This window comes from Ictidomys tridecemlineatus, chromosome 7, assembly GCF_052094955.1.
Source record: "Ictidomys tridecemlineatus isolate mIctTri1 chromosome 7, mIctTri1.hap1, whole genome shotgun sequence".
Classification (NCBI taxonomy): Eukaryota; Metazoa; Chordata; class Mammalia; order Rodentia; family Sciuridae; genus Ictidomys; species Ictidomys tridecemlineatus.
This window is the reverse complement of record NC_135483.1, coordinates 108,672,780-108,744,868: the sequence shown is the minus strand read 5'-3', so window position 1 is coordinate 108,744,868 and position 72,089 is coordinate 108,672,780. Positions and strand designations below refer to the sequence as shown.

General features: G+C 35.1%; 1 protein-coding gene across 2 annotated transcripts; it reads left to right on the top strand.

The window, feature by feature from the left end:
* The first annotated feature begins 13,400 nt into the window (after window positions 1-13,400).
* Dars1 (aspartyl-tRNA synthetase 1) lies at window positions 13,401-71,638 on the top strand. Of its 2 annotated transcripts, XM_005315837.5 has the most exons (16): window positions 13,412-13,710; window positions 15,599-15,656; window positions 18,188-18,280; window positions 30,960-31,062; window positions 43,015-43,117; window positions 46,307-46,387; window positions 48,090-48,149; window positions 54,518-54,629; window positions 55,729-55,863; window positions 58,340-58,487; window positions 63,049-63,195; window positions 64,901-64,943; window positions 66,070-66,150; window positions 66,711-66,822; window positions 66,989-67,060; window positions 70,960-71,638. In XM_005315837.5, exons 1-16 carry the CDS (start codon window positions 13,645-13,647, stop codon window positions 71,049-71,051), a joined length of 1,506 nt encoding a protein of 501 aa, XP_005315894.1. In that variant the 5' UTR covers window positions 13,412-13,644; the 3' UTR covers window positions 71,052-71,638. The 2 variants fall into 2 exon arrangements, with proteins under 2 accessions (XP_021576550.1, XP_005315894.1); XM_021720875.3 differs by lacking the exon at window positions 15,599-15,656 and having other exon boundaries at window positions 13,401-13,710.
* Window positions 71,639-72,089: the final 451 nt, after the last annotated feature.

The following is a 72,089-nucleotide window of genomic DNA, read 5'->3' as shown; positions in this document are numbered from 1 at the left end:
GGTTTGTCTTTCCAGCACTACCTGTGCCAGCAGTAACAGCCTTCCTTACCACTTTGTTAGGATACACTTGGGAGAAAGAGACTGGTTCTTGGCTGAGAAAGACAGGATCCATTTCCAGTGCTTTACAAAGCAGTGTCTGCTTTGTCTTAAAGTCAGGGAAGTTCTCCAAATTACTTTCAGTAGAAGAAGATTTAAAAGGTTGTTCCTATATTGGGGTTTGTTTGTTTATTTATTTATTTATTTATTTATTTATTTATTTATTTATTTATTTTTGTCTTTTGTCCAAGCACAAACCCTTTTGAGAATCTGTTGATAATTATGAATCATCTCCCCTCAAAAATGCACATTAATGTAGACACAATATCATTATGCAATTTCAAGGGGTTCATGGACCCCTGGAAACTGTAAACCTCAAATTAAGAACATTTGATTTAGACTTAGGTAGTTTTAAAACTTATAGAAGTTCATTTTATTCCATATATCCCCTAAGCATTTAAAGAATGAAACTAAAATAATAAAGTAAAAAGAAAAGAGTTTAAAAGAAAATACTTTTCTAAAATAGATTATAGTGGTTGTCTTTTTCCTGAGAAAATATGGTATAGTTGAGCAGGAAACACCAGCTTTACTCTTTCCAATTTGCATTCTAAAGCCACCCTGTATGTTTATGGTCCTATACATAAACAATATGTACTGTATATGTAAATAATAGCTACCTTGATGGTTGCTTGGTATATATGAAGTCAAGGGCTTGGACTATAGGATTGACTTACTCTCTGCAATAAGCACAAAGATAAATATCCCTAAGGACATTGAGGCTCAGAGAAGAAAGCAACTTTCCCAAAGCCACACAGCAACAGAGATGGGGCCCTGACCCAGGGCTGCCTATCTCCAAAGGCCTTGCTTTTAATATACTATGAGAACATAGGCCTACTGAGTTTTATAATTAATTCATTTCTGCCCTGTGGAATCCTTGAGGTAGTTTTCAGGCAGATAGGAAGCAGGCTGAGTGGAAGCAAAATCACACCCCCTTGCAGTGCCAACTCCAGAACGTCTACCCGGAAAGACCCTGAGGGCCAGAGTACAATTGGAAACTGGCCAGTGGTGAAGCTCATCTTAAGGCTGCAATTGCATAACAAGTACTGAGGCTTTCTGCCACAAAGTCTGACTGGCGCAACTTTGGTGGCCCTGTTATAAAAAGAAGCTGTCCTGTCCTTCAATGGGATGGTGGTGAGGGAATTGGAGCTAAGTTTCCTCATGGCACTGGCCTCAGAGAAGCCACTAAAAGAGCTGGCACTCACACCACAGGGGCTGCTCCACCAGCCCCAACTCTGGCTGCTGGCCCTGTCACTCTGCTGCCCTCTGTGGTGGTCAAACAGGGATGAGACGCTGGAAAAACTGGACATAGGCTCTAGCCTACCCTGAACTACGAACATAGTAATAGCCAAACATTTAAGCTTTTCTAAATATAGCTGGTAACATGGGACACAGCCCAAAATCTAGAATAAATAAATGAGGTAATCAAAGCCTTAAAGATTTACTTTCTTAAATAAAGTGACATAAAGAAGTAGTACTCCACTCACCTAAGTCACTTAGGATTAACATGGCAAGCTTGAGGCATCATTTATGGCTGAGCACATGGCTCTGGGGTCTGATGTTTGAGTTCTGATGGTGATTCCACTACTTACTGTTTGATTTCAAATATGTTAATTCTGACTTTTTGTACCTTCATTTTCCCATTTGTACTATTAGTACCTAGCTGAAAAAGTTGTTCTAAAAATTAAATATATTAATAAATATAATGTACTTGCATAGCGTCTGGCACATTGTAAACATTCAGAAAGTGTTAAATAGTATTGTGATTAATGTTTGGCCATTTTCATGATCCCTAAAGGGTGAGCCACTTTGTGCATAGAGCCAAAGGTGATTGTGAAGAACAGAAAAGTAGGACTGAGGGTGGTGAGGTGAGCAGGGAAACTTGGTGCAAGGCCTCAACAACAAGATGAGTGGAGCTCCAGTGTTCCAGTCAGACATGGCTGCATTATGAACCATTTCAAAATACCATGGCTTCAAATAAGAAGTTATTATTTCTCATGGTTGTACGGATTGATCAAGCACTTCTAATACATACAGTGTTGGCTAGGACTCATTCTGGAACATCAAAAATGGCCGCATTTACCCTCCAGTCAGCTACTATTGTTGGCCAGGGACCTTGGTTTTCCTCCATGAAGTCTTTTTAAGTTTCTTCACATCATGGCAACAGGTTCCATGTGAGAACATTCCAGAAAATTAAGGTAGAAGCTGAAGATTTCTTAAGGCTCAACCTTGGTGATTATAATTGGTCAAAATAGGCCATAGGACAATCCACAGTCAAAAGCAGTGGAAACAGATTAATTCTTGATGAGGTCATGAAGCAGTCACATTGTAAAAGAACATATGGGATGGGAGATAGTGTTGCAGCCTTCTTTGGAAACATGATCTGCCACAGCTAAGCAGTTAGTGAGGAACTAGATTTTCTTTCTTTCTTTTTTTCTTTCTTTCTTTTCTTCTTTTTTTTTTTTTTTAGTTGTCAATGGACCTTTATTTTTATTTATTTGTATGTGGTGCTGAGACTTGAACCCCATGCCTCATACATGCCAGGCAAGACTGAGCCACAACCCCAGCCCTATTTGGGTTGAGTGACTCAGGAAGGCAAGTCTGAGTTTAAATCACAGAGTTACCACTAGAATAAAGAAGTCAATGGAACTAAACATTTTTAAATCAGCATAGCATACCCATGATTTAAATAGGGTTATTCTTCAGAATATAGAAAATAGTCCCTTACAGTCTAAATCATGTTCAGAATAACTAATAAAAACAGATAAAAGACATTTGTTTAGAGAGAATAATTAGAGTGAAGTGCATTCTGAAAGTAACTTTTTGTTAAAGCAAAGGTAGATGTTAAATCTACATATTCCCTGAACAGTGACAATGGAGAGCTTATAGAGAAAAAATGAAGGGTACAATGTTAAAGTCACAAAGAATAAAACAATGAAAGGGAACCTGAATTATAATAGGAAGAATCCGACAAGAGGCTGAGTCTTGTAATTGCTGTTACTGAGATTTTTATTCCTCCCTCCCTTCATCTGTGTACAATTCTTTAAAAATTGTGACATGCTTCACATTTATTTTGTATTTTATATTTCAATTTATTGGTTGGGGGTTCTATGGCCTTTATTGAATTTCTGAATATGGCTGCTGTTATATATGGAATTACAAAATAAGATTGGCAATAACCTGGCCAAATGAACTATTATATACCTAGTTCCCCACTTGTAGAAGTCTGGTCTTTGAGATAAGTTAGAGATGGATAACACCAGAAAGGAAAAAGCAGAAAGATTCTGGTAGGTTTTTGAATGTTAGGGAGAAGAGAAAACAACAAGAAATAATAGCAGGATTTGGGGCCTAATGATAAATGAATAGTTATGTTTCCAAGAGTGATTAAGAAGGTAAGTGAAAGGGTAAAAGAATCTTATGTTGCAACGAGTGTGTGACTAAATGAATATTTTAAGAGGAAGTTGCAGCCATTCAGCCTTTTCAGACACCCTGACAGTCCTGGCTTGCTTCCATTTGGAAAAGGGGCCCCCCTCATTCTCATTTTATGAGACTATAACTTTTTATTATTCATTTTACTGTTTGTCATTTATTGAGTTGTTTCTACCCAGTGTGTTTACAACTCACATAAAATACGAAAGACAATCAAATATACAGAAACAAGGCTGGGAAATGCAACTTGCCCAGTGAAAATGTCATTAGTATCTAGTGGCAGCTGCATACTGTAAAACAATTCCAGTCACCGAAGGTAGATAAAAAAAAAAAAGGGAAATGAGTATCTAGATGCCTTGATGGAAAACTTTTTAAAATAGAAGGTGGACTTAAATGGGCTATCAGAGAAGAGGATAAGTTGTCCAAGTGAGAAACTAGACAATCCATCAAGAACAAAATGCACAGGGGGAAAAAGGTGAAGTTCTCATGGGAACAGGATACAAAATTGATGACAATAGGCCTTCATAGAGGATGAAGAGCAACATAACAATGTGTGCTATGTATTATTTGCATAAACTCCAAAGAATTTGGCACCTTCTACATTTGCCTTATCAGAACCATAAATCAGGAAGTAAAGGGGGAAAAAAGATTTCAAGCAGCCAAAATGGAGATTAAAATATTCAACTTTACTCAAGGGAATCCTCAAGTCCTCATTTATAAATAATTCCAATAAGCTTGGCTGTTTTTAAAAACACAAACATTCAGAGATTCAGATTCAACATTTACATGTAGTTGACTATAATAACAAATCACACTTTGGGGACATTAATTATGTACCAAACTCCATTCTAAATTGTATTTAGATGGATTGATTTGTACCATACTAATCTAAGAGACAGAGACTAAGGTTATCCATTTTACAGATGAGGGAATTGAAACACAGAGAAGTTCTTAAAAAATACCCAAAATCAATATAGCTAGTGGTAGAGTAGGTATATGATCCAGGTTCCAACAGCCTTAACAATTAGACCAGCTCCTTGCAAACTTTAAAGTGCATGAGAGGGCTGGGGATGTGGCTCAAGTGGTAGCAAGCTTGCCTGGCGTGCGTGTGGCCCAGGTTCGATCCTCAGCACCACATACAAACAAAGATGTTGTGTCTGCCGAAAACTAAAAAATAAATGTTGAAAAAATTCTCTCTCTCTCTCTTTAAAAAAAAAAAAAGTGCATGAGAATCACCTAAAGGGCTTTTAAAACATGGCATGCTGGGTTGGAGTTGTTGCTCAGTTGATAGAGTACTTGCCTAATGTTATGAGGCACTGAGTTCAACCCTCAGTATTGTGGTGGATAGGGGACACAGATTGCTGGGCTTTACCTCAGAGTTTCTGGCTCCATAGGTCTCAGATGGACATAAAGACTTTCCATTTCTAACAAGTTCTAAAGTTTATTTGTTTACTAGAATATCATTACAAACTACCTTGGTTTGGGTGGCTTAAACAACAGAAATTTACTTTTCACAGTTCTGGAAGACAGAAGTCCAAGATCAGGTTGTTGATAGGGTTGGATTCTTCAGAGGTCACTCTCATTGTTTTGTAGATGGCTGCCTTCTTCCTGGGTCTTCATATGGTTTTCCCTCTGTATCTATATCCTGATCTTCTTTTTTTATAATGATACCAGCCATATCAGATTAAGGTCCCCAGCAGTTACCTCATTTTAACTTCATTACCTCTTTTAAGCCATTATTTCCAAATACAGTCACATTCTGAGGTACCAGAGGGTAGGTCTTCAACATATGAATGGGATGAGGTAGAAGGAGAGGACACAAATCAGCTCACAATACTAGATCATCCTTATATTGATACTGTTGGTCCGGGGACTACAATTTGAGAACCACTGAACTAAGCAATACTATGTGCATGAACTATCTTGGGAGTTTTTATTTATATTTTCAAATTTAAATTAGTACATATAAAACAATATTTTTTAATGGAGCTTATGGTCTGTTTTACAACCATTCAGCCCTGCCATTATAGCACAAAGGTAGCCACAGACAATAGATAAACAAACGAAGACCATGGCTATGTCTCAATAAAACTTTTCATTTATAAACACTGAAATTTGAATTTCATAGAATTTTCACCCTTTTTTTAAAAAAAAATTTTCCCAAACATCTGTTTAGAAAAATGTGAAAGCATTCTTAGCTGATGGGTTGTACAAAAGCGGACAACAAGCCAGATTTGGTCAATGGCTATAGTTAGCCCGTTCTTTGTAAAGACTTGGATTTTGTTTGACATAATGGAAAGCCATTGGACAGATTTGAGCAAGGAAATTTTAATTCTCACATGAGAAAATTATCCTCATTTTCTTGGGGAAAAAAAATGGATTAGAGATGTCAAATGACTTACCTGAAGTCACCTAGCTAAAGTGGTAGATATTGTTGGCTGTCTATTTAGTATCCATTTCCCCTTCCTAACAGAATCTGTTTTTATTTACATGTCCACCCATCTTCTAATGCATCTATGCACTTCAGTGGAGGTAACACCTCTATCCCATCACAAAAATCCTGGGGTAGACCTGATTGACCCTATTGGTCCCTTTTTGCCTACTAGTTACTGGTTCAAGCACAGTCATATGATCCAGTTCTGGCCATTGAGATGTGAAGGAAAGCTTGCCACAGGGATTTTGAGGAAAAGCTTCTTTGTCTAAAAGAGAGACACAAGAAGGTAGGTCTGTCTCTCTCCTTGCCTGATGTTGTCATGACTGGATGTGATACCTGAATTAGTAATAGGTATCTTGCTACCAACCTGAGGATGAAGCCTACAGAGCTGAGAGAAGAAAAGAACTGCTCCCCAATTCTTGATGACATTGCCAAATGGCTAAACCTGGACTCTCTTGTTTTCCATACTTCTTACCTTGTGTTCCTTTACTGTTTGGAACTGAGTCAAGGTCCTTCTCCCTCACAGCCAAAGGCACTCCACCTGATCCCATTGGTAAATAGGACTGCTAAGATTTGAATTATATGCAGGCATGAAAGAAGAAATAGCTAAATTCAGCATGACAGCAATGCTAGAGCCAGAATGAATTGTCAGTACCAAGACTCAAAAAGCTTAGCAATTTACAACAGGACAAATATTCTATAATTCCACTTACTTGAACTGTCTAGAGTGGTTAGAATCATGAAAACAGAAAGTAGAATGGTGGTTGTCAGGGGCTGGCGGAGATGGCGCAGAGAAATGAGAAGTTGTTCCATGGTGTCTCAGTCTGTTTTATTTTATTATTTTTTTAATAATAAAATAACTGAAGTTGAATACTTTATAAAGAAAGGGCATGGTGGCACAAGCCTGTAATCCCCGCAGCTCTGGAAGCTGAGGCAGGAGGATTGAGAGTTCAAAGCCAGCCTCAGCAACTAAACGAGGTTCTAAAGCAACTCAGCAAGATCCTGTCTCTAAATAAAATATAAAAAAAGACTAGAGATGTGGCTCAATGGTTAAGTGCCCCTAGTTCAATCCCTGTACCAAACAAACAAACAAACATCAACAATGAAAAAAAAAAGCAAGTTTATTTGGATCATAATTCTGGTGACTGGAAAATCCAAACAACTTGGTGTTTGGTGTCTGGGTGCATCACAACAAAGCAAAGAAGAGGAAAGGAAATGAACTGCAGGCAGAAGGTACAATAAGTAGGAAATAAGGAAGAAAGAGAATTGGGAGGGACTCACTCTTTAATAAAAAACCTTCTCTCTCAGGAACTAACCCTGTGAGAACTATTTGAATCCTTCCAAGGTGGTGCCCTCCTAATCTAATTACCTTCCATTAGGCTCCACCTCTTAAAGATTCCACCACCTCAACATCAGACTTCTAATACATGAACCTTTGGGGACAAGCCATACCCAAACCACAGCACCTGGATATAGAGTTTCAGTACTATAAGATGAAAAAGTTCTAGAGATCTGTTACTCAAAAATGTGAATATAGTTAATACCACTGAACTATATACTTTAAAAAGATTAAGAAATATTATATGAGTGTTTTGTCACAATTTTTAAAAGGTTTGCAAACTAGAGTCATTTAGTATAGAGACAAGGAACCCTGAACATTCCAGATGCTGTAAACATATTACACTATATGAACATGGGCCTCCTTATTCCTCCCTCTTTAAAGCCTTTAAAGTCTTCAAATCTTTAAAAATCACTTTCTCAATGAGGTCCAGCCTGACTACCACATTTAAAATGTATACCCACTACTCTTGCTCTATTTTTCCTCCATTTTTTATTATCACTTTCTAACCCATTATATAATTTACTTGTTATGTTTATTATTATCTGCTTCCATCCTTCAAAACATAAGATCTCAAGAACCAGGATCTTTATCTTCTTTGTTCTTGGACATATTCCAAATACCTAGACTAATGGTTGGCCCATATTTAGCGCTCAGTAAATATTCATTGAAAGAATGAATGAGAGTGAAGGGAACAGAGGGGCATGAGAATAGGAAAGACAGCAGAATTACTTGGACATAACTTCCCTATGTTCATATATGAATACACCACCAGTAAAACTCCACATCATGTACAACCATAAGAATATGATCCTAATTAGAATAAGTTATACTCCATGTATGCATAATGTTAATATATACTCTACTGTCATGTATAAAAAAAAATATCAAGTAAAAATAAAGAATGAGCGAGCATTGGTGTTTATTTTGATAACCACAAATTATCTGCTAGAAAACTGTATACACCGACATTATAAAATAAAACAAAAAATAAGACTTCTATGCTAAGACAGCAGATCTAACTTTGCTTTCATACCTAATCCCACAAAAATTATGATCAAGAGGATGGGAGAACAGGAAAGGAGACGACAGTACCCAAATGTGGGATGCTAGAAAGCAGACAGATCAGTGGTAACCTACTTAACAGTTATGAAAAGCTAAATCCTGAGATAGCAGGCAGGAAGACTAAGAAACAACCTAATTTATACAAAAGAAACCTCAAAGACTCAGAACAAGCAGCACCAAGTACCTCTGAAAATGAGTGGGAGTGGGAGTTAAAATAAGGAATTTGAAGGGAAGTCTACATGAGAAGAGGAATCCCTGATCCCTTCCTACCCTACTCTTTTGGCAAGAGTTCTCTCCCATCCTGACATAATATATTCTCTGGAGAGGGTTAAAGCATGCATCCTTCGACTTCAGGAACTGGGTACCGTACCAAAACTAGAGGGATTCAGATACTAAATACATGTTAAATGCTGAGTATTCCCAGAATACTGACAACCATATCTTTATTCTTCAGGCAGATCAGAAGGGTTTTATCCTGAACAATTTGACCAGCCAAAGGGAAAGATCTAAAGATACTGACACCTGAGTTTCCTGTCAAATGACTCGGCTAGAACATCATATAGCAAAACTCAAAATTGACAAACCCCACGTAAGTACACACAGAGCTTCTAATCAGCTTTTTTTTTTTTTTTTTTTTGGTATCAAGAATTGAACCAGGGAAACTTAACCACTGAGCTACATCCCCAGTCCTTTTATTTTATATTTTGAGGTAGGGTCTCACCAAGTTGCTGAGGGTGGCCTCAAGTTTGTGATCCTCCTGCCTAGCCTCCCAAGTCACTGGAATTATAGACCTACACCACCACACCCAGTTCTAATCAGTTTTTTAGTCCCCACTTTTAACATAAGCAGACAATCAAGGCTTTATCAACTAGCTGAGGCAGGTCTCTAGCACTGAACCAAAAAGAACCAAACCAAAAAAAAACTTATAAAAAATGCACCATGTAGAGATAACACATTTTAAAATTACCCCCAAATTGCCTTATTTTTATACTCAGCAAGATGAGAAAATACTGCATGCATATTAAAAAACTGGGGTTCTAACTGGGCATGCTGGCTCATGCCTTTACTCCCAATGACTCCGGAAGCTGAGGCAGGAGAATCACAAGTTTAAGGCCAGCCTCAGCAATATAGTGAGGCCCTAGGAACTTGGTGAGATCCTATCTCAAAATAAAAAACCCGAGCGCTGGGGTTGGGGCTCAGTGGTAGAGCGCTTGCCTAACATGTGCGAGGCCCTGGGTTCAATCCTCAGCATCACATAAAAATAAATAAATAAAATAAAGGTTAAAAAAAAAAACAGAAAAGGGCTAGGGATGTAGCTTAGTGGTAAGTCCCCTTGGATTCAACCCCAAGTACCCCCCAAAAAAGATTGGGGTTCTAGTCTGGAGTTCCATTCATTGAACAAAAAAGTGCTTTAAGAAATTGTAAACATAATGGCAGAAATGATAAAATATCAACTGAAAGATTAGAAAATAAAGTTGAAGAAATCTCCCAAAAGCACATCAAAAAGCCAATAAGATGGAAAATGGAGAGAAATAATAGGAAAACTAAAAGACCACTTCAGAAAGGCCACTCCTTGAATAATAAGAATTCAAGAAAAGAAGAAGAGAGTATAATTAAGAACATTTTTCAAGAAAATGTCCCAGAACTAAATGAGTTTCCAGATTGAAAGGCCCATTGAGGTCTAGCACACTGATGACTTTAGACCCATAGGATGGCACACATTATGAGATTTCAGAGCATTAGGAACAAAGAGAAAGACCAATGATAGCTTACTTAGCAGATATACTGACATATGGTTCTTTTTTTCCAGGGGGGAAAAAATCACACATGAAGAATCAAGAATCACAATGGTGCTTCAGATCTCTCAAAAGAAACATGAAATTCAGGGGGTTGTTTTCCTGGTCTCTAAAATGTCTATTTTGGAATGGACATACTGGCAGTTGGAAAAACCCCACGTTGTTCCTATCAAGACAAAAACAAGCAAGGCCAAGGTCAGGGCTTCACTGACTTATTTAACAAGCCATTTGTAGATTAAGACAGTTTATTGCTTACATAAAGAGTGAAAAGAAGAATGAGCCAAAGGTGATCCTTGTCTCACACATCAAAAATGACAACACTGAAACAAAATGGACCAGATGACTACAACATGAATTGTAGGGCACCCTGTTGCTGATGAGCCACTTTTAGACTACTACTAAGCATGTTTATACCCTGTTTCTCCACAGGGGGAGGGAGACAAGAAGTCCCATACATCAGTAGACTCCCTCCTGGAGGAGATGAGAAACCATCCCATGACAGCTTCCCAGGGAGATAGGAAAGTGAATGGGAGATGGTCTCCTATCCCCTCAAGTCCCAGGAGAATCACAAGGTGATCTGAAGACTCACATTTGCTGTAGTTCAAGTCCTTGCCCACTTGGCTTATCTGGATACCTGCAAGGCACCAGGGGAAACAAGGAAGAGCTATTTCTCTACAGTTCCTTGGCCTTTGGGATAGGGCTATTATACTGCAGAAGGATAAAAGGAAACCCCTGAAATCACTTTCCCAGTTCCCAACTAGGAGAGTAAATCACATTGTCAGGTTCTCTGGGGGATGGCAAAAATTAGTGCAACCCTTAAAGGCCTAATGGTTAATATTCTTTATCCTATTCCTATTTTTAAGAATGGTTCCTTCAAAGACCAGACATTAACCATACTGTCAATGTCCAAATCATAGCCTCAGTTGCAGTTGTAGTTGTCTGTACTAGAGCAGATTCACAAGATCTCAGGCACATAAAATGTGGCCATTGATCTGGTAAATATTTCTTTTGTATTACTATCAGGAAAGAGGACCAGAAACCTCATTCCAGGCTATGACCTAAATACAAAATACAAATACTTATCAAGGCAAAGGGGCCAAAGTAAAGAAGACCTCAAGGACATGAAGAAACCTCATAGACAGATTGAAAAATAAGATCCCTGCCCTAGTAAAGTGACAACTGATGGAATTTGTATTGAGATTTTTGACAATCAGTTCATACATTAATACCACCCTGAGAAAAAAATCTTTAAAAATACCAACACACAGTAATTTCACAGACTCCTATTTAGAATTCTAAAGGTATAATGGAATGTGTTCCTTTTTGTTTTTAAGACATTTTTTTAAAAAAATACATTTGTTTGTTTATTTATTTTATTGTGGTGCTGAGGATGGAACCCAGTGCCTCACACACGTGAAGCACGCATTCTACCAATGAGCTACAGCCCCAGCCCTTGGAATGTGTTCTTTTGTTTTGTTTTTGTTTTTGTTTTATCCAGAGGGGCTTAACTGCTAAGTCACATCCCCAACCTTTTCTATTTTTTTATTTTGAGAAGGATCTCATTAAGTTGCTGAGTGCCTCACTAATTTGCTGAAGCTGGCTTTGAACTTGCCATCCTCCTGCCTCAGCCTCCAGAGTTGCGGGGATTGCAGGCATGTGCCACAATACCCAGCTTGTGTTTTTTAATGGAATGTATTATTGATCACAAATATTCAATGTCACTCCCTAAAGAATCAATGAATTCTCCTGTCTGGTGGAATCAGGAATAGCCAAAGAAAACAGGAGCAGAAGGTGAAATATGTTACCTCTAGGCAAAAACTTTAAGAGCTAGGTTGTCTTCCTGCCTCTGAGATCATGGTGGCATGTATCAAAATAGAGGATCTATCAGCCTAGGTCCCTGTATAGTATTAAAAGAGGAAGCATAAGCTGGCCTGTTACCCTATACCTGTAATCCCAGTGGCTGGGGAGGCTAAGGCAAGAGGATCTCAAGTTCAATGCCAGCCTCAGCAAAAGCAAGGTACTAAGCAACTCATTGAGACCCCATCTCTAAATAAAATACAAAATAGGGCTGGGGATGCCCATAGGTGGTTCAGTGTCCCTGAGTTCAATCACCAGTAACCAAAAAAAGAAAAAGAAAAAAGAGCAAGAATCATGACTATAATCATATGATTACTAGTGCCTGATATGATTAGCATAAAGTAGATACCTACAAATAATCATTTATCAAATAAGTAGGAACAAAATTTTACCCCACATGCAATTAGTTCAGCACAGACCATCTCTCTCAAGACCCGAATGAGGGAACCTCCAGAGACCTTTCATTTGCCCCTAAACCCCTTCACCAGTATTAACTGTGTCATTTTGTGCTAGGGTAAAACTACAAAGATAGCTGAAACTTAATGGAATGTAAAAAATATCTACAGGGGAAACAGTATTTAACCAACTCTTCAAATTACTTTCAATAAAGACTTATTAACAAGTTGTGTTTTTGTTTAGAAAAAGCCATCCATTAAGCCAGGCACTGGGGCAGTGGTGCACGCCCATAATCCCAGAAGCTCAAGAGGCTGTGGCAGGAGGATCGTGGAGTTCAAGCCAGCCTCAGCAATTTAGGCGAGGTCCTAAGCAACTCAGATCCTGTCTCTAAATAAAATACCAAAAGGGGCTGGGGATGTGGCTCACTGGTTAAGTGCCCGAGTTCAATCCCTGGTACTAAAAAAAAAAAAAAAAAAAAAAAAAAAAAAAAAAGGCCTTCCATCGGAAATCAACATTACATACTGTATCCAACAATGCAACTGGTCAAGGCAATCAGTACAATTGTGTGGGTTTTCTTGTCATTGTGTGCCCCCTTCACTTTTCACTTACGTAGTGGCTCTCCACCTGCCTTAGCAACTTAATTGCCAATAACACAGAACCCCTGTGTCCCAATACGGAGTACAACCATTTTGCCAAAAGGCCTCCTCTTCCCCAGGCAGCCAACCTCGCTGGGGATAGTGAAGGTGGGGATGTACAAAAGAGGAAAAAGCTGAGGACTGAACTTTCCTGTGTGTTTTGGTGACTAGTTTGCGATTAAAGTCCAGAGGAATGAAAGGATTGTGAAGAAAATAGAGAAAAAGCCACAGCTGAGACGAGCTTAAGGAGAATAAGGACAGCAAATACCCTAGGACCCCGCCCCTCAGAGCCAATCCCGCGAGACTGTACTAAATTCCCGGGGATTCCTTCCAACCCCGGGACAACCCGGTAGAGGCGGAGCGAAGGGGGAAGAGTACGCGACGGCGCTCTGCTGCTGGCCTTTCGGCGCTTCGGAATCTCGAGAGAGCTGGAAGTCTCGCGATCTTTCCGAAGCCGAAGTTCCACGCGGAGTCCGAGCGCGTGTACCAAGGCAGGAGGGCCGGGAGGGCGGAGACTGTGCGGGAGGGAGAAGCCCCTTGGCTTGCTCTTACAGACGCCTGCGAGGAAGAGTGGTGTCCACTCCCCGATTCAGTGTCTCGATGCCCAGCGCCAGCGCCAGTCGCAAGAGTCAGGAGAAGCCGCGGGAGATCATGGACGCGGCGGAAGTGGGTTTCCTCCTTCTCTGGGTTTGGGAGGGCAGAATCTGGGCCAGACTGCGCTGAGGGAGGGAGTAGGGTAAAGGGGGGAGCCGCCTGCTGTCGGGCTCCTTACATTAGCACTTTGCATGCTGAGGGCCTAGCGTCCAGGCCTCTGGAACTTCCATGGGGCCACCAGGGCCTGAGCATCGTGGCCAGACCGCATTTCTCCCAGGATCGCCTGCGAGCCCTGGCCTACAAGGAGGGAGCTCCTGGGGTAGGGTAGACGTGAAGCACCCACTGCCATGGAAGGAGGAGCGGCGGTGTCACATAGAGCTTGTCTGGGTTAGGCACGTCCTACACGTCATGCACGCCTCACTCCACCCCCGCCTCGGGAATATTTGATGACCTCTAGTAATGGATACGTTCTCAGCCCTCGTATTCCTAACGTTTTGCCAAATAATAACAGTACTAAGTAAAACCATTTGCTATTATGTTAAATGACCATTTTTCCATGTGACAGCATTAAAGAACACACGTTATTTTAATTTACTTTCTGTCAGTGACCCAATGAGATTGGTAATGAAGTTTGTGGTTGATGCATTTGAGATAAACACCCGGCAGTCATTCAGGCCTTTCAGTATCAAAGTTTTAAACCATCTCAAACATCCAGTTATGTGTGCTGTAGTAATATTGAGCTTTAAGCAATACCTGTCTCTTAGTTTCTCTGTTGAGGAATTTTGAGGTTTTGGTAAGGAACATAATAAGGCATATCAGAATAATAAATTGAAGAACGGTTGTTGAAATATGAATAGAGCTAATTAGAAGGGGTGACACCTTTATCTTCACTCTCATGTATTTTATGCTGCCTTTAGGCTTCATTGTGTGACAGCATCCTTCCACTGTGGTACTAGTGATATTTGTCCTCGAAGTATATTTTTTAATATTAGAAAAAAGCAGTTGTTCAATATCTTAACACATCTGTTTTGGTATAGACAGTGAATTCAGGATTCTTCAAATCTAAGAGGATTCCAACAGATAGCTGTTACAAAAACGAATTGTTTCTTACAGATCTTAAGTTACCTTGCAAAAATCTAAGAAAATTATTTTTGTGTATTCTTGATCTGATTTATTATATAAACAAGTAGTGCCCCATTGCAAATAGCATGGATCTAGATGGAAGGTAAATATTTTGGAAGAGTTACAGCTAGAAGGATCTTTGAGATCATTTTAGAGGTAAAGTAAGATTAAGAGGACACTTATCTATTTAATGTTTAGTTTGTTAATCACCTGGATCCTTGGTCGGCTATTTTCTTTTCCTAACTCTACATCTACAAGAAATTTGATAAATTTTCACTGTCTAACCTTGTAACCTGTTGTCCTGAAGCTGAAACCAGGAAGCTGGTGAATTTTTTAATGATATTTTATTAAAAGGAAAGTTGTAGTTAGCTTATGTCTTAACTTCTCAGATTTCTAGAAACTGTAGACATCTGTTACTTGGAAAGCTTACCAAGTAAGTCTTTGAACATCTCTTCCTGTAATAGGAAGTTAATAAAACTGGTACTTCATCTTACTCCCTTCACAGAGGAAGTTTATATTCTACTTTGAAGTAGTTTGATCTTTTTGAAGAAGGTAGTTAAGATGTGTTGTACATGTGTGTAAATTTTATCTGAAGGCTATTATGTATGTCATTTCCATCCAGGATTGGTGGTCTCCGAAATAAACTAACCAGAAGCTACATGCTTTTTCTTTTTTCTGTAGATACATATATAAATAAATAACAGATTTCTATATCTAAAAACTGCTGTATCTGAGTTAATGAAATGATTGTGAAAGTTAAGACAAGTTCATTTTTTAATCTGGTTATTTGTGTTTATGTGTTTAAATGAAAAGTCATGATGCAAAACTTTTTTTGTAGGATTATGCTAAAGAAAGATATGGAATATCTTCAATGATACAATCACAGGAAAAACCAGGTTAGTAGCTATGTGAAGTTTTAAGTAGGGTCAGCATAACACTGAAGAAATAATTTTGAAAAGCTTTAATGGCATTCATAAACCAAATAGATGTCATTACTGTATGTAAACAATGTTAGTTTAGTGTTTCAAATCTAGATAAGAAAGAAAATATGTCCAATGAGTATTATAATTAGCTTTTATCCAACATGTTGAATTTCTAGAAATTGTGAATGGTGTATTTTTATTTTTTTAAATATTTATTTTTTAGTTTTAGGTGGATACAATATCTTTTATTTTTATGAGGTGCTGAGGATCAAACCCAGTGCCTCAGGTGCAAGCAAGCACGCTACCTCTTGAGCCACAACCCAGCCCTGAATGGTGTATTTTAAATGATTTTATTTGATTTTATCAAATTCCTCAGTAATCCAATAAGATTTAACTCTGGACTAGGGGATAGGAGAAGAGTGGTTAATAACTGCTTTTATCACCTGCAGTCTTTGTATGTTTTCATGAAGCTACCTCTATTACTTTCTTCTTAATTTCTCTGTTTTTGTCTACTATTTATTAAATTCCTATTCTGCTTGATTGTTTCCAAGAATTTATTTTCTTAATCCTTAAAGACTCTAAGGAACTAAAGTTGAAAGATAAGGAACTTATCTCATGCAGCCATTATCTACCAGACCCAAGATTGAAACTGAGACCATCTGACCCTAGAGCTCATGATTCTTTCCATACCTAGATCCTTTGACAGTGTTGTAGTTTGAGCTTTAACACTTGTATAAAAATCCTAATACTTAGCTCAAAATAATTTCCCATCTGCTTCAGTTTCTCCAAACTTCTTCTCTACTGCCAGTGTCTGTTAAAACATATAGAATAGACGGTAATTTTTGAACTGAAACCCTAATACTGTGGATCACTGCCACAGTTAGCCAGTTTTACTGGTGGAGTATAACTTGTGTCTCAAGTATGTTGCGGTATATTAAAAGTTGAAAACCCTCACACTAATTAATGGGATGCCATAAGGCTATTACCCTTTTTTCTAGGTAATGGCTTTTTTCCTATAGGTAATGGCTATTACCCTTTTTTCTTTTCCAAAATACTATTAAAATTATCCTAATTATCACATTCATGTATAAGTCCACTTTTTAAAATGTATGCTTTCTGTTTTGTTTAGTTTTGAGTTTTGTTGGCTAATTAGTCATGTGCTTCTTCAGTCTTGGCATTTTCACATCTGCCTTTTCAAATCTTATGCTGCTTTGTCTCTTGATTTTCTTTTACATGTTTTTTTGTCTGAGTTTACACAGCAGACTTGGAAGTTGGCGTATTCATAAAGACAGTGTTTTGCAGAAATCCTCTTATGATACCCAATAGCTTTGAAATTCGTCTTCCATTCTCTTTGCTTTTAGTCATGAGAACAATGTAATTCATGTTATATTTACAGCTGCATCTTTGCTTTAAGAGACAAATTATATCTAGATAAAACATAAGTAAAATACATTTGTGATTGGATTTTATTATAATGTCCTATAAGGTATTATCTTTGCTATTGTAGTGTCATCTATTACTGTGTTCTTACTTAATATCTCAGGTTTTTTCCCCTAATCAATTGATTATATATTTGGAACAACGATTTCTGAATGTTGGTTTATATTGCTACCTCTATGTAATAGTTATTTTGTCACCATTTTTCTATTAAGGGGACTCTAGATGACTGTAGTTTTTGTTTTTTGTTTAATATCAGGGAGGCATAATAGTTGGGGCTTACTAGTAGCCAAGAGGTTCACATAACTGTAGGAAACAGTGTGAAATGACCATCAAGCATGATTGTATTTCGGGGTTCAAGCATCTTCTCTCTCCATCTCTTGGCTCTCCTTCTTGTAAAATATTGGCTTCATTCTCTCCTCCTGCAAACTCATGCTAGTGAGAAAGCTACTGACTACAGCCCTGGGTCTACACCATCTCAGCTTAGAGAAGAGAGTTACAAGAGCTTTATTCCCAGCATGTGTATTTAAGTTCCAGAGAAATACTATGATTAGTTTGAATGACATATCCTTCCCTGTATCAGTCATTGTTGTAGGCCTGGTGGAGAATCCTCCCTGATGACTAGCTGACTAATGTACTATGTATGGTGGGCAGGCAAACTGCCATATTCACTTAGGCATAGGCAGATGAGGACAGGCTGTATTTGATCTTTGAAGTCATAAAGTATTCAGCAGATTTGAATTTTGAAGTTATCTCTTTGACTTCAATGTAGAATGAATTAGAAGGGGACCAGTATAGAGGCTGCTGCTGTAGTTTAAGCAAGAAATAATAACTTGATTTAGGATGGTGGCAGTAACGATGGTAGAAAATTGGATGGATTTTAGAGATTATTTAGAAAATACAATCACAAAACTTGAAGCAAATTTCATATTGAAGGTGATAAAAAAGAAAATGTTACCAAAGATTGAGAATTGTTTAATATGATACAAAATTTTTAATTACCTCTCAGACAAATACTTAAGATCTCTAAATTCTGAATTTAAAAGTTGCTTTACCATTTGTTACAGATCGAATTTTGGTTTTGGTAAGAGACTTGACAGTACAAAGAGCTGATGAAGTTGTTTGGGTACGTGCAAGAGTGCATACAAGTAGAGCTAAAGGTAAGATTGATATAATGAAAGGACATTGAATTTTTTGTCTTTCAAATTCCTCACAGACCAAAATGAATTTATCAAAACAAAACTGAACAAAACAACATAATTAATCAGTTTTAAGTTCCTGTGAGCCATCCTTAAAATTAATTTGACCCTGAAGACTTCAATGAAATCTTAGGACTTTAAATTTCTTCTCTAGCATCTTTCAGAAGTTTAATAATTTAAGTGAAAAGTGTATTTGAGAAGCTTCTCATTTGTTAGTACCCTTATATTTGTAATTATTTTTATGAGGAAAGAAGTAGAAGAGAGACAAGGCTAAGACAGCTGTCCTATATAGCAGCCACTGGCCACATGTAAATGTCTAAAATTAAATTCAGTAGCTTAGTCACACTAGCTATATTTTTTAAGTTATATTCCCTTTTGGACAGAAAACACAAATAGAGTATTTTTATCATTTTAAAAAATTCATTTATTTTGGTGCCAGAGATTAAACCCAGGGTTGTTTAACCACTGAGCCATATCCCCGGCCCTTTTTATATATCTTTTTAAATTTAGAGACAGGGTCTGAAGTTGCTTAGAGCCTCACCAAGTTACTGAGGCTGAATTTGAATTCATGATCCTCCTGCCTCCACTTACTGAGCCACTGGGATTACAGGTATGGGCCACCATGCCCAGCTGTTACAGCATTTCTTGAGTTTTTTTTTTTTTTTTTTAAGTAATTTTATTATAGAACTTACATACATGGTCATTATCTTTTTTTTTTTTGGTACCAGGGATTGAACCCCGAGGTACTTAACCATTGAGCCACATTCCCAGCCTTTTTAAAAAATAAATAAATAAATAATTTATTTATTTATTTTTTAGTTGTACACAATACCTTTATTTTGTTTGTTTATTTTTTAATGTGGTGCTGAGGATCAAACCCAGGGCCTTGCCACGTGCTAGGTGAGTGCTCTACTGCTGAGCCACAACCCTAGCCCCTCTTTTTATTTTGAGACAAGGTCTTACTGAATTGCTGAGGCTGGCTTTGAACTTGCAATCCTCCTGCCTCAGCTTCCTGAGTCATAGGGATTACAGCATATACTACCATGCCTGGTGAATTCTAACCTTTTATACATGTATATCTCACTCTGTAGGATCACTACTGTAGATTTTTTATTCTTTCACTGTATGGCTCCAAAACATATGAATACTTGTGAATTTTAAATAGGTACTAGGAGAGTTTTAAGTTTTTTTAATAAGGTTGATTTGCTTTTCTGAAAGTTTGGGCCATTTATTCTATAAGCAGATAATCACACTGTAATTTTTCATTTACATGTCTTTATCCCATTAGATTGAGATCCTTTTTCCTGTCCATATTGGGCACTTTGTTTCCTAAACATAGTTATTTAGCAGTTGAAAAGAATACAGGACACATAATAAGCCTAAATCATGAATACTTTCTATTTTACCAATATCTGTAATATGTCTCTTCTCCATGAGTGATATTTTCCAGAGATTATAACAGGGATTTTTTAATAAGTCAGATCTGTAATTGAATCCTGGATTGGTACTTATAATCTGTTACCCTAAGCAATTGCCTAATTCTTCTTCAATGTCTTCTCTTAAAAATCAGTATGTAATGGGGCTGGGATTGTGGCTCATTGGTAGAGCCCTCGAGTAGCACGGGCGGGACTCGGGTTCAATCCTCAGCACCACATACAAATAAAGGTATTGTGTTGTGTCCATCTACATCTAAAAAAATAAATGTATTTTAAAAAATCAGTATGTAATAACACCTAGCTTATAGATATTATACGATAATTTTTGTAAATCTTTTGCATTAAGAATAGCCTTATAGGGGCTGGGGATGTAGCTCAAGCAGTAGCGTGCTCACCTGGCATGCATGCCGGGTTCGATCCTCAGCACCACATACAAACAAAAGATGTTGTGTCTGCCGATAACTAAAAAATAAATATTAAAATTCTCTCTCTCTCTCTCTTTCTCTCTCTTAAAAAAAAACAAAAAAAGAATAGCCTTACAATAATTTGTGAGGACAGTGAGTATGTTAGTTACTTATTTGTCTTTCATTGTAAGTTTTTAGGTGTCTTATTTCCTCTTGTAAACTGCTGGAAGGCACTATTGCTTATTTTATTTCTTTGGTGCACAACACCTAATAAAACAGTAGTAAATTGGGCTGGGGTTGTAGATCAGTGGTAGAGCGCTTGCCTTGCACATGTGAGGCACTGAGTTCAATCCTCAGCACCACATAAAAATTAAAATGTATAAAACAAAAAATAAAGATATTAAAAAACAGTAGTAAATAATAATTGAATAAATAAGTTCTAAGCTAGGTGTCCCATGCACACATAATACAGTGTTGTCTTCTAGGTCTTGTGCTTACTGTCTAGTAATTTACTCTAGTTGAAAAGATCATGGTAGTGGCAGTGGTAGCGCATTCGTCTGGTGTGTGTGAGGCACTGGATTCCATCCTCAGCACCACATAAAAATAAATAAATAGGGGTATTATGTCCATCTACAACTAAAAAATATTTTTTAAAAAAGAAGAAAATATCAAGCATGTATTTTAAGAAGCTAAAAGACAATTACAAAGCATCACATAAGTGAAAAAAATAGATAATCTGCTAGTTTTTTTAGATAATCATGGGTAGTGGGAATTCTCCTTTTAATCGAAAACCACTGTATTTTAAAATTCAAACTATAGAAGCTCAAGAGTGAAACAAGGTGTAATTCTTATTACTCTAAAGAGTATAAAGACAGTATAAAGTTCAAAATTACATTTAGAAATCTTTTTAAAGTAAACCTGACATGTTTCTTTTACAAAAATGGACTTATACTCTATATCAGTTTTCATGTAGTTCTATATCTCCAACTATATGGAATTAAATCAGGACTATAGTAGAAAATCACTGTAAACCTTTCAAAAAAAATTTTTTTTTTTGAGAGAGAGAATTTTTTTAATATTTATTTTTTTAGTGTTTCGGCGGACACAACATCTTTGTTTGTATGTGGTGCTGAGGATTGAACCCGGGCCGCACGCATGCCAGGCGAGCGCGCTACCACTTGAGCCACATCCCCAGCCCTCAAATTTGTTTTCATGAGGTGGTGTGTATATGTGTTTGAGCCAAGAGTTTTATAATATTCAGTTTTATAACCTGCACTTTGTTTTTCATTTTATCTTGGACATCTTTCCATGTCTGTGTGTATATGGTTTTCTCTGTGGTTTTCTTTGTGGTAACGCTACCACTACCACGATCTTTTCAATTAAAGTAAATTATTAGACAGTAAGTATAAAACCTAGAAGACAACACTGTATTATATGTGCATAAACTAAACCACTATAAAAGTGGTTTCACAGATTATGTTTATTTATTTATTATCCCATTTGTGTAAGGTTTAGTTTTACTCATTGTTGTTTTAATTTGTATTTCACTTCCTGGTTAAATTAGATTTCCTTTCTTGATGTTAGGTGTTTTAATTTTCTTTTGTTTGTTATTTGTTCTTGCCTTATTTGTATTTTTATTATATAAGAACAAATATTTTTCTGTAAGTCTGATTTGGTTTTTGTTTTTCATTTTAGGTGAGAAAAGCCTTGATAATGCCTACTTTAGAATTTTATATAAATGAAATCATTTATTATACACTCTTTGGTACAAATTATATGTATTGGTAGATTTTTTTTTTTTTTTTTTTTTTTTGCCCAGTACCATGGATTGAACCCAGGGGCACTTAAACACTGAGCTGCATCCCCATCCCTCATATTTTATTTTGAGATAGGGTCTGGCCAAATTGCTTAGGACCCCACTAAGTTGCTGAGGCTGGCTTTGAACTGGGATTCTCCTGCCTCAGCCTCCCAAGCTACTGGGATTGTAGGCACGCACCACCATGCCCGGCATGATTCGCACTTTAATTATAGAGTGATATCCATCATATGCCCATACTATATTTATCCAAACATGTATTAATGGACATTCTAGTTAAACATCTCCAAGTTTGGGCCGTTTTGGGTAAAGTTACTATTATGTAAAATAATCATGTAAAAATATTTATTGGGCTGGGACTGTAGCTCAGTGGCAGAGCACTTGCCTAGCATAAGTGAGGCACTGGATTCAATCCTTAGCACCACATAGAAAATAAACAAATAAAGTAAAGACATTCTGTCCATCTACAACTACAAAAAAATTTTTTTTTAATATTTATCTACATTAAACTTCGATTTCTGTCGGGTGGAATTGTACTCATAGGATGGCTAGATATTTGTTTAACTGTTTAAAAAGGTGTCACTTTTTGAAAGCAGTTGCATCATATTGTGATTTTGAAATGCCATCTTCCTCTAAAGGAAACTCAAACTACTTGGAGAACTAGCAGATTTTAGGTTTGAGGCAGGAATTGTACAAGGTAGGCCTGGAATATTTGTCATAATAGGTAGCACAGAAGCTAGAAAAGGTGATTTAGGTATGTGAAAAGGAGTGGAGACCAACTTTAAGAGGCTACCATGTGCTAAAACTAATATAATTTGAGTATTAATAAGGCTAATTTGGAATTGATACACGTTAGATATTAAATCCATAAGTTTATAATAATATTAAGGCACACAAAAAAGTTTGGCACCAATGGAACAAGTTCATTGTTTTCAAAATTAACTAACCAGATAGTAGAATTAAGGAAGTTAAGGAAGTATCTGCTCAGAGAAATACTCCAGCTGATTAATAAAAAAAAGGAATGTTAAAACATCATCATTTGACCCTATGATCTAAGTATTGGGTCATTAATGCTTGCTAATATCACAAAAGAATACAATCAGGCATATTTCATGTCTATTCATGGAAGAACATACCACCAAGTAAATAATCTTGCCCCCTAAAAATATGCCCAAGTCTCATTAAGCCTTTAAGTCTAGTTACCAACTTACACGAAAAACATAGAGAGTATATATATGTATGTATGTATGTTAAATGACAGTGAGATAAAATCAAGGGAAACTCAGACTTATCGGAACCAACTGGGCAAAACCAACCTGAATTATTCATTAAATTGAAAGGGAGAACCTATGGATTAAAACACATCTGAGCCAATTATTCATTTAGATCTTGCTTTAAGTAGTACAGTAATAAACAAAATACGGAAAGACAGTATTGGAAATTTGAACATTGAATATTCGATGTTAAAGAACTTTTTTTGGAGGGCGGATACCAAGGATTGGACTTATGCGACTAAATCAGGGTCACTCCAGGTGAATTTGGGTTGGCACAAAATAATTACACAGAAATTACCTTTTTATTGGGGTCCAGTGATGGCTCTTGACTTTAGGGGTTTGTTGGAGAGAGAGAGCTTGCATTTGGATTCTGTATTTTTATAGAGGGGGACACAGAGGGACATTTGGTGGAAAGTTCCAAATAAGGCAGAGAGTCAGTTTCAGGGGGTTGAGTCTAGCTTCTTCGTGTCTTGTGGTCAGTAGATTGATTTACATCTTGGCAAGTCACACCCATCTCAGATGCTGTGTAGGAATATAGGCAGAGCAAGAGGAAAGTACACAGGTGTATTGCATGGCCCAAAGAGCACTCAACATCAGGCTAGTCCTCCCATATGCACAAATGCTCATGGTTCACACACACAGCCCATGGCTGGCCCATGACACTCAGAGGGTACTGAGCTACATCCCCAGCCCTATTTTGTATTTTATTTAGAGACAGGGTCTCACTGAGTTGCTTAGCACCTAGCTTTTGCTGAGGCTGGCTTTGAACTCCAGCCCCTAGGATTACTGGCTTGTGCCACCTCGCCCAGCAAGAACTAATTTTTTATTTGAGATAGTACTGTGGTATCATTTTTTTCCCCTAAAGATCTTATCTTTGGGGCTGGGGATATGGCTCAGCAGTAGAGTGCTCGCCTCGCATGTGCAAGGCCCTGGGCTCAATCCTGAGCACCACATAAAAATAAATAAATAAAATAAAGTTGTTATGTACAACTACAAAAAATGAATGTTCTAAAAAAAAGATCTAATCTTTTAGAGATGAATACTAAAATATGTACAGATGGAACAATATAACTTAGGCTCTTTCAGAATAGTATAGGAATTGAAAGATAAGAGGGTTGGAATAAAGTTGAAACAAGAATGGCTATAGGGTGATAATTAGTGAAGTACATGGGATTGTAGGTAAGAGTGGTATCATTTACAAATATTGATTATTTTGTCCTTTTCTTTCAAATGTTTATAACTCATTTCTTGTTTCCTTTTGTAGTAATCAATAGATTCTTTAGTACTGCAGGGATTTACATAGTAAAAATTTTTTCAAATAGAAATTTAACATCCTGGTGATTTTATTTCAAGACTTTAGGAATTCTACATAGAAAGTTGTTAGAGCTGAATGTGGTAGCACATGCCTGTAATTCCAGCTACTAAAGATGCTAAGGTAGGAGAACTGCAAATTTCAAGGCCAGCCTGAGCAATTTAAGGAGACCTTGTTTTGAAATGCAATAAAAATTGCTGGAGATGTAGCTCAGTGGTAAGGTGCTTACTTACCTAGCATGCGTTAAGCCCTGGGTTCAATCCCCCATGTGGCAAATAAAGAAAAGAAAATGTCATTAGAAAACAATGTCAAATTTACAATACTTCTAAATTTTCTATTTATTGGGAGCAGATGTTTACTTTATCTGTGAGACCTTTGTCCAGAATTTTTTCTTTTCAAAATATGTGTTGACTGATGTATATATACACTCAACCTTCCAAGTCTGAGAGTTCTGCATCTGTAGATTCAACCATAAACCAAAACTACTCAGGGAAAAAAACAAAAATTGCATCTGTATTGAACATGTACATTTTTTTTGTCATCATTCCCTAAACAATACAGATTTAATAACTGTATGGCATGTACATTGTATTAGGTGTTATACTCTAGAGATAATTTGAAGTATATCGGAGGATATACAAAATGTTATATGCAAATACTGTATATGCCATTTTATGTAAGGGACTTGTGCCTCTGTAGGTACTCACTTTCACAAGGGTCCTGAAACCAATCTTTCACAGATAGGGAAGAATGACTATGTAGAGGGATGTTTTACTATTCACTCAGTTTTTGTGTTTGAAATTTTCCACAAGGTTATTCTATCTTTTTGTTTCAACTCTTATACTATAAAGTGTCCTTTTCAAAATCTATTTAAATAGATTAATGCCACGTTTTTCATGTTCTTGTGCTTTTTAAAAGTTGGTGTGGGTGTGTATAATATATATATTTATGATGGCTTTAATAGCAAAAATTAAGAAACACTAAAAACCCAGCAATATAAAAAATTAAATGAATATTGACGTCTCCATATAGTTGTTTGCACATTCGTTAGGTAAAATCAAAATTTTTCAAGAATATTAAGAACCTGTGCATAATTAAAGAATTGAAAATTGTATATCGTATGAATAACACAATTTTGTGGTATATATATACCATAGATTAAGAGATAACTAACACTGAATAGAAAAATGCAGAATTATCTTTATTTTTTTTAAAATACTTTTCTGTAATTGTGATGATTTTTCTTTTTATAATGGTCCCCAATTATACTGCTGAAGTGTTTTGTGTGTGTGTGTTTTTGAGCACAAGAAGGCTATGCTATACCTTCCAAAGAAAATACCTATTAGAAAACTTTCTTCAGCCACAAGTTAAAGTGTTCTTGGCCCTGAGTTAAATGTTAGTGAACCAACAATATTGCTTGGAAGTCCTTCATGAGCCAGACACGGTGACAGATGCCTATAATCCCAGGGAGTTGGGAGGCTGAGGCAGTAGGATTCAAAGTTAAAGACAATTAGCAAGTCCTAAGCAACTTAGTGAGACTGTCTCGAAATAAAAAGGGCTGAGAATATGGCTAAGGAGTTAAGCACCCTGGGTTTAATCCCCAGTACCAGGGGAAAAAAAAGGAAATCTTTCCATGGTTCTAGTTGTAGATCTCCATGGTTAGCATTTCTCCAAGAAAGTTATCGAAAAGTGAAATTTCAAGGTTAAAGGGTATGCATATGCTTGATTCCCCCCCCCCAATTGTGTGAAGAGTTCATTGGTATTTTATTAAGAGATTGCACTGAATCTGTAGATCACTTTTGGGAGTATGAGTATTTTAACAATATTCTTCTAGGCCATGAATATGGAAGGTCTTTCCACCTTTTAGTGTTTTTCAGTTTCTTCCCTATTTTGTAATTTTCATTGAAAAGATCTTTCACTTGCTTAATGTATTTCCAGGGTTTTATTTGGTTGATGGATGGGGTTTGTTTTTTTAGTTTTGGGTTTTTGTTTTGTTTTGTTTTTTTGTAGCTGTGCTTTCATGATTTTTGTATGTAGATTTTATATCCTGCTAGTTTACTGAATTTGTTTTTCAGTTCCACTAGTCTTTTGGTGAAGTCTTTAGGTTTTTCTTTGTGTAGAATTAAGGGGTAATTTGACTTCCTCCTTTCCTATTTATATGCTTTTTGTTTCTTACATTGCCTAATTGCTGTGGTTAAAAATCCTTTTAAATGGACCATTAAACACTAAAGCTCTAATATTTGCAAGTGCTTTAACATAAAAAGCTTGATGACCCTACCATTTGAATCACATGTTTCAGTAATGAAGACTACATATATATGAAGTGAGTAATAACAGAATTTCCATTCTAGTATATTAATAAAAATGTTACAAAATGTGTTACAATTAGAATTTGGATCTGAGGTGTTTCCCAGAAGAATTGGGTGGTAACTATAGGCAGATTGAGGGTGTGCCCTGGATAGGTAGGTGTATCTTCTCTATGACCCCATACTCCCTGCCCTTTTCTCTCTGCTTCCTGGCTGCCCTGAGTAGAGCCGTGCTCTTCAACCTGGCCCTTCTGTTTTGATATCCTGCCTCATCTTGGGCCCAAAGAATGGACTTGGCATCTATGGACTTAAACCTCGAGCCCCAAATAAACTTTTCCTCCTTCAGATTCTTGTCAAGGATGTTAGTCACAACAAAAAATGCATACTAAATAGTAAGACTTTCCATATTCAGTTACCTTAACATATATTTATAAGTTTGTTATATTGAGTCAAGAGAGCATTTTTAAGGCTTTTTATTTTTATTTATTTATTTATAGTTGTAGATGCCTTTATTTTATTGGTCAGTGTTTATGTGGTAAGGATTGAATCCAGTGGTGAGGATCAAACCCAGTGCCTCACGCATGCCAGGCAAGTGCTTTGACACTAAGCTACAGTCCCAGCCCCATTTTTAAGTCTTTTATGCTCATTGTCGAGTTGTTCTCTAGAAGTGTTTTTCAAGTTTACCTTGCAATCAGCAAGTTATGATAGAATGTTTTTACTTAATTCTACCAAGCATTTAATATTATATTTTTAAAGAATCTTTGCTCATTTAAAAGGGTAATTAATACAAAATAATTGTTTGCTTCAATTTACATTACTTTTATCACCAGTAACATTTTGTTCCTTTACACATTTCCTTGCTATAGTTTTCTTCTTTTTCCTTCATATTGTCTATTCTGAACTATTGCCCATTTATTTATTGGGATCTTAATGTTCTTTTGTCATCTTTAAGATCTTCTTATGTAGCTTATATGTCATTTATCAAATGTGTTTTCCAAGGGTTATTTTTCTTTTAACTGTATTCTGGCTGCGGCCTGGAGATTAAGCCCAAGGCCTCATATATCTAATACAAACTATTCTCTGCTCTTTCTTATACTGCATTGACCTGGCTATTTTTTGTGTTTGTACATTTCTACATACTACATAGGCTTTTACTATCATAGGCTCATGGGACTGATCTCAGCTACTTCACTCCCTTTCTCTCCAATGCATTGCCTTTTTAAAAAATTAATTTTTAGAATTACATGTAATAGACACATAAACATTTAAAGGGAACAGTGATCAGGCTGCACTTCATTCATAATCATTGATTTTATGATTTCTTTTCTCTAGCAGGCATGCTGAATTTGGGGACATTCATTTGTTTCTGCATTAAGCTTCCTAGGACTTCCCAGGTTCTACTTGTGTTGAATCCTGAATGTTTTCAAGATTTCCTGTCAACCCTTACTTTTCTTCTATACCTACTTCTCTGATTGAATAAACTACCAAAAAAAATTAGAATTTTGTTTTCTGATTAGGAAAGTTTATGTTTATTGTGGAAAGGCCTCAAAATACAGAAAAAGACACTCACACAAAATAAGTTCCTATAATTTCACCATTAAGTAGATGCATTTTGGTGTTTTTTCCCCTAAATAATCAATGTATTTTCTACACAGACAAAATTGGAATTATACTCTACATATGGTTTTGCTGTTGTTTGTTCGGGCACTTGACCGCTGAGCCACACCCCTAGCCCTATTTTGTATTAGAGACAGGGTCTCACTAAGTTACTTAGTGCCTCGCTAAATTGCTAAGGCTGGCTTTGAACTCGAGATCCTCCTTCCCCCGCCTCCTAAGCCGCTGGGATTACAGGTGTGCACCCCTGTGCCCTACATATGGTTTTTATCACTTTTCATATGGTAGTCAATTATGAGTGTTTACCAGATATTTATTTACTTTTGTGTTCTCAGCATCCAGCATATTTGTGCATTATTCAACTACAAAATAGTGATACTCAATCCTTAAATAACTAACCAGTAGTAGTGATGCTATTAATAATATAACAAGAATTGTTAACATTAATAGGACTGTGCCTCAGCTTTAAACATACTATATAATCCTCCAAATGTAAAAAGAGACCCTGTGAGTAGTAGACATTATTTTCTCCATTTTGGAAATGAGGACATTAAATGGTTTGTTTTGTTTGTTTGTTTGTTTATTTATTGTGGTTTTGGGGATTGAACCCAGGGCCTTATGCATGCGAGGCAAGCACTATACCAACTGAGCTATATCCCCAGGCCCAAGTGACTCAGTTTTTCCCACAGGCCCTTCATAGGATGTGATAGGATATCCCAAGCCTTTTGATTTCAAAAGCTTTATTCTCTACCAGACCATTAAACTAAATATTACCCCCTAGTGCTAACCCAGAGACATTTTACTGTGCTTATGTCTTGTAAGTCCTATAGAGCTTTCCCTTCAGTTCTCCAAAAGGAGGTCTTTTGTGTAGTATCAGAGTTTCTCGCTGTATGGCTTTGTAGTGCGGCTAGACCTGTGGTGGTTCAGTCTGAACCTCTAGAGCAGCTAAAATATTCTGATTAAATTCTGGCTTTGCTTAATAATGTTGTATTACCCGTTACCTTCCATTTTCACTGACATTCTATGCTAAGTGGAATAGTATCTGACTTTGGATTCTATTCTATTGGTTTTTAGTAAGTGTCACTCTAACCCACCCATAAGAGTCCCTGTGATAGTTTTTACTGAATAGTATCTTAAAATTCCTTTGAATTTATTTAAACAACTTTCTTCAAGATTTTACTTTGTTAATTTTAGTTGCCCAGGAGGCTAAGGCAGGAGGATCATAAATTCAATCCCCAGTAGTGCAAGAGTGGGCGAGGAGGTGGTGTGAAGATCTTACTTTGTGACTGGATCATACTCCAGAGGAAAAGGGAAAATTAATGTCTTTTTAGAGATAAAAACCTGTCAGTCATATATGACTCCAGAGTCAGTAGATTGTATCCATGTGGGCACTTTGTTTGCAACTTGTCATTTTTATTCATGATTGCTATCTGATTTGCATTTCAAAATACTGTGTAGTGAAAATAATAACTAAGTCTGCCTGCATTTTTGCTTTTTCTTTTTGCAAGGATAATTCTTAATGTGAAAGATAATTCTAAATTTAAAAATCAAAATCTTTTGATGTTTTGCAAGACAGTCTAATGAGAAAAGTGGTTTTGAAGAGATTTAACTCATTTTTATAAGAAAGTAGTTTTCTAGTATTTGATCAGAGACTTAAAAAGGATGTCACAAGGATACATAATGACTGAAACCTATTGTGAATAATAGTTTTTTAGGTTAAAGATAAGGAATGACAGCTCTTTATGAAAGGAGGGGAAATCAAGAGTTACAGGATTAAAAAAAATAAAACTGGTTATAGAGCTGGGCATGATAGTGCATGTCTCATCTCAGCTACTCAGGAGACTGAGGCAGGAGGATCACAAGTTTGAGGCCAGCTGGGCAACCTAGCAAGACCCTGTCTCAAAAAAAAAAAAAATGGAAAGATAATAAAGGAAATCAGAATATGAAAAGTTAATCTATCAATATAAATGTTCTTTAAAATGCAGTTTGATTTGAAGAACTCTTTTAGACAGACCATCCTCATGGAATGTTTGTATTCTTGTTATTACACACTTTATTAGCATTTTGGTGGTTGTGTCACTGAAGCTTTCATGGTAGTTTGTGCAGTGCCTTTGCTTATAGAATATATTAGCTATTGAATGAATGTTGAAAGTGATCTGAAGTTACTTGAAATTTTTGTAATATGACAAAATAATCTTGTAGATTTGTGTATTTTTTTAAATTAGTGATTTGCCTATGTTCTTATAGAAAACATGTTAAAATCATTTTTTTGTTAATCATTGGTGAGAACTTTGGTTTCTCTAAAGCTCATTGATTATTTTGACTGTGACCGAAAACAGGGTGGATACTTATATGTGTACATGCCTGATGAGTATAGTAAATTTTGGCCCAGTTTTAAAGTAGAGAAGCATTTTCTTTCTTTGTAAAACCTGAAGTGGTATGTCCTTAATGCACTTGTGTTTTTTCTGTCTTATTCAGGGAAACAATGCTTCTTAGTTCTACGTCAGCAGCAGTTTAATGTCCAGGCTCTTGTGGCTGTGGGAGACCATGCAAGCAAGCAGATGGTTAAATTTGCTGCCAAGTAAGTAAGCAATTATATCCTGTTGTCAGAATAAACAATGGTGGGAACCAAGACTCCCAAGGGTTTGGACCATTTTCATACATTAACATCAATGCTTCGTTTGTTTAAAAATGTAGTTATTTAAATTGTCAGTTCAGTGTTGCTGAATACATTAAACTTACAAAAGAGAAAATATGGAGCACAGGCTTGAAATTCATTTGAAACTGCTGAAGCAGCACTCTTTACAGACAAGTCACATTTACTTTCAAGTAGAGTAACAAAAAGCCTGGCAGCCTCAACATAGCAGAGCAACTTTATTTTGTTGTGTTTGTTGAGCTTCCTTTCCTCCTCCCTCCCTCCCTCAGTTTGAGATGTGCCTACTGAGCAACAAGTTTCCTAACTGAATAATAAAAGTATATAAAATAAAAGAATGCTATTTGCAAATGATTCCCTCCTGAAGGAAGTAAGCTAATGTCATAATGTGTTACAGCTTTTAACTTTGACACTCAAAGGATTTAGGGCAGAAAAAGGTCTACAGGTCTGGCATTCTTGCTCAGAGTTCCTGCAGAAGCACATTGTTTTTGTGCAAGAGGCAGGATATAGAAAGAGAAAAGAATGGTGGTTGTGCATGCTGTGGCTCTGAGGTAATGAGAGTAGTTTTATTTGTTATTGGTGACATGGTTAGTTTTGTTTGTGTGTTTTTCTCAATTTCATTGGAATTTTATTCCCATGATAATGATCAAAGATGACAGAGGAAAATGGATGATTTTTACTTTTAAATAGAGTACTTAATAGGTGTAAAAATGTTTTTTAAAAGAAAGAAATTAGGTTTAGAATAAATGCTATATTTTTCCTATTGATTTTTTTTAAGATGGATGTTCTTTAGATGGATGCTTTCAAAGGTGTGTTAATAATATAGATGAATTATAAATTCTAGAATTAGAAAGAAATTTAAAAATGATCTAACTTAGTATTCTAATTTTTGTTTGAGCCTTCCGTGTTTTACACATAGTGGGGTGAACAACTGGTTGTGGTTTAAAGATTTATTTATCAGATTCAGTTTTATTGTTTCATAGTAATAGTTGCATTCAGGTTTTAAAATTTCAGTGCCATGAATTACATCAACTCACTGATGAATTTAGTAGTTTTAGTGTTACTAGTATGGCAGCACTACCTGTCCCTTTCCCTAGACCTGCTGCCCTGAGACTGCCTCTTCGTGTCTTCTGGTCTTCTGTCTGTATTTTCTTGTGATTAGGCTGGCTTGTTTTGATTTCTGTGTGTGTGTGTGTGTGTGTGTGTCCCTTTATTTTATTTATTTATTTTTTATGTGGTACTGAGGATTGAACCCAAAGCCTCACAAGTGCTAGGTGAGTGCTCTACCACTGAGCCATAACCCCATCCCATTATTTTCATTTCTTAGATAGTAAGTGTGCTTGTGAAATACATTTGTCATTATGACTTAAGATCAGTGTATTTCCTATGAAATAGGACATAAATGAGTTTGGCCCCTAGAAATAAACTTTTATCTATAAAAAGAGCCTTATATAAAAAGAAAAAAAAAGATGGCCATGGAATTCACAGACATATATGCCAAATTATATTTAATATACTAGAAATTTTTAGGGAAAGTTAACTTGGAACAAATAATTTATTAACTTCAAACAAATAGTGTATGTTGGGGTGTGTATGCATGATAGGTACTACAGATTGAACCCAGGGCCCATGCCTGCTAGACAAGTATTGTATCACTGAACTATATCCCTAGTTCTTCTTTTTAGTTTTGAGACAGAGTCTTACTAATTTGCACAGGCTGGCTTCAAATTTGTGATCCTCCTGCATCAGCTTCCCAAGTAGCAAGGATTACAGGAATGTGCTACCAGTCCCAGCCAAGCAAATAATTTTTGGTTTTTGTGTTTTATATATCTATACAAGTTTTGAAGTATGTGAAACTGGCATTTTACATAGAAGGTATTTTTTTAATTGAATTGAATTATAACCTCAATGTTACATTCATAGCATTCTAATTAAAAGTGTTGCCTCATTTACCATTAATGTTCACTAAGAGACATTCTACCAACAAGTGGTGAGTCTAATGTGATATCTTTAGAAGAAGACACATTAAGAGCTGGGGTTATAGCGCAGTGGTAGGGCACTTGCGCGGCACTTGGTTTGATCCTCAGCACCACATAAAAATAAATAAATAAAATAAAGGCATTGTGTCCATCTGCAACTGAAAAAATATATTTTTTTTAAAAGTAGACAACATTAAAGTAGTCCACAGAAAAGTTATTCTAATTAGTAACAACAGTTGTTCGTATCAAACATGAACTACAACTTACTAGCTGAAGAACTAGTTGTAGATGGTCTCCCAAACAGAATCTAGTTAACTGATGTCTTCACATGTAAGTTAAAAGAAAGGCAGGCTTTCATCCATATGTGATGGTATAAGAATGATCTTACTTTTAAACAAAGGAAGAATTTAGATAATTTCTAAAGTGAAAATCAAAATCTAGTTGTAACTTATGCTTAACAGTTAAGTTGTAACTTGTGGTTGTTTTTTTTTTTTTTTTTTTTTTAACAAAAAGCTATTTTTAGTCCCCTAAAACTTGTTCCTTATACAGTTGTATGTAACTTTGGCAGTAATATGCTAAGGTATTAAGCTAGAGTAATTAAGAATAGTCCTGTTAATGGCTTTTATTAACTTGGGAAAAGGGGAAAGTCTCATGACGAAAACTGTGATAAGTGATGAGTTTTTAGTATTTGGGGTTGGTTTATTGGTAAGATAATTTTCCAGCTCCAGATGCATCAGTTACCTTGTCTTTTTTATATTTGGACTACTAAGGTAGCTCAGAAATCCTTATCCTTGGTGGTAGAAGACATATATCTTTTCTTACAGAAAGCTAGTAATCTGATCTTTGTATTCAAAGTACTAATTTTTAAAGAAAAAGTTTGTACTTTGAAAACTGTTATCTCCTCTGTTCATACATAATCATAAATCAAGTGACGCTGTAAATTCTTAAGAACTTTTTTAAAATATTTTTTTTAGTTGTAGATGGATACAATATCTTTATTTTATTTATTCATTTTTATGTGGTGCTGAACATCAGACCTAGTGCCTCACATGTGTGAGGCAAGTGTTCTACCACTGAGTTACAACCCCAGCCCGGAAGAACTTTTAGAATTTAAGATGTATCTTTTTTGCCTGCTGTCTGCTGGTTCCTTCTCTACAATGTTGTTTTCCAGTACACTCTTCAGATTGGGCAGAATCTCCATGCCTAAAACCTCCATCTCTTGTGATTTTCTTTTGGGGAAGGGAGTATGGGGGGGATTTAACTCGGGGACACTCGACCACTGAGCCACATCCCCAGCCCTATTTTTGTATTTTATTTAGAGAGAGACAGGGTCTCACTGAGTTGCTTAGCGCCCTGCCATAGCTGAGGCTGGTTTTGAACTCCTGGTCCACCTGTCTCAGCCTCCCGAGTCCTGGGATTATAGGCCTGTGCCACTGCACCTGGCCCCTTGTGATGGTTATTGATTTCTTAGGGATCCACACAGGTTGGTGGAAATTTTTTATATATACTTTTTATATTTTAGTATACACTTCAATAATAATCTTAAAATTATGGAAGGGTATTTTTCCATGTTAAATGCAGCCAAGAACTTCAGTGTGAACTTAGTTCCTCCAATAGAATTTAATTTCACATTCACAGTTCAAGGATCTGAAGCCAAAAGATATCTGTGTTCAGTATAGGTGAAGATTTCAAAGCAATTTGAATACAGACTTTGAACACCGCTGGGTTACCAGGTGGTACTTGATAGTAAAAAGACATTCTGAACTCAAAAAAACCTGTACCATTTAAGCAGTTGGTATTCAATCCTATTTTTTTGTCTGATAGGGGCAGCAGATCCTTAATAGTATAGTAGCAAGGAAAAATATTCTGTTTTTGGTTTCAGTAGTTTACCAGATTAGACATTTGATAATCCATTTAAAATGATACAAATTTCAATAGTGCTGCATTATGAATTTTCACATGAACAATATAGTTTTATAAAATTATCCACTGATACTTTATTTGTCATCGTTAGATTGTTCTTTGAAGAATTTTAGTTAATTATGAGGCAAAATTTTTCTGAACCAACCTCAAAGTTTCATGTAATTATGAACAGGCATTCTTCACATTACTAACGTTGAAATCAAATATAGAAACACATTATTAAATAGAAAACTGACACTAAGGCTAAGCTTTATATAGTAAACCAATGTCAGCAATTTAGTTTTAGTAAAACTTTAAAGTTTGAATTGTTTTTATTTTCTGTAAAAATTCATTTTAAAAGTAAGAGCTATAATAATAATAAGCATTTACACTAGTTTTGCACTTGTAGAGTTTGGGAGTTTTTGTTTGTTTGTTTGTTTTGGGTTTTGGCACTCTATTGAACTCAGGTTCTCACTAGGCAAGTGCTATACCATCAGCTACATCCCCCACCCTTTTTTTTTTTTTTTTTCATTTTCGTTTTTGTTTGAAACCATCTCACTAAGTTGCCCAAATTGGCTTTCTCAGACTTGTAATTCTTTCTATAGCCTCCCAAGTAGCTGGGGTTACAAGCCTGGGTACCCAGCTACTTGTAAGTATTTAAGTAAAATGATAAAAAATTAATTTAAGTCATCACTGAAGGTCCCTAATATCTTTTGTTCTACTAAAGAGAGCCCATATAATATTTTCAGAGTCAGTTCTTGGTCTGTGCCATATTGAATAGGGAATATACTTCTCACCTATCTTATTTTAAACTTACTGTTCTTGAGATTTTGGTAAAGAAAAATGAGTTCATAAAATAATTCATCATAGAACCACTAGGATGATTGAAACCTTTCATTTTTGCCAAGCACCAATGAGAGCTGGCTTAATAGAGGACCAGAGAACCCAGAGACTTAGCTTACCCACTAAAATTCAGGCTCCTTCTGAACTCTGCTCAACCAAGCCTCCACTTCTAGACTTTGATGTTTTTATTATATGTGAAACGCTATTAATATTTAAGAAACTAAGTAAATCTACAATTAAAATTTAGTAATGACTGCTGTTGATATATCATGCCAAGCTTTCTGGTGTCTAGCATGAATTTTTATACTTATTTGGGTTTTCTTCCTTATTAGTACCTGTACCAAGCCATAGTACAATGATCACCAGCCTTCCCCATCTAATATACCAAGAAATAAGAGGTTTGCTCATAATAGCAATAATAGCTGACTATTCTTATATACTAAATATAGACCTGTGAAGTGCCATACTTACATTTTCTCACCCATTCCTCATAGCAACTCTGTAAGGTGTAGAGAGTGTTTTGTTTGGGTTTTTGGTTTTTATTCTTTTCTATTTATTTAAAAAGTATAATTGAAGCTAGGAGCAGTGAGATATGCTTGTAACCCAGTGGCTCAGGAGACTGAGTCAGGAAGATTGCAAGTTGAGGCCAGCTTCAGAAACTTAGGGAGGCCCTAAGCAACTTAGTGAGACCCTGTCTCTAAGAAATTGTAAGAAAGGGCTAGGGATATGGTTCAATGGTTAAGTGCTCAGTACCCCCAAAATAAATAAAAATATATAACAGATTTTAAATTAGTATAAAATATTTTATGTTTGAATTATAAGTTGATGCTAAAAATAATTTCAAAAGAGATTTATGGGGCTGGGGATGTGGCTCATGTGGTAGCGCACTTGCCTGGCATGCATGCGGCCCGGGTTCGATCCTCAGCACCACATACAAACAAAGATGTTGTGTCCACCGAAAACTGAAAAATAAATATTGAAATTCTCTTCTCCCTCCCTCCCTCCCTACCTCCCTCCCTCTCTCTCTCTCTCTCTCTCTCTCTCTCTCTCTCTCCCCCCCTCCCTCTCTCTCTCTCCCCCCCTCCCTCCCTCTCTCTCCCTCTCTCCCTCTCTCTCTTAAAAAAAAAAGAGAGATTTAAGTTTTCTAAACATTAAGTTATGAAACTCATACTGAGTTTGTCTCTATTCCTATAAAGCAGTAGTTGCTTTCCTAAGGAATTACCCCATTGTTTAAAAGCATGCTATAAAAATAATAGGGAACAAAATTGGAACAAAGTCACTCAGCAAAGCACCTGTGTGGTATATTGAAGACAAGTTTCAACTTTTAAGTTAAAATAATTGATGTGGAAAATACAATCATAGACTAAAAATTTAAAATAGGGAGTTATCATTTGCCAAGGTTCTGGAAGATGATGAAAGAGTTTTTCTGGATAAATTGCAAGCTCTTTGTTAAACAATTGCACAAACTGAAATCCTCCATATAGTTCTATCTTCAGCAAGGGATAAGAGATCTTGAAACATTCGGGTATGGGTGTTCTTTCAGATTACTTTTTTGTAGAATAGTGCTAATACACTGTTGATTCTCTGTTATATGGCATATACATTCCAATTTGTACTGTGCCAATTTGTACAATAAAAATCACAGGATTTATGGAGAAATGACTTAATGGTATGATACTGAGAAACTTAATCGGTGGCACTTTCTTTAAAGGCAAGAACTCAACATTTTAAACGTAGGTTGAATAGTTTTATACATAGTAGATACTTGAAAAATACATAAATACTACAATAAATATAATATTTTGCCTTTAAAAAAAAGATCTGCAGTTTGCTGGTGAAAGTAGGAAAAAAATGCAGCCTGTGAGCTATTGTGAAATAATAGAAGACTGCCTGAAATTGGAGGGAAAGTAGTAACACCAGATGTGGGTGATTGTGGCTTATAACATAGGCCACAGGTAGATGTTTTGAGATAGATTTGTGTATTTTGAATATTCCTGTGTGACTGAGGGCAGCCAAGCACTATTGTCTTCCCTGGCCTATTGTTTCTCACTAATGAAATCTGACTTAGGCAAATACAGAATTCTCTGCTTATGTTGTTCCTAATTTATCAACTGTTCACACTTTCAGAACAAGTTTATACCAAAATTGATTTGTCTCTTGAAAGAGATAATGGTGTTTGCCAATGATTGGGTTAAAAACATGGGTGTTATCTGTTTGGTTACTGCTTGTGTGGGGATAAGGAAAATAACAAAGTAGACGATAACTTCAAAGTTTCTAGTTTGAAGAAACTAAGTAAATATGACAATATTAATTTGAAGTAAATTGCCAAGATGGACTGTACTAAACATGACCGGCTCTCTGGAACTGGGATGAGCTCACCTTTCCTTAGAGCACTGGCCAAATAAAGGAAAGATAAGAACAGGACTGAGACTCTGCTTGGATGGGCAGTCCACAGGATTTCCAAAGCTTTAACTGTGTTGGGTAAATTGAAGACAAGTTTCAACTTTTAAGTTAAAATAAAGCCAAGACTGAAACAGGTAGTTTTACTGAAAACCATCATTTTTTTCCTTACTGATAATATTCTGTTCCTCCCATCCTGAATCTTCCCTCCGTTTTAAGTATTTCCTCCATTGTCTTCACCATCACTCCATTATGGCCACAGCGTGGGCTTTGTCCCTCAGGACTTCACCATTTTTAACTCCAGTGACCACAATTCCTAATGACAGTTTCTACCAATCTCCCTTTCTCAAGCCTACTAATTTTCTAATGGACTTCATCAAGACTTCTAGTCTTTTTATCTGTCTTCTCATTTTCTCCCAGTATATTCAACCTCCTTCTGACCTCATGCAACCCGATGTTTCATTCCTAGAACTATTCTCACTGCATGATTATCCACCACTTTTATCCACCTATTTTGTTGTCTTGTCCTGTAAATACTGTTCAAACTACCCTGTCCTATAGACTCCTCTGACTTTATAATCACACTGAGGTTTGAGTATTGTGTAGGATTTGTGGCATAATGATTGATTTCCATTGATCAGCTGTGCCCAGTAATATATATTCTACTTTATAATAAAAATTGAAGATTATAAACTGCCTGTGTTTGAACTCTTCAGGAGCCTTCCTCTTTATCCCTTAGTTTCTAAGTATACTTACAAATGAAAAATTTGGAAAACTGAGTTTTATTGCTTACTATTTCAGCAGCCTTCTTTTATGATTTAAAAGAAATTCTGGTGGATTCTTTTTTTTTAAGTGAAGTGAAAAATCCTTTTTTACAAGTGTTTTTGGCTTATATTAGAAATTTGAGGACCAATGAAGCATGGATTCAAAAAAATTTTTAACACATTCTACTTGGAAAATCAGCTGCTTAGTGAGCTAGCTAACCATTCTGCCAGAATCTAATTTGGAAAATAGTATGCACAGAAAATGTCTATGAGGAAAAAGCCATTTCAGTTTCCCACTTATTTATCATTCTGTTTTGTGTCATTTTTTCCCTCTACTGCTAAGATTGAACCTAGGGATGCTTTACCACTGAGCTACATCCCATCCTTTTTTTTTTTTCTTCTTTTTAAATTTTGAGACAGTGTCTCACTAAGTTTCTGAGGCTGACTTTGAACTTGCAATCCTCCTGCCTGCCTCAGCCTCTCTCGAATCAGTCTTTGTATATAAAATGCCTGAGATTATCTTTACTACTAGGGAGTGCCAAGGACTGTTTATTCTCAAGATGTCTCCATTTTTAATGTTACCACCCAAGGACACTAGACATCAAGACATGTGAACTCATATACAACAAAGTGGGAGAAATAATGGTATTTATATGTTAATTGCTTAGGCCCTACATTGAACTCTATTCCCTCTGGCCGCATACCAGGTGGGAAAAAGCTGGGAGTCTACTATTAAAAATATCAAATCAGATAGTTCCAGATGGGGTTTCCTCATCATTTAAAAGGCAAAATATGAGGTCACTTTTAATATCTTAAGTAGATAACGATCTTAGCATTTACTTTTGACATTAAATTTGAGGTGTTTATCTTTTACCTTATTAGACTTATATACTGCTAGCAGTTTTGAGGTTTTTCCTTAAAAAGAAACATTGGGGGCTGGGGTTGTGGCTCAGTGGTAGAGCGCTTGCCTAGCATGTTTGAGGCTCTGGATTCGATTCTTTGCACCACATACAAATAAATAAAAATAAACGTCTATAGACACCAAAAAAAAAAAAGAAAAGAAAGGTGGCTAGAACTGTGGCTCAGTGGTAACACACTTGCCTTTCACGTATGAGGCACTGGGTTCGATTTTCAGCAGTACGTATAAATAAGTAAAATAAAGATCTATCAACAATTAAGGGAAAAATATTTTAAAAAAGAAAAGAAAGAAACATTGGAATTTAATACAGAGTAAACTGTTTTCCCCAAATTATCTCTCCTTGGAATGCTAATCTGAAAAGTTGACTCACTGATTGGATTTAAGTACCATAGGACTCTTTATCACATTATTTTAATCAATTCTTTGAAAAGATCAATTTTGTTGTGGCTAAATGAATATAAAAATTAAGCAACTGAGGGGCTTGGGGTTGTGGCTCAGTGGTAGAGCACTCGCCTAGCACGTGCAAAGACGCTGAGTTTGATCCTCAGCACCACATAAAAATAAATAAAGGTATTGTGTCCAGCTACAACTAAAAAATATGTATATTTTTTAAAAAATAAAGCAACTAAATGAGTTACATAAAGTTGTTGGCACATCTTGTTCCTTAGAATTTTAAGAACAAATACTTTATTGTATATCTGAAATGGTTCAAAGGCTTTAAATGAAATTTGTCTGGAAACAGGAAGATACAATACCTATCCAAATCTGTATTTCTGGACTTTCCTCTTATGTTGACTTTAATACTCTGATTTAGTAGCTAATGCTGGAGTTGAGGCAAGGAATGATCCCCTTTTTTTTCTTTCTATTTATTGTTTTCATTCGTTGTATCTCTAGCCAGACCTAGGCAGAATGTCTTTGACCTCATTTCAGCTTCTTTCTGGAAGGAAACTAGTATGAAATTCAGTCCATAAGAGTAGATAAATTTAGCTTGAGTCAGCTTAAAGAAGACTGTCTGGTAATGGAAGGTCCAAGAGACCGTCAAGGGTCTTTTGCAAAGCCAAAAGGGGTAAAGTAAGAGAATCAAGATGTTTGGAACATAATAAAAAGATAGCCAGGTGGGGCAGGGCAGGTGACTTGGTAAAGCAGAACTACACTAACAAATGAGGAGAAAACTTTCCTCATATAGAAATGTGAAACAGCAACAAAATTCTCATAAGGCCTGAATCATATACTCAGACATCAAGTTTACTTGTATAAACAGATGAGGCAGCTAGTAGGTGGCAGTCACATTAAGACAGATTCAGTGACACCAGATTGCTAGTATTGGAAAAGGTCTTAAACAGTAAACTGAAACCTCTTTGTCCTTTCAGGTCTTAGAAGAGCCTTATCTTAGTTCACCAACTACTTTTGCCTTAATAAATTGAGCTGCTTCAAAACTCAAAATTTTAGTTAGCTTTTATATCATAACTCTAGAACAGGAGAAAATGTAAGAAATTTATTTACTCTTGTTTATTTATTTTTTGATACCAGGGATTAAACCCAGAAGCACTGAGCCACATCCTCAGCCCCTTTTTCTTATTTTTTATTTTGTGTCAGGGTCTCACTAAGTTGCTGAGGCTGGCTCTGAACTTGTGATTCTCCTGCCTTATCCTCCTGAGCTGCTGGAATTATAGGTGTGTGCCATCATACCTAGCTAATTTTTTTTTTTTGAGATAGTTAATAACAGGCATAGAATCCTAGGCAGTATAGCAAAGTAAAATGAAAATTTTTCTTTCTTACTATTCTGAATCTGTTATCCTCATTTTGATCCCTTTTCTAAGCAAATGTTCATGAACTGGATTGGGGTGGTGGTGTGTGTAAAATAAGCACTGTTGGGTTTCTGAAATGTTTGATAGCACCACAACTACTAAAGACCCAGTTCTTCATCAGAATGAATAGAACTTTTCCATGAACATTAGATCTTATCGTTTTCAACAGCGGTATTGTGGCACATTCTACTAGTATAAGAATATACACAGGGGCTGAAGTTGTGGCTCAGCGGTAGAGTGCTCACCTGGCATGTGTGAGGCACTGAGTATGATCCTCACCACATAAAAATAAATAAGGGCTGGGGTTGTGGCTCAGTAATAGAGTGTTTGCCTAGCATGCTTGAGGCACTGAGTTCGATCCTCAGTACCACATAAATGTAAAATAAACATATTGTGTCCACTTAAAACTAAAAAATAAATATTCTAAATAAATTAATTAAAGGTATTGTGTCCACCTACAACTAAAAAAAAAAATTTTTTTTTAAATATACACAATAGTAAAACCAGTACATTTTGTATGGGAATCACTATTTCCTCCTTGGTTATGTACTAGAGATTTTTAAAATACATAAGTGTTTTAATAACTTCATAAAGGTTTTATTTCAGAATTTGAGTGTCTCATTCAAGATTAAAGTTTCTTAAAGAATAAACTACCTAGGAGTACATTTATTTTATGGTCATCATATATTAAGGTTTATTCATAAAGGCATTCTTTTAGTAGGAATACACAATCCAGTAGGCTGTCTGTCATAAATCCAGTGGCAAAGTTTACTCAGAAACTATAGGCAATGAAGATTTAATTTCAAAACAGCACCCTAATGTCCTCTTGAAATCTTTTCAGTTGACCTTCTTCTATTATTTAATACCATTACATACCAGTAATTGCATTTATTGAAGCCAGTGTTTCTCATTATAGGAAATGCTGATCATACTGAATCTCAAGTATGGGGAGCAAAATGTTCTTTAATAAATAATTGAAAACCTTTTGCTACTTTTCACAATTTACTTGGCCCTGTTGCCTTTTATGCCCAGAGTATCTTATAAATGATAACTAAACTATGGCATCTAAAAAATAATCTCTTAAAGAATGCCACAAAGTGTGCAACATAATAGCTTATTTTAAGTAGGTTAAATAGACTGGTTTTATCTCAAGTGGCTACTGTTTTAAAGAGAGCTTAACATGTTCAGCTTTATTCCTTAAACACCAAATGAATCCTGACACCTCTAATGAGTTGATTAAAGTTGGGAATTTTATCTCTTGACAGCATCAACAAGGAAAGCATCGTAGATGTAGAAGGCGTTGTGAGAAAAGTGAATCAGAAAATTGGAAGCTGTACACAGCAGGATGTTGAGTTACATGTTCAGAAGGTAACCGTTTTCAAAATATGAAATTGTGAGGGCTGGGGAGCACTTTCTAGCATGTCTGAGACCCTCGGTTTCATCCCCAGCACCTAAACAAACACACACACACACACACACACACACCAAAATATGTAAAAATATTTATGTATAAAAATGGTATCTAGAAAAAAATTACAGCTTTTCATGTCACATCTACATTTTTAAAGCAATTTTTTTTAATTTATTTTTTAGAAGTAGCTGGACACAATACCTTTAACTTGTTTATTTATTTTTTATGTGGTGCTGAGGATCAAACCCAGGACCTCACACATGCTAGACATGCTAGAGCTCTACCACTGAGCCACTATCCCAGCCCCAACATCTACATTTTTTTAATAGTTTTTTTAGTTATAGATGGACACAATGTCTTTATTTTTATGTGGTGCTGGGGATCAAACCCAGTGCTTCACATGGCCAAGGCAGGCGCTCTACCACTGAGCTACAGCCTCAACAGTTTGTGTTATATAACAAATTATCTCAGGTTTGTTTGTTTTGTTTTTTAATTACCTCAGGATTTAATGACTTAGAACAACAAATATTTGCTTGTGATTCTGTGAGCAAATTAGGATAGGTCTGTCTGGAATGGGTCACCTGTTCCACATGGCATTGACTGGTTCACTGATGTACCTGGAGCATCGCTTCTTATGGCCTCTCCTAATCTAGGATCACCAAAATAAGTTGATATGGTACTAGGGTAGTTCCCAGAGGCAAGGAGAGCCCTGTGCACAAGCACTTTTTTCAAAATTTCAGTTTGTGTCATGTTTATTAAATATCCCTTGTTCAAAGTCATTAGGCAAAACTCAACTCTAAGCGGTAGTGAAATAGATTCCAATTTTTGGAGGAGGAGCAGCAAGAACATACATACAGGAACAAGAGGAATTATTGCAGCCATTTTTGTACTTAGTCACATAAGGAAAAATATAAAACACATCTTAAAAATTTATTTTCAATTATGAATCGGTCTTACTATGAATTTTCTTCTGATGATGCTTTTAAAGTTTGATTGATTATGCCAGTCTTTAATCATTTTGTTTTATTGAATTAATATTTTCACAACATAGAAAAGTCAAAAGAGATGACCCCACAGTGGTCTCATGTTACAAATGGTAACTTTTTTATTTTCCTTTCAATTTTGAACCTATAGCTCTGTGATTGAGGCCTAGATTATGTCTACAATATGCATCATTAAATATCTCTTTAAGAAGGTATCCTCAGGGTTGGGGTTGTGGCTCAGCGGTAGAGTGCTTGCCTAACACATGCAAGGCCCTGGATTCAATTATCAACACCACATAAAAATAAATAAATAAACGTATTGTGTATTGTGTCCAACTACAACTAAAAAATTAATTTTTTTTAAAGAAGGTGTCTTCAAAACAAGATGGTTTCTTTCACCTTCACTTTATCTCTGTATGTGTATATGCACATGTGCATGACTATATATTAAAAAAATGAGGCAGACTGATTCAGAAAAACTAATAACACATACGTACTCACTAATTTGAGAGTAAGATTATATTTAACAGAAATTGATTATCATGGAATTCTCTTGAGACATAGAAAATCTTGTATTTTTACTGACCTAACTTGATAGAATTCTTTCTATGTGTCTTATTTTGATTCGATCCCATCAGGCAATCTGTAACCTAGTAAAGAAGTCCATTGATGCTGACTTCTAAGAAAGATAGCTCCTGTCTTCTAACTAAATTTTTTTCAATTCTTTACTGAAGAAAACTTTTAGTGACTAGAGCAAACAAATGTATTTTTAAAAAATTCTTACTGAACTAGGTAAATAGGTCATTGATAGAGCTCATGCCTTACACAGGGCCCTGGGTTCAATCTGTAGCACCAGGAATAAAAGAAGATATTCTTAAAATGTAGCAGGCAACTTAAATAAGGGTTAATAATAAATATAAAGCCTAAAGAACTTACAGACAAGTTTTACCTTAATAATAAAGTATTTCACAAAGCATAATTTTACAGACTAAATAGAATTTTATCATAAGCAATGACTTTTCCTAATCATGTATATATTTATTCAACCAGCATTCACTGATAATATATACTTTGTACCAAGTATTATGTGAAGGTCTGTAGCTCAAATACTCAAAAACCTAATAAAGATGATGATGGATTTCTACTAATTATAAAAGTAAAAGAAGGAGCTCTTTAGGTCTACTTTGTATTGGAAATCAAATTTGTTATCAAAGGAAACCCTACAACTTGGGTATAGGAAATAGTGACAAATAACTCAGCTTTACTATGAGAAAGACTGAAGTGTCCTTTTGACACTTTTTTTTCTTGAAGAGTCTGAGCTAAATGCTAAATGTGATCTGCCAACTGGAAGAATATAATTCGCTTTCCTGAATTAACTAAATAAAGGCATTTCCCTTTGTGCTTTAGCAAGTTTTCCAGCCACAGTTGGGAATATAATATAGTAATTTTTTTAAGAGTATTCGGAAAATCTTAACCCAGTCTTTATGATCTAATTGTTTCTTATCACTGAAATGTGAAATTAGTGAGTGGATATTGAAGAATTTTAACAGTGTAAAGGAACATTCTGTATGGCAGCTTCCAACCGAAAGCATCAGGAAATTACATGTTAATATTTGATGAGAGGAGGCAATTAAGGGATCCTTGGAAAAAAAGAAAAGAAAGGAGAGGTGTAAGCAGAGCTAGACTGAATCAGATCCTAGTAATAATGATCAAATGCTTTTAACAGTAGTAGCAATTCTTATATTAATGGATTGATTCTTACATAAACCTCATTTTAATTAAAGCTCTGAAATTAAATGATTTCCCTAAAAACAGCTTTTGTATGACAAATCTAGGCCTTAGTTATTTATTACATTGATGTTTACCCTAGGGATAACAATATTTGTTACACCTTTTCCTATCTGATTATTTTAACAACCCATTGAAGTAAGCAAAAATACCACCATTTTATAGATGCAATATATATATATATATATATATATATATATATATATATATCTTCTTTGAGTTTAGCAAGCATTTTCCGTTAAGGATGTATGCAAACATTGCTTCATATTTAAATCAAATGCAGATTTTTTTTTTTTTTTTTTTTTTTTTTGTATTTAAGCAAAAGATACCAGGTTTTGTGTGCCTTTGCTATTTTTGGCCATTTCTCACTTTCAGATTTATGTGATCAGTTTGGCTGAACCCCGCCTGCCCCTGCAGCTGGATGATGCCATTCGGCCTGAGGTGGAAGGAGAAGAGGTATTTTATATTTATGAAATACACTTCCTCTGTATATTTAGTTTGTAAAACATTGAAAACCTGATGTCCTAGTTTTGTACTGAGTACCTGTAAATTGATTTGGGCTCACTTTTCATTTAAATTTACAGGGTCTGGGAATGTGCTTGCTTACTATGCACAAGGGCCTGGGTCTAATCCCTAGCACCATAAGAATATATAGGTATATAAATAAATTTTACAGTTCTAACATTTTTATCTCAAAATCCCTTTTACACTTTTTTATTTGTTTTCTTTGAGGTGCCAGGGATTGAACCTAAGCCTTACACATGCTAGGGCTAGTCCTTTGGGCTGGGTATACAGCTCAGTGGTAAAGTACTAGCCTAGCATGCACAAGATGTACAAGGCCCTGGCCTCCTGGCCTAATTCCCAGTACCACCAAAGAAAAAAGAAAAAAAATTGAAAATTCCCACCCACTCCCAACTTTTATATTTTGGGTTTACCTATCAATATTTACAGTATTAGAAGTTAAGACAAATTTGAAAGAATTAATTTCTTTAAAACAATACAAATGTATTTTAAACTTGTATATGTTTCATATGAATAATAAAATTAGCAGTACAAAGCATTTTGTATTTTCCAAAACAAAAAATAATTTAGTGTCAAGTGACATTGTAAAAAATAATAATAAAAATAATTTTTAAAAAGTGATATTGTGTTACGTATGCATAAATCTTTAATGTCTGCCCTTTTTTTCCATTTTAAAATGTTATCTTTTTATTATTGAGTTTTTTTAATTTAGTACAGATACAAGTGTTTTATTAAATACATGTTTCACAAATCTTTTTTCCCATTCAGTGTGTTGTCTTCTCACTTTTCCCACCCTTTGGTACCAGGAATTTAACCTAGGGGCACTTAACCACTGAGCCATATCCCAGCCCTTTTTATATTTTTTATTTTAAGGCAAGGTCTCACTAAGTTGCCTAGGGGCTTGATCCGTTGCTGAGGCTGGTTTTAAACTTGTGTTTCTTCTGCCTCAGCCTCCTGAGCCACTGGGATTACAAACAGGCCACTGTGCTTGGCTTAACTTTCTTGTTGGTATTATATGCCGCACAAAAGTTTTTCTTTTCTTTTTTTTTTTTAGTCTGTCTTAATATACAACTAGATTCTCATTGCTTCTGAATTTACTCTGCTTTACCTTCATATAATCTTTGGAAAGCTCTTTGTTACACTCATTATGAGTGAGAGTGAAAAAGTATTATTATGCAAAAAAATGGGTTTGACTTCATGAACTCCCTGAAAGAATCTCAAGAACCTTTAGTGGTTCTCAGAACACACTTTTGAGGACTACTATTTTTAACTTTTATCTGTTCCATCAATGTAGGCCTAACAGCTTAAATCCAGGAATCAATAAAGTTGCAGGTGGTTAATTCTTCTAATGTTTCAATAATGAGACAGAGTTGGGGGTTGGAAAAAGGAAAGAAAGCCTCAGCATCTGTTCATGCACATTTCTTTCTCTTTAACACTAACTTCTCTGATCCTGCCTCTTATTTCTATCATGACTTTAGATCCCTGATTTTTGTACAAAATATTATTAACACACAGCCATTCTTACTTAAAAGTGAGCAGCTTCTGAAAGGTTTTTGTGTTCTTCAAAATTTATAGTCTGTTTTTTGGTGTTATAGGTTTTTTTGTTTTCTGTTTTTGATTTTGTTTTGTTTTTTAGGAAGGAAGAGCTACTGTTAACCAAGATACAAGATTAGACAACAGAGTCATTGATCTCCGGGTATGCCTCATTTATTTATTAAGGTGATATGATTATGTCAAAATTGATATGGGCAGGGATACCATAACTATTTTAAGTTTATAAAGCTAATTGGCATTTGCCTATGTATAATAATTCAGGAAACAGTTACCTTTCAGATTGACCCTTCCTCTAACAGGAACTGCTGGCAACAAGAACAATCAAGTACTGGTTCACAAGATGTTGATTCACTTTGTTTTAAAATGATAGTGATCATAAATCCAATAAATAGAGTCAGTTCCAGGTGATAACTGTTTTGACAAGTTTAGTCAACAAGAAAATATAACTACTAATATTACTACAAAATTGTGAAAGAGGTTATATGCACATTTTTAGAACAAAAAAAGTGCAGATGAGTAATTAATGCTTCAGTCTTGTGAATTTGATCTGGACACAATAATACAGAAGTATTGTTGTCAGTGTTGTTCCTAATTATTTGCTTTTTGTTTGCTTTTACCTTTTCCATTTTGATTTATGTAGAAAAATCCAGCAGTAATCAAAAGTCCTCTTTTCTTTTTATTTATTTATTGTTTTAGGGGCACTCCACTGTTGAGCTACATCCTCAGTTTCTTCTTTGCTTTTTTGTTTTGTTGTTGTTGTTATTTTGAGACAGGGTTTAAGTCCCTGAGGCTGGCCTCCAGCTTGTAGTCCCAGCCTCCAAAGTCAGTAGAACATGCACAACCCCCAACCCACCCTTTGCTAGACCTCTTGAAACTGCCTAGAAATCTCAGGTTTTTGCATATTTGTCCCTGTTATTTGTTCACACAGTTGTGATTACTTTGTGCCTCTGGAATTTGGCCCAAAGATTTTATTATTTTTATTTTGTTTTAATTCATTGCCACCATTGAAGCAAAGGAATTTTGTCAGGTGCAGTGGCACATGCACCTGTAGTCAGTTCAGTCACTTGTGAGGACAAAAACAGGAGACTCACTTGAGCACAGAAGTTTGGAATTAGTCTGGGTAGCATAGTGAGGTCCATCTCAAAAAGAATAGAAAGTCAGGCATGGTAGTGCAAACCTATAATCCCAACAATTTTGGAGACTGAGCAAAAAGATCACAAGTTTGAAGCCAGCCTTGACAATTTAGCAAGACCCAATATCTCATCTCGAAATAAAAAATAAAAAGGACTGGGGATGTAATTCAGTGATAAAATGTCCCTGGGCTCTATCCCCAGTACCAAAAAGAAAAGAAAGAATAGAGGAGAGACAGTAGTTTTGTATTAAAATTTAAGTGGCTTTTCTTAAAAAGTTGGAGGAGAATCTGGCAATACTGGGTTCACATGAGCTTGCATACTATGGGGCATGCTTTGTCCTGTACCACTAAGGATCATTTTATTATTTATTTCATGTTATTTGGTCCTCAGAAGCATTCACATTTATTTTTTTAATATTTTTTAAATTGTAGATAGACACAATACCTTTATTTTATTTTATTTATTTTTATGTGGTGTTAAGGATCAAACTCATTTCTTCACACATGCTAGGCAAGTGCTCTACCATTGAGCCATACCCCTAGCCCTAGCATTCTCATTTTTAACCTCTACTTTGACATTTAGGGAGGCATGTGCATTAATAACTTCAAATCTTTAAGCACCTTAGTTTACAAAAGCAGCTATTTTATTCTTAACTTAGCAAAGGCAGGGATCAGAGGCTGGGGTTGTAGCTCAGTGATAGAGTATTTGCCTAGCATGTGTGAGTCGCTGGATTCAATCCTCAATACCATAAATAAATAAATAAGTTGTGTCTATCTACAACTTAAAAAAAAAAAAAGTCAAGGGTTGGAGAAGCTGCAAGTCAAAGGCAAAATTAACATTCTCCAATAATATAAAACATTCCAGGATATATCTTCATGTTCATTCTACTGTAGCCTAATGTTTCTGTCAGATAATGAAATGTTTTCTCTAGAAACTTTCTAGGCAGGCAGTCTGAATAAAAAATATTTCGTCTCCTGGCCCCATACATCTAAATAAAATACAAAATAGGGCTGGGGATGTGGCTCAGTGGCTGAGTGCCGCTGAGTTCCATCCCAAGTACCCCAAAAACAGGGAAGAGGTTTATTAGGTTGACTTACTTGACCAGAAGCTAGATAGTCCAACAATGGCTGGAAAACTGGGAGAACCAGTACCTGAACAGTCCAAGAGGCTGAAGCCCCAGAGCAAAAGGTATCAATGGTGCTACCCTAGTCAGACCTAAGGCTTCTGAAAATTCCTTGGTGGATCACTGGCAGAGTCCACTTTGGAAGAGTGAAAAAGTGAAAATCCAATATCCTCAGAGATTGTAGCAGCAATCAAGAACCCATTCAATAAGAATAGAGCTTTCATGTGCTGTTGCTTCCTTGTTCTTCCAACTTTTATTCCATCCACACATAGGGAGGGTCTCCACTTGAGTTGGCTATTCCCACATGCCAATCATTCCTTGGCAAACCCAGAAGTCTCTTAATCATCGGCATCTCTTAATCCGATCAAGTTGACAGTTCAAATTGACCATTACAAATTAACCATACCTAGCCAATTGAAATAAGGTTTAATTATACTTTCAAATTACACGGTATACTTTACATTAACTTATGTGCCATAATATTTTAGTTGCATTTTATTTGAAATAGGTTTACACGAATACTTTATTAAATATATATTTCTTTTGTTACTCTAATCTTACTGAAGATCATTGTTAATTTTAACCCTAAACCATAAATTTTTTATATAGATGGAAAAGGCAATTATAGTAATCAACATGTAATAAGGTAACAGTTTTTCTTTTTTTAATTATTTTTCTTTTTTAAATTTTTTTCTTCATGCTGTTTGATTATATTCTACCCAGAACAACCTGATTTGCCTGAAAGGGGAGAAATTTCCTTTACCATTTCTTAGATTCTTAAATTCTCTGAGTTGTCCTCTTATGATAATGATTTTTGAAGGAGGAACAAATATTGAAAGATGAACGAGTAGTAGATACAAAATGATTTGAATGATTTGTGTCTACTTTGATTTCATCCACTGAGCACGATTTCTCTAGCAGATTAACTATACAATCCAGGCTTTTGGACAGTGTTTGCCTCTGGACAAATTGCCTTAGAGTGATATTCAAATCTCCTAATACTAAATTTTATTTTTTAGTTTGGGGGCAGGGAGTTTTGATCGGTTTCGGATTTGTCTTTTCTTTTGGTAGGGACTGAACCCAGGGGCTCTATACCATGAAACTACATCCACAGCCCTTTTTATTTTTCATTTTGAGACAGGGAATTGCTAAGTTGCCCAGGCTGGTCTCAAACTTGTGATCCTCCTGCCTCAGTCTCCTGAGTACCTGGGATTGCAGATGTGTACCAACATACCCAGCTTCTTGGTAGTAATTCCTGTTAATATGATAAGTAATTTAAAAAGTTCAAGATTTATTTTGGAATATTTTATTTTTCTTGTTTTTTCCCCCCACCCTCATTCTCAAATTAAACTATTAAAAATAATAAATATTTTCCAGTATGTAAGGGCTAGTAGAAATTAGAACATAGTAGACAAATTAAAATCAGACACAGTGGCACATGCCTATAATCCAGCAACTCTAGAGACAAAGACAGGAGGATAACAAATTCAAGGACAGCCTGGTCAATTTAGCAAGACCCTGTCTCAAAAAATAAAAAGGGCTAGGGACGTGGCTCAGTGGTAGAGCATTCCTGAATTTAGTCCCCAGTACCAAAAAAATAAAGAAAGAAACAAATTAGGACATTGGAATTATTATCTAAATAACTGTTCACTGTCTATTCTAAGTACCATCTTTCTGATGGTTAGCAAGTGTCTTGAAGAATCTAATGAGGAAAAACATATATATATGAATGAGACATAATTCCAGTTTCCTGGATCTGTGTTCTGCACTAACATTCTTGTTTATGTAATCAGGACGTCAAGAATGGTAGCCCAGTGTGGTTTTTAAAAAAACATAATTAGTGCTTTGTACGGTGGAACACACCTATAATCCTAAATTTGAAACCAGCCTCAGCAATTTAGTAAGGGCCGTAAGCAACTTAATGAGACCCTATCTCAATAAAAAATAAAAAGGGGTGGGGATGTGGCTCAGTGGTAAGGAGCTCCTAGGTTCAGTCCGCAGTACCAAAAAAAAAAAAAAATTAAATAAATAAAAACATAATTAGTGAAATTTCTATTAATACCATATAAGCTGTGGTGATCATATATAGGTTGTTAGATTTTTTTTATGGTAATACATTATCTATTTTATTAAGAGTAATGACAAATGTCTTCTGGATGATATTTCTCACCCTCCTTACAAGCAGGTCACACAGTTGCAAATGAGTTATAAATGTAAAATGTCAGAAAAACAATAAATTCTTCATCAAAATTTTAAAACTCTTTACTGAAAGAATACATTCAGTTGGGTGCAGTGACACATGCCTGTAATCCCAGCAGCTCTGGAAACTGAGGCAGGAGTATCGTGAGTGAGTTCAAAGCCAGCCTCAGCAAATTAGCAAGGTCCTAAGCAACTCAGTGAGACCCTGTCTTGACATAAAAATATTTTTAAAAGGGCTTCGGATGTGGCTCAGCGGTTAAGTGTCCCTGGTTTCAATCCCCAGTACCAAAAAAATACATTCAACTACTTTACCACTAAGAACAGGATTAAGTTTAAATCCCAAATCACAGAAAATGCCCAGATAAATTCAGATACATAAAGTTAAATAACACTGAAAATATACTATCAAATGTACTTCAAAGAGGCTGAAATAATTTAATATTTCAACTAGCATTGTAGTACCCAGTTTCCCTAGTCTTCAGCACTATATATTCATTCTTTTTTTTTTTTTAAGTTGTAGTTGGATACAATACCTTTATTTCACTTATTTATTTTTATGTGGCGCTGAGGATCGAACCCAGGATCTCGCACATTCGAAGCAAGCACTCTACCGCTGAGCCACAACCCCAGCCCCTACATTCATTCTTTTTTGAGATATTCTGCTCCTAGGAATTTGAAAAGCAAATCAATAATCAGAAACATATGTGAAATTAAATAATTAAGGATACCTACTTCAAAGTAGCCTGTAATTTTGAAATGTTAAATAAGATTTAAATCTTCACACAGGACATGAAGACTGTAGGTTACTATATTTTTGAAAGCAAAAGATTTTGTAATTTGTTGTGATTGAATGAACCCTGTTTCCCTAAACCACATAGTGTAAAAGAAAAGCCACAAGTCTTTCTCTAGTTTAAGTGTAGACATCTTGCAAATGAATAAGTAAATAGTCCAAAAAATTATACGAGTCTTTTATATGTTTTCAGTTGTTTTGTGGGAAATTATTGATTTGTATCTTTGACTTTGAATTATAGAATACTGTTACTTAAATATGTCCTGGTTTACTTGAATTTTTTCACTCCACCTACAGAAAGTTGAGTTATTAAGTAGCATTTTTTGTGGTTAAGGAAATGTAGATTGGCCATCTCATCATTAACAGCATTTTCAAAGGGTGCTACTGTCTACATTCAGAATGAATGCTGTATGCACTGATTCAAGAGTAAAGCCCTTTGACATGGAGTAAATAATTGAAATTCCTGAATACCATTTCAGCTTTCCACAGCTATCGATGTTTTAAGGTCAGGTGTTTTTTGCTAAATGTCTATCTAGTCACAGAATAACTTCTTGATGCCTTTTTCCTCTCCTTCTAATGTATTAGGCAAGACTTTCAGATAAGAAACCACTTCTTTTGACCAAATGATCAAAAGTTAGTATAGAACAGAGACAATTACTTCTAGAGCTTTCTGGCAACTATTAGATTTGGTTGAGGCTGAAAGTAAATTGGGGGACCAAAGAAACTGAGAAAGAAAGTAGGGGAAGGAAGAAAAAATACAAAAGGTGACTGACTGGTGGACAGTGCTTTAGATGCCATTTGAGAATTCAGTGTCATAGGATATCTACCCCTTTTATTTTTTCTTAATTTCTTGATTTAATTGAAACAAACACATGATTGTCTGCAATTCAAGTATTATTGATAATAATTAAAAGTATATGGTTGCTTTATTCATTTATTATTCAGTGCTAAAATCTTCCCTTAGAGGATTTGTATGCTGCACAAACATTGGTAAGCTCACTTCATAGTTGCCTTTAGAAAAAAAAAAAAAAAGAATAGAATTTATAAGTAAGGTATTTCATTAGTTAAGAAATATTTTTCTTTTATGGAATTCTTACAAATTAAAACATCTGCTCATAGCATTTCTATGATCATATATAGTCATTACATTCCAGCGTCCTTATCACCTTCTGTGTTGTTACGTTTGTGTGCTTTTAGGTTTCTAGCAGTGCTGAGCACACATGGTGAACGAAATTGATTTTATTACATTTTTTATTGTCTTATAGACATCAACTAGTCAGGCAATCTTCCGTCTGCAGTCTGGCATCTGCCATCTTTTCCGAGAAACTTTAATTAACAAAGGTTTTGTGGAAATCCAGACTCCTAAAATTATTTCAGGTAAGTTTCAAAATATTTATATTAATTTTTACTTTAATACTGGAGAATCACAACTGTCCCTTAAGATTTATTATCAAAAAGCTTTTTTTCCCCAAAGCTCATTCTGTATATTAGCAGACATTTATCAACACTATCAGTAATTTTACATCCCCTCATTCCATTTTTGTGATGATGATTTTAAAATGAGACAGTAACACAAAATGCACAATTCCTGTTTCTAAAATTAAACCAGGAGCTATTCATTGTTTAAGTATCTTTTGAAATTGGTGTAATAATTTTGTTTTGTACAAACTGTATTGTAAAATCTCTGAATATCCATTAATGGGAAAATTACATTAATTCTTATTCTTTTTGTTTAATATTTATTTTTCGGTTTATGTGGACACAGTATCTTTATTTTACATTTATGTGGTGCTGAGGATTGGACCCAGGGCCTGGTATGTTCTAGGCGAGCAATCTACCACAGAGCCACAACCCCAGCCTTAATTCTTATTCTTACATGAAAACCTTGTCTTAATTATTTTGCCCTTTTGAGAATTGCTAAAAAAGAGTATTATGAGTGGTATTTAGTTAAAATTTTAAAATGAAGTTTTGATTTTTTTTGTTTTTTGGGCTTGCAGGGGGCACTTTACCATTGAGCTACATGCCCAATCATTTTATTTTTCCATTTGAGACAGGGTCTCACTTAGTTGCTGAGGTTAGCTTTGTACTTAGAATCCTCCTGCTTCAGCCACCCAATTTGCTGGAATTACCAGTGTATGTCAGTGCCTGGCCTTACATTCTTGGTAATTAGAAAATGATTATCTTTTTCCTTTCTGTGTTTTGTTTTTACAGTTACAAAGGAGCTTTAATAGATTTGAAATTGGTACAGAAAAGAGGCATTTGTAGCCAAAGAAGTCAATGTGGTTTAAATATAAACTATGTAGACTCACATATATATAAGAATACTATATAGACTGTGATTTATCTGCAGCTCTTGATTTTCCAGTTTTTCTTTTTTGAACTGCATTGTTCAAATTTAAAGGATAAATTGTTTTTACTAAAGGATTACATGGATAAACTTATAACTGATTATAATATATAAATGTTTACATTTCAGCTGCCAGTGAAGGAGGAGCCAATGTATTCACTGTATCATATTTTAAAAATAATGCATACCTAGCTCAGTCTCCACAGCTGTATAAGCAAATGTGCATTTGTGCTGATTTTGAGAAGGTGTTCTGTATTGGACCAGGTAAGATTTTTGTCAGTTATGATTTTTTTTCCAAGTTCATTAATGTTATAATAATTATAGTGTTAGAAACACATTTTATGTGTGTGTTTGATGTACAGGCGCTTTTAAAAATTTAAATTCTTTTATCTGCTCACTATTAGACTTTGAGGTAGAAATCAGAATGTGTTTGAGTAGACATTTTAGGGGGGAAAGTAGACTATTTAGAATACATATATACTCACTAGTTCATTAAACATTTGAACATCATTCATGTCAATACAATCATAAGCATTATATATTCTTACTAAAGAATGCTGAAGAAATTTTTATTATTAGAATATTTCATTTTAAAGATGCATGCTTTGAAAATATTCAGTCTGAAATATACCTAAATATATTAATTATCTTACCTACATGCAACTAAAGCAAATCATAATTCACGTTTGAACTATTCTTTCAAGCCCCCCCAGTACTAAAACCCAGATAGGTGCAATCTGTCAGATATTATAGTTTGTTGTCTTTAATAACCTCTTCTTTTATAAGTTTCCAGTGTTGTTCTTTTTATTCCAGATGGGTATGGTGGTACACGTCTGTAATCGCAACAGTTTAGCAAGACGTTAAGCAATTTAGCAAAACCTGTCTCAATATTTTTAAAAATAAATAGAAGGGCTGGGCATATAGCTCAGTGGTAAAGTAACCCTGGGTTTGTCCCCAGTGCCCCTAAAAAACAAAAATTATTTTATTCCAGAGCCATTCTGTTTATTATTATTTATATGCTTAATTTTGGTGTTATGCTGAAGTCTATTAGAAATTACTGAGAAATGTCTATATCTAATATCATTTTTAAAATACGTTTGCTATAAGTACAGGTGTGTAATCATATGGCATATTTTTTATGAAGCTAATTATAAGAAAAACATCAGCTTTCCTTCATTCTTTTAAAACTTAATAAGTTATATATAGTTTTTGATAGCTTAATAAAAATTAGGTGCTTGATAATAGAAAAACTGGCAAGATCATTAAGTGTCTTTAATTTTCTGAATTTATTAACCAGTTATTTGTTTTAACACGTGCTGCATATATAGTCTTATGTTAGGTACTGTGTACATAAAAGAAGAATCAACCAGCATTTCTCAAATGTTAATGCATATGAATCACCTGGAGATATTATTAAAATGCAGATTCTAGTCAGTTAGCTCTGGCATAAGGCCTGATATTCTGCAGTTCTTAAAAGCACATAGGTACTAGATGCTTGATGCTGCTGATTTGCAGTCATGCTCTGAATGACAAGGGAATAAACATTGTACCTGCTCCCAAGACTTAATAAGATGTTCATACAGAGCTGGGGTTGTGGCTCAGTGGTAGAGCGCTTGCCTAGCACGCATGAGGCACTGGGTTCGATCCTTAGCACCACATACAAATAAAATAAAGGTAGTATGTTCACCTACAACTAAAAAGATATTTAAAAAAAAAAAAAGGATGTGCAGTCACGGGGAATAATCAAATGATTTTTAAAATGAATAATCAGACTGTGCTGAACAGTCAGCAGATTGGTGTTAATTGTGTACCAAGGAAAAACTAAGGGAAGAGGTTGGAATTTGCTAGTCACCATAAAAGAAAATGCACACCGAAATGGGCTTTAAGGACAAAGTAGGATATATAAACAACAGAAATGACATTTTAGAGGAAACAGGATAAGTAAAGAGCATGGAAAAAACAAAAGAATAGTTAATATTAAGAAAAAATGGGGGCTGGGGATGTGGCTCAGTGGTAGAGCACTCGCCTCGCACGTGTGAAGCACTGGGTTCGATCCTCAGCACCACATGAAAATAAGTAAATAAAATAAAGGTACTTTAAAAAAGAAGAAGAAATGGAATATACAAGGTAAGATTAAGTTGTGAAAGAATAAAGGTTTTAGACTTTTGTCATTTTATATCTTATTACAGTAGTCCTTTGGGAACCATTGCAAAGTTCTGAGCAAGGATATGTTTATAGGAATATTAATCTGGCAGTGATGTGAAAGAAGAGCTAAGCTAGACTTAGAAAGCCTGGGAAGGAAGAAAATGCAGTGAGACTAGTGAGCACTGAACTGAAGTAATGACTAGAATATGTATAATGTTACCTCATTTGTACAGGTTTCATTTTGCCTGAGTCATGTTTTAATAAAATTGAGAAGCACTTACTGTATTGGTCATAATTGAATCTGTTTGTTATTATTGAGAAGACACCTTAGGATCTCACATTCCCTTGGGGTTCTCAATGAGCCTGATTTATTAATTCACATTTGGTATAGCTTTTACTATAGGAACGTAGGAGTTTGTAATGAACTTGATATCCAAGAGAATGCTAAAACAGATGGTTTATCAAATTCCATTCCAGCCCTGTAGTGATATGAAAATAGTATAGCTTGAGCACTACTGAATGGAGTTTTATATTTAAATCCAATTTATCTAAAACCTAAAATACTATTTGCTATTCATTACTTTTCTTAATTCAGTTTTCAGAGCTGAAGACTCTAATACCCACAGACATCTGACTGAATTTGTTGGTCTAGACATTGAAATGGCTTTTAATTATCATTATCATGAAGTTTTAGAAGAAATTGCTGACACCTTGGTACAAATATTCAAAGGACTTCAAGAAAGGTAAAAAGTATTTTATATCCATAACTGGCCTTAATTTCAAATCAACGTGGGTTTTTCTTTAAAAATAATATCAATTCTTGGGCTAGGGATGTGGCTTAGTGGTAGAACACTTGCCTGGCATATATGAGACCTTGGGTTCAATCCTCAGCACTATGGAAATGATAACAATGATAATAATAATTCTTGAAAATATGTAGACTAAATTTCCCTTAATCTATTAAATATAGTTATATGCTACATGAAGATGGTTTAGTCAACAAAGGACTACATATATCACAGTGGTCCCATAAGATTATATCACCTAAAGACATCATAATCATCTTTGTATAAATACACTTTGAGATGTTCACAGTGGCAGAAGCACAGGAAGTGGCCCTGTCCTTAAGGGATACGTGACAGAAATTAGAAGAATGCACATTCAGTACCTATGGATCCAAGTCAGTTGGGACCTCAACTAGTTAACATCTTTTTAGTGGTGAAGTTTACCAGATTGTGAACAATTTGGCTGAATTTTTTTTTGTTTTTGTTTGATTTTTACTGACATCTTGAATGTCTGAAGAAATTAAAGTGTCTATTACTTTTAGAGCAGTTTATTATTTGAGAAGTTGAATGGAATATCTTGACTGAGTGTGGTGGTGCATACTCCCAGTGACTAAGGGGGCTGAGCAGGAGAATCGCAAGTTCGTGGAATAAAAAATGAAAAGGACTGAGAGTACAGTTCAGTGTTAAAGCATTTCTGGGTTCACTCCCCACTACCACCCAAAAAAAATTTGTATTGAGCTACATCTAGGTAGCCCAAGTTCAAATCCCACCTTTGCTACTTTTCTATGTAGGCCTTGTACATCTCTGTGCCTCAGTTTCCTCGGCTATTAGATCAAAATAATATTACATCAGACCTTAAGGCGCCTGTCTTAATGTAAATTAAGCCTATATCAGGAATGGTTAATTCTTTTTTTTTTTTTTTTTTTAAAGAAAGAGTGAGAGAGAGAGAGAATTTTTAATATTTATTTTTCAGTTCTCGGCGGACACAACATCTTTGTTGGTATGTGGTGCTGAGGATCGAACCCGGGCCGCACGCATGCCAGGCGAGCGCGCTACCGCTTGAGCCACATCCCCAGCCCAGGAATGGTTAATTCTTAAGTCACTTTAAATTTTGTGCTCAGTAAAGACTAGAAACTAGGGCTGAGGTTGTGGCTCAATGGTACAGTGCTTGCCTAGCATGTGTGAGGCACAGAGTTCAATTCTCAGCACTGCATATAAATAAATAAAATAAAGATCCATCAACACCTAAAAACTAAAAAAGAAAAAAATAAATAATTTTTTTTTTTTTTAAATTAGAAACTAGTAGACTGAAGGAAATTTTTACCTGATTAGGTCTGGGTGAATTGGCATTTATAGAAAAATAGATGTGTTCTAGATGTTCTCAAAGTTTAATTTTATAAAATGTCCATTTTAGGTATACATGCTAAACTGACAAATAAGATCATTGAAAGACCATTGAAATTTGTTTACTTGTGATGATGTTTAAAATGGAGAAAACAGGAAAAGAAAATCAGAACAAGTTGGTCAAGAGAATTTCTTTTGGGGGTTTGGGAATATCTATCACTTGCCAGACCCTGCCCCAAAGAGAAAAGAAACCAAGAAAGTCTCTTTTTCCTTTCTCCATCCTGGTGACTATACTTCAATTATTAGGTAGGTAATAACAGACTTAATCTAGCATTTTAAAGCTGATGAAGGACCATATTTGAGATTTTTTTTTTTTTTAAGAACACTGATTTAACAGTTCATTATATTTTATATGCTTCATTGATACTTTTTATTAAAGAGTTCAAAAATATGAATTTTACTTAAACATTGCAGGGATAATGAATAAATTCAAGAATGCAGAAATTAATCATTGATCTTATTTTAAAATACTGTAGCATATGCACTAGTATTTTCTTTTTTTTTTTTAAGAGAGAGAGAGGAGAGAGAGAGAATTTTTAATATTTATTTTTTAGTTCTCGGCGGACACAAAATCTTTGTTGGTATGTGGTGCTAAGGATCGAACCCGGGCCGCACGCATGCCAGGCGAGCGCGCTACTGCTTGAGCCACATCCCCAGCCCCTGCACTAGTATTTTCTAGGCAGTCTCTACATTGCTTTGTGAAGTTAGTATGTTTAACTTTTGTCCTCTGAAATACTTTGATTCTGTTTATTTTAAGCAACTTCAATTCAGATAGCCATGGAACAACTAATAATATTGTCTTATAAAATAATAGCCTTTGAAACCCTGATGCAGGAATGCAGTTTTTCTCATTTTCTTTTCACATATATAATTCAAGAAAGTTTCTGAAATCTATTTTAGATAGTTATAGCATCTCCATTTAATATTAGTGAAATTTTTACTTTGATTCTAAATAACAGAGCAAGCATGAATCAGGCCCTTTGGATTAATCCAATCTCCACTTACTACACACTGAGACGCCATTATTACTGAACTTATTCAGTACTCTTAAGGTGGCAATTTGAAAATAAGTCTTCTTTATGTATATTCTATGACTCATGTAGAAATTTTAAGATTCTGTGTCACTTGTAAATTGGGTTATTGGGCTTATATCTTGTTCCTTTCAGATTAGTTTTTATCTAATAGAAGAATAATATACAAATGAATTTTTAAGCATTGATAGTCATATTTTTGTACTACCATTGTTAGACATGAGTGAGGATTACTATTCAAAGCAAGCTAGTCATGGTGGCTCATGCCTGTAATCCCAGCAGCTCTGGAGGCTGAGGATCCTGAGTTCAAAGCAAGTCTCAGCAACAGCAAGGCACTAAGCAACTAATTGAGACCCTATCTCTAAATAAAATACAAAATAGGGCTGAGGACGTGGCTTGGTGGTTAAGTGCCCCTGCGTTAATCCTGGTACCAAAAAGAAATTATTAGGGTCTTCCTAATCCTTCTTCTGTTAAGATTTGAATAAATCTGTGACCAAATTTTTTGTTCCTATCAAAGTCTCTAAGACAATAAAAAGAAAGTGTTTTAAACCGAGCACAGTCAGGCTTGCCTATAATCCCAACAGCTTGGGAAGCTGAGACAGGAGGATTGAGAGTTCAAAGCCAGCCTCAGCAAAAATGAAGCACTAAACAATTCAGTGAGACCCTGACTCTAAATAAAATACAAAATAGGGCTGGGGATGTGGCTTAATGGGTGAGTGCCCCTGAGTTCAATCCCTGGTACCCACCAAGAAAGGAAATGTCTTTTAAGGTACAAATGCTATATAAAGAATACTAGAATAAATATGCTAAGCAAAGTAAGCCAATTCCAAAAAACCAAGGCCAAATATTCTCTCTGATAAGTGGATGCTGATCCATAATGGAAGGGGGCATAGGGAGAATGGAGAAACTTTGGGCAAAGGGGAGAGGAGGGTGCAAGTGTATTAATTTAAAAAGTTTTCAAAATAAATACTAAAGTATGGCTATTAGCCTAATGAACAACCCTGTACTCATCACCTGATTTCAACTGTTGTCAACCCATGACCAATTTTATTATATCTATTTCCTTTACCCCATATTTTATTTTGAAGCAAAACAAATTCCCACTTACCATTTTATCCATAAATACTTTAGCAAAAGTTTGTTTGTTTGTTTGTATTTTGGTATTGAAGGTTAAACCCTGGGGCACATTACCCAACTATTTTAATTGTTTAATTTGAGACAGGTCTTGCTAAATTGCTGAGACCGATCTCCAGCTGCAATCTTCCTGCCTCAGCCTCCTGAGTTGCTGGGATTACAAGCAAGCACCATCACACCTGGCTTGCTTTTTTAATCTTTTTTTGAACCAGGAATTGAACTCAGGGTATTCTACCACTGAACATCACATCCCCATCCCTGTTTTGTATTTTATTTAGAGACAGAGTCTCACTGAGTTAGTTGGTTAGCACCTCACTGTTTCTGAGGTTGGCTTTGAACTCATGATCACCCCGATCCTCCTGCCTCAGCCTCCTGAGCTGCTAGGATTACAGGTGTGCGCTACTGTGCCTGGCACTTTTTAAATCTTAATGAAATATCATCTTGCACATCAGAAATTGAGTTTAGTTAAAATTTGTCTTGGGCCTATGATATATAGGGTAGGCATATACTATGGGAATTATCAAAATAGAAAAGAAATTAGCACTGTCCTAAATGAATTTGCAGTATTATAATGGGAATTGTGGCAGGGTATAGGTAGGACAAGTATTCATTAATTTGGCCTTCCTTGAAGATAAAAGTCTTGTTAAAGGGTTTAAAGTTAGTTTTTTAAATGCTTCATAAAATAGATATTTTATGTTCTAACAATACTTAATATTATTGAGTCACAAAAAAATTTGAATCCTTTAATGCTTCTCTGCTTACAAAAATATGAGACCAAGAAGTGTTACTAAGTATTTTAAATATTAATTTTATTCTTTAATAATTTGATAATGATTTTCCTGGTGTGTATACTGATTCAAATAATGATTTTTTTTATATTGCCACAGTGACCTCTTGTGGGGGAAACATTTATCTCACAAACTTTGTTAACTAAATCATTGTACATATAGGTTTCAGACTGAAATTCAAACCGTGAATAAACAGTTCCCTTGTGAACCCTTCAAATTTTTGGAACCAACTTTAAGACTAGAGTATTGTGAAGCTTTGGCTATGCTTAGAGAAGCTGGAGTTGAAATGGGAGATGAAGAAGATCTGAGGTTTGTTTTTATGAATTTTTAAAAACCTTTAATAATTAGTTTTAATATATAAGAGAATGAACATATTAACAAATTATTTTTCTCACCTGATAAATTTTATTAACTTTGGTATTATAGTATGATACTATTTTATGAATGTATGATCTGAAATAAAATATTATGTTTAAACTATAATATAGAAAGCGTAAGCTTCTAAAATTTTGTTCATAAACATCATTTCCTACCACTCATATTTATATCCCTTTCAAGAGTTAGGGAGTTTTGCTTTTTTATCTTATCACCTAATATCTTAGTTTTCTTTTCCAATCTACCCTCATACAAAATCAGGGCATAAAAATGTTAACATCTCCCAAAGTTATAGAAATTATTACTTTTATCTGGGCTTGGTGGTGCACATCTGTAATCCCAGCTGCTCAAGAGAATGAGACAGGAGAATTGCAATTTGAAGCCAGCCTGGGCAATTTAGTAATCCCCTGTCTCAAAGTCAAAAATAAAATAGGCAGAGATGTAGCTCATCTCTGTGGTAGAGAACTCCTGGATCAATACCTAGTACTGGAATCGGGGAGGGAGATACTGTTTTTTATTTGATTGCATGATATTATGTAATCTAAATCCAGATCATACAACTTGTAATTTAGAAACAAATTATGTAGTTTAGTAAAAATTAAAAATTACTATCGGCTTATCACAACCAATATCACATGTGGGAGGCAAAGGATACTATTGGCATTTTTTATGTTTTTTTTTTTAAAGTAAATTATAGACAATGTATTTGTATAATTATAATAATCTATAATTATTATATGTATTTTGTGTGTGTGTGTGTGTGTGTGTGTGTGTTTTGGGGCATCCCCCATACTGCTCAATGACATTTAAAGGCAAACCATATAAGTTTTATAATTATTCTAAATTGGCAATATTAAGGATTTTGGAAATTGCCCTTAAATTAGACACTAAAGAAACTGCTTCTTGACTTTAGAAATTTAATGTATCTGCATAGATACTATTACATTTTAAATACTTTTAAATATTTTTTTTTTTTTTTTTTTTTTTTTTTTTTTTTTTTAATACTTTTAAATATTGAGTTTTATTTTACAGACCTTTGATAAAGAATACCAAAAAGTGGAGACACGGGTCCTCAAATGTCTGAGGTCCTGGGTTCAATTTCCCACCACCAGGGGGAAAAAGGCAGAGGGGACCAATTAAGGGCAAGATTAGTTTACGTTGGTCTAGTGAAGTTTTATTATATGTAATTGTAGAAAATTACTCCATGATGTTTCTTAATTAATTAATTTCTAAATTCTCTTTGGTCCTAATTATTGGAGCAGCACCTATAAATGTTAAGTTTCATTCATAAATGGTTTACTGTAGTACTTGCCTTTTGAAAAGCAGCATGATAAACAACTGTTTTGGCATATTTTTTGTCCTTTAAGGACTTACAGGAAGGCGTGCCATATTAATTTTAAATTGAACCAAAGGATGCTGAGCCACTGAGCCACATCCCCAGCCTATTGTATTTTTAATTTTGAGAGAGGCTTTTGCTGAGTTGCTTAGGGCCTCTCTGGCGTTGAACTTGATCTCCTCCTACCTCTGCCTCTGGAGCTACTGCGTTTAAAGACGTGTGCACTCCTATGCCTGGCTAGTTTAAAATCTTTTTAAGTTGCTGATTAATCTTCAAACACCTGACTTCATCTTTCATTTTCAGTACACCAAATGAAAAACTATTGGGTCGTTTGGTAAAGGAAAAGGTAAGACCTCTTATGCATGCTGCACTTTTTTCCTATGTCTGAAATATCTTTGTACAAGAGGATAGTTGCAGAAGGTTCTAAAACTCTTCTACAGTGGTAACCTTCCAGAATAAATAAAAGGGGAATGGTACTTTTTTAAAAAATTCTTCTAAATCATTGTTAGATTAGTTAGAAAGGACTTCAAAATTATTTGCATTTGTTTTTATAAATTCTTCCTGAATATCCCTACTATCTTACGAGACTTGAAGATAAATAAGCTTTCTTCTGCTACTTTACTATCTCATCTTCTAAAACTAAAAGCACCAAATGGAATAAAAGTTAAAACTTACTATGGTCTTTCTAAAAGAATTAAGACAATGATTTAATGAAATGAAACAGTCCTTGAGCTCCTCTTGATAATAGCACTTAACATGGTTAATCTGACTAAAGAACTCAGTTATTTCTGAGACTGTACAATATTGAATTTATACCTTTAAGATGCTTTTTCAGCAGGGCAAATTCTTCTAGCTTATTAACTCTGTTGACATTTTCTCTATTCTTCAGTTTTAGCAAAAATGTTTATTCCTTTCTATTATAGTTTTCATGTGAAGAAAACTACTAAACTTTACTTAAATATCTTTTAAAAATTGAGAAGGTAACCAAAGTTTATAAAAAAAGATTAATACTGTAAGAGATGTCAGTTTTTCCCAAAATAATCCGTAGATTTAACTTGTTTTCCGTAAAAACCTAACAATTGATATAAAGTGTCTGAAATGTTGAGATGAGCTAGAATAACAAAGGGAAAGTACTGAAAATCAAAGATGTTTATCCAAATATACTTTATGATGGGGGAGCAATTAGAGATTACATGTTCAAAAAAGCAATAAATTGGACTTTGATTCAAATTTTGAACCATGGCTCAAATTTTGGCTGGTAAATAGCTTCCAAAGATTAGGTACTGCAATTATTTATAACACATGTCAAAATGCTGTAGGATATAAATGTTACTTCAAAAAAGCAGGATATTTATAATTATAATGTAAATATAGTAATTTTGAAGACCAAAAATATACATGTTTAAAAATATTAATTTAACAAAAAAGTTTGTTTTAAAAACGTATTTTAATTGCCTTTATTCTTTTTATAGTATGATACAGATTTTTATATTCTTGATAAATATCCATTGGCTGTAAGACCTTTCTATACCATGCCTGACCCAAGAAATCCTGTAAGTAATTTAGTTTTAAATGGCCTGTTTGGGGGAAGAAAATAACTTTAATATCACCATGTCAAGTTGCTGGTCACAGTGGCCCACGCCTGTTCTTCCAGCAGCTCAGGAGGCTGAGGCAGGAGGATTGTGAGTTGAAAGCCAGCCTCAGCAACTTATCAAGGCCCTAAGCAACTCAGTGAGACCCTGTCTCTAAATAAAATACAAAAAATGGTTGGGGATGTGGCTAGGTAGTTGAGTGCCCCTGAGTTCAAACCCCAGTACCCACCCTACCCCACCCCTCAAAAAATATCTGTACCGTTTCTTAATTTTAGATGTGGAACTCTGATTTGTTGCTGGGGGATGTGGAAGGAGAGAGCTAAGTCTGGTACAAGTAAGAAAGAAATTACTTAGCCTTCAGCACCTCTACGTTAAAAGAAGCTCATATTTTATTTATTAAAGAAAGTTGCATCATTAATGGTAGAAAAGGATGGACTTTTCATTCAGTGTAGTTTTTTTCTACATACTTATAATGGAAAAGGGGTGATAATATTTTTAAGAGTGGTTTGCTTTTCCTACAGAAACACTCCAACTCTTATGATATGTTCATGAGAGGAGAAGAAATATTGTCAGGAGCTCAAAGAATACATGATCCTCAGCTGCTAACAGAGAGAGCCTTACATCATGGAATTGGTAAATAATTTAAAATGTATTTAGAGGAATATTTATTCTGAAACAAATCCTTGTAAACATTTTAAAGACTTTTCAAAGTCTTTTTTTCTTTAAGTCTTCCTTGAACAGCATTTTTAATTTTTCAAGATAAATAAGATGATAAATTTTGTTTTATTTATTTTTATAGATTTGGAGAAAATCAAGGCTTACATTGATTCCTTCCGTTTTGGAGCCCCTCCTCATGCTGGTGGAGGCATTGGTAATACTGTTATTACTTACAAATAAGTCTGTAAATACTAAGTGTAATATAAATTTGAACCATAAGAATATTTTTAAAGTGAGTTATGACTGAGTAAAAATTTGATTTCCAAAGTAGGAAATGAACAGCTAACTTTTATAATTCTAAAACATTATAGGGATGGGGTTAGAGTAAAAAGGTACAACTCACATAATAAGTACACATATTTGCAGATTATTTGCTAAGAGATGACTATCCTGAAGATATATAAAATTATTAAAACTCAACATTTTTTAAAAAACTCAATCAGAAAATTTTGGGGTGCTGCAGGATTCTCAAAGTCTCAGAATTTGGGGAGAATTTTGGACTTTCAGAATAGGGATGCTCGTGTGTGTGTGTGTGTGTGTGTGTGTGTGTGTGTGTGTGTGTGTGTGTGTGTGAGAGAGAGGTTTTTTTTTTTAGCTTTAATCATTTCCCAATGTTTTCATATCTCAAAATATTACATTGTATTCTAAAAATACATAAAATACATAAAATTTTTGGTCATTTATATCCCAGTAAAGCTAGAAAAAAAATTTAAAAATAAAAATAATTAAATAACACTAATAAAGATCATAAGAATTTTTTTTAAAAAGAGATAAAATCCTGGAGCAGTGGCATTCACCTTTAATCCCAGTGACTTGGAAAACAGGCAGGAAAATCAAGAGTTCAAAGCTAAGCTCCACAACTTGGTGAGACCCTCTCTCAAAATAAAAGGACTAATGATATAGTTCAGTGGTAGAGCACACTTGGATTCAATCCCCGGTACCACCAAAAAAAAAAAAAAAAATTGTTATAGAGATGATGGTGGTTATACAATGTGATAAATGTATTTAACCCATTAAATCTCAGATTTTCAGTTCTGTGAATATTTGAATGAAATTAACACAGACAACTTCAGACATGTTCAAAATCATAAGCTAGAGATTATATATATTATTAATAAATATTATAACTATACTATTATTAATTGTATATTAATTGTATATTGTATATAATTGTATATTATTGTTATGTGATTATATTGTGTAATTAGGTTACATATTATACACTAAATATTTAAGTTTTTATGTTGTTTCACATCTAGATGATGGAACAAGAGCGTTAATACCACTGAACTGTATACTTAAAAATTATTAAGATGGTAAATTTCAAAGTGAAGGCTGGGCATAGTGGCACAAGCCTATGATCCCAGCAGCTTGGGAGGCTGAGGCAGGAGGATCACAAGTTTAAAGCCAGCCTCAGCAAAAGTGAGATGCTAAGCAAATCAGTGAGACCCTGTCTCTGAATAAAATACAAAGTAGGGGTGGGGATGTGTTTCAGTAGTCAGCTGCCTCTGAGTTCAATCTCCACTACCCTCATCCCCAAAAAAATTTTTTTTGGAAGGAAAACGACACAAAATAGTGTACATTTACCTCCCTACAGGAAACCATTGTTTCTAGTTTTCAGCTGACCTTTGCAAAGATATTCTTTGCATATGCAAACAAACACATACACTTTTTTAAATATTTGTGTAAATATTTTTACACAAATCATAACATATTGCATACACCATTCAGTAATTTGCATCTTTTACATAATAATATTTTGTAGCTGTTCCTTATCAATTAAGAGATTTTCATTCTTTTAAAATCTCTATATAGAATGTATTGAAAGGTTATACCATAATCTTGTTAACCAGCTTTGTATTGACAAACTTGTAGATTTGTTACCAGACTTTTCTTATTATAAACAATGCTACATTGAATATATAGTCTAAATTTTAATGGGAAAATTCTGGCTATTTTCTCTCATTCAGTAATGTGCATTTTGAATGAATTTTTTCAGACTTCTACAATGATAAGCAATGTAAATTTTAACCTAAATTATGTAAAAGGATGCTTGATGGGGCTGGGGTTGTAGCTCAGTGATAGAGCGCTTGCCTAGTATGTGTGAGGCACTGAGTTTGAATCTCAGCACCCCATATAAATAAACAAAATAAAGATCCATTGACAACTAAAAGTATTTTTTAAAAAGAAGATGCTTGATGATTATCAAAATATCACCTGTTTTTTAGCCAGGCATGTGGCACACATGCCTATAATCCCAGAGTCTCAGGCAGCTGAGACAGGAGGATTACAAATTCAAGAGCACCCTCAGCAACTTTAGTGTGATCCTAATGATGTTAGAGAGACCCTGTGTCAGCTTAAAACGTAGGTCTGGGGATATAGCTCAATGGTAGAACACCCCTAAGTTCTATCTCCTCCTGCCAAAAAAAAAAAACTTAACATTTGAGAAGGAAAAGGAATATGTTGTTTTATGTTTGAGGTTAATCTGTATCACTATAATTGAAGGCTCAAATTTTTGTCTACAGGTGTTTTTTTGGTAAAGAATATGACTAGAAACATTAGTTCTCTCATCTATGTTTATAATTTTTGGATACCTGGTCCTAGGAATTGAACCCAGGGGTGCCCTATCACGCTAGGCAATGCTCTGCCACTGAGCTACAGCCCCAACCCCCTTTGTTATTTTTTATTTTGAGACAGAATCTTCCTGCTGACCTGGAACTTGGGATCCTCCTGCCTCAGCTTCCCAGGTTGCTGGGATTACATACATGTGCATCACATCCAGCTATATTTATGATATTTATTTTAAATCTTTGAAAAGTCATTGCCACATAAAAATAATTTTTGACTTTTGCTTTGTGTGTGTGCTATGTTAATCTTCTATAGTTATAGTTAAATAGATGAATCAAAATTCACTCAAGAAGTTGTTTTTGTTTTTTTAAAGAGAGAGAGAATTTTAATATTTATTTTTAGTTTTCGGCGGACACAACATCTTCATTTGTATGTGGTGCTGAGGACCAAGCCCAGACCACACGCATGCCAGGCAAGCATGCTACCACTTGAGCCACATCCCCAGCCCTCAAAGTTTTATGTGCTGGTTTTTCTCTGCTTCAGAGTTTGTACTTGGTCTTAACTTGTGTCAGTAATATTTAAGCCAATGTCTGTTAACTACAGTGGCACATGCCCATAATTAAAACTGGACAACTTAAGCAAGACCCTGTCTCAAAATAAATTAAAAATGGCTCAGGATATAAAGCATACCTGGATTCAATCCCCAGTATCAAATTTTAAAAATTAAGTCATAGACCAAAAATCAATATCTTTTCTACACTCGGATATTTAGTATGATTGTGTACTCTGTTCCCTTCCATGCTAAGGACCACCATGTTAAATGACTGTAAAATCACAATAAATGTTTTAGTACTTCTGTTGATATGCTTCTTTGAACAGGTTTATGACTCTTATACTCATTGCCTGAACTGCAGAATCAGAATCTGATATCATTGAAACATATTGGCTTATTAAGTGGTTTGCTTTAGTGTTTATATTATTAAATTATAGATTCTGTTCATTTATATATGAACTTGTTAAACTCCATGCCACTTAAGGATATCTCATTTAGTCTTTCACCCATATAGCAGCATCTTTATTTCTTTTTTTTCTTTCCCATGTTTTTTATTGGTACATTGTATTCAACATAATAGTGGAATTTACTACATAGTCACACATAGAGATTATATAACAATATAATTTGGTCCATATTGTTCCCCAGTTATTTCCCCTTTCCTCCTCCCTCCCCCTGGTCTCTTTCCTCTCCTCTATTGGTCTCCTTTTCATTTCCATGAGACTATCACCCCGAGCAACATTTCTGTTTCTGAATCAATACCCAAAACATTCAGTTTTGGATAAAATTAACATATTGAAATTAACATATTGTTTTCTTTCCTTATAAGGAAAAGCACTTAGTTGAACAATGATATTATATTTATAGTTAAGTAAGTAAGACCCCGAGAGGTCTTTCAGGAAAAAAATTAACTATAATTTTGTTTTCCTCAGGATTGGAACGCGTGACTATGCTGTTTTTGGGATTGCATAATGTGCGTCAGACCTCGATGTTCCCTCGTGACCCTAAACGACTCACTCCTTAAAGCCACCATGCTCCTTACTCTTTTCAGGAAGTTACTATTGATCAGGTTGTACCTTAGGTACTTAAAATATGCAATAGAATAATTGTCTTATCTAAAGTGCCACAGTTGTTTTTCAATTAATTCAGTATAGGTTAATTTAGAACAGAAGATTTTTATAACTTCAGACATACTTCAGTAGGAAATGCTTGAACGTTTTAAAAAGAAGTTCATATAGTTTATTAAAAAATCATATTCCATTACTACAATAAATGTTAACAAGAGTTTTAAACAGTTATGATTGTGAACATTTTTTCTGTTCTATATTACGGTGGCCCCAGTATTAACATCTTAAATTTTCAATATTTGAACTTACTTTTTTAACTTTTGACATTAAGAACAATTGGAAAAATACCCAAGATTTTAACAAGTATATAACTGGCATCTCATGAAAAATTAGTATCAATTCTTAAAAGTTATATCCAGAAATCATGTAAAGTGGGTAAAAATACTAGCTAGAAAATAATCAAAATAATGCTATATTAAATTGTTAAATGCTAAGTCTGAATTTCAATAAATTTTAAAGCTAATTAAAGTTTGTATTTGTGTAACTTTGTGGCATTCTGATTTTATAACTTGTTCCTGGCATTTTTACTTCGGTGAAAGAAAAAAAATACTCCATAAGTTTAAGTGAATGCATAGAAACCAATGAGAACTGATTTTTTTGTTTGCAGTATATAAAATGCACTTCCATCTTGCCCACAAAAAGAAATCTCTGTGTAAATATTACAATTAGGAATAGTTTTCTTTTAGGTTATTATATGTATCAGTGCTAATGTTAATTTTACCATAAACAAAAGTAAAACAATGTAATACAAGTATTTCTTATAAAGAAAAAAATAATATGCAAGTAAAAAAGAAGGCCAAAAAGATGGGAAGTTACCACTAGCCCATAAACAACTACCAATTATTTTCAGAAATTAAAAGGAACATTGTTTTTCACCATCTAGATCAAGAACTCTTTGAAAAATAGAAACTCAATTTTTTTTTTTTTTTGAGAAA

Bases quoted from the DNA above. Each gene is read 5' to 3' on its own strand.
- Dars1 (XM_005315837.5), top strand. From the start codon at position 13,645: ATGCCCAGCGCCAGCGCCAGTCGCAAGAGTCAGGAGAAGCCGCGGGAG. The intron at 46,388-48,089 runs GTATTTTATATT...TTTGTTTTTTAG, and splicing joins CTGAGGTGGAAGGAGAAGAG to GAAGGAAGAGCTACTGTTAA. The intron at 54,630-55,728 runs GTAAGTTTCAAA...TTTACATTTCAG, and splicing joins GACTCCTAAAATTATTTCAG to CTGCCAGTGAAGGAGGAGCC.